This window comes from Lissotriton vulgaris, chromosome 10, assembly GCF_964263255.1.
Source record: "Lissotriton vulgaris chromosome 10, aLisVul1.2, whole genome shotgun sequence".
Lineage (NCBI taxonomy): Eukaryota > Metazoa > Chordata > Amphibia > Caudata > Salamandridae > Lissotriton > Lissotriton vulgaris.
Window position 1 is genome coordinate 846,544,167 of NC_141698.1, and position 72,089 is coordinate 846,616,255.

Genomic DNA, 72,089 nt, shown 5'->3' on the forward strand with positions numbered 1-72,089 from the left:
AATAATCATAGCATGATCCCAAAATCCATTCAGAAGGATTTTCTGCTGACTAAAATTCAAGGTCTTGGATATAAGAAAAAAATTGATATGTGAGGAAATGCGGAATATGCCTGAAAAACAGGTATACGCAATTATAGGCGGAAATTGTTCCCTCCAGGAGTCAATTGTATTCAGAGTCTTGCTATAATTTTAAATAATACTAAAAGTTTTAGGTTTTATTTTTTTCTTAAATGACTGAGAAACAATTTTTGGGTTCACTAGAAAAGTGAACCCCACCCCCTATGATAACTTCACCGGGAATTTGTATTAAGGGTTGAAAAAGCTCTTTGTATGGCACAGCATTATCCTCTACTGGGGGATAAATACTAGCAAAGGTTAGGTATCTATTCCTCAGCTTACAGGTCGCCCAACACCACCTCCCACTTTGATCACTTACAAAGTTCACCACCTCTGCTTGAAATTTTTTGCCAGGAAGATCGCTGTGCCACAATGTTTTGCGGAAGAAGAGGAGAAACCCATATATCCCACCCAGGATCTAAACATAGAGAAATCTGCTAACATTACATCCAGTATATGGGTCTCTTGAATCAAAATTACAGTGGGGTTTTCCGTCATAAGCCATGATTCAATGGCCCACATTTTCTTTTTATTATTGAGACCGTTGACATTATTTAATTAATTAATTAATTAATTAATTTTATTTATTTAAATTGATATATTAGCGCACAGCTACCCACAAGGGTTTCCCGGCGGTATACGAAACAGAAGAAGTTAGAGAGACATATTGGCTAAAAAGCAGTGTTTTAAGAGATCTACGGAATAGAAGAAGGTTTGATTGCATACAGAGAGACAGAGGCAGAGCATTCCATGAGGTGGGGACCAAGTAGGCAAATGAGCGTCCTCCCATTCGAGGAAGCCTAACTTTAGGGACTTTGAATTTCTCTTGGGTGGAAGACCTGAAGTACTGGGTTTTTAAGAACCCAGCGGTGCCAGGGAACACACCCGAAGACTTCGAGTCCTTCCTGTTTCAGACTACAGAAACACAGAGTCTTCTTGGTGAAGTCAAAGATCGTATTTATTGGCTGCAGCCAGTAACAGGTATCCTAGAAGTACAAAACGGTGTATGTTCTCAGGAGACTGCTCAATCTTACAAAGCCAGCCTTCTCTTTTTATACAAAATATTATGCTTCAGGCAAACATTCCTTATTTTACAGTTGACCATTCACATATTTCCACTACAAAGAAAAAGCAGAGTCATGATGACAAGCCCATATTTCAGTTGTCCAACCCATAATCAATTACTCGGCAAGGCTCAGTATTCTCATCAGATATTGACGGACCCCCAATAAAAACGGGCACCTCCTCCTCGTAAAGCAAGTCATAAAGAAAGAAACAGGGACAGGTGTGTGTAAGATTAGGCATGGTTTGTGTGCGATGAAAGGTTTATGATATTTTGTGCTTTGATGCTAATCTCATTCGGCCACTGGGAAAGGAACTGGCCAAACAGGTTTGGCTTCAGGCAGTGGAGTCAGCTTGCCCAGGTCACAGAGGAGTCAGCAAAGGTATACGTGTCCTTTAGACTCGATTTCGACCTTAATCATTTGGCCTGTGTGAGGGCAATCACAAAATGGCTGCCGTTCACAAAACGGAACCCGAGGGTTCAAGACGGAAACTCTGATTTCAGGGTGATTTCGTCACCCGAATATGACGGAAATACTCGTACATAGTATCCTAACCATTCGCGGTCTTATGATACCAAAATCGTCATGATTCGACGATGTTTATGACACGGGTCCAGAATTTTCAGTACCACAGACCCCGGAGGGTGCGGGAAGGGACATAGGGACTTGCTAGATGTTGTAAGTATCGGGGAGACTTCGCATGCTTGATACGAAACATGTAAATCAGAGCCTTGAACTTGACCCGTTTCTCCTTTGGAAGCCAGTGGAGGTCAACCAGCAGCCCGGACGTCAGGACAATTTTTGGTGCTCGGCAGAGCAGTCTAGCAGCCGAGTTTTGTTCTTGTTGCAATTTGCGTGTTACCTCTTTGTTGGCACCCAAATACAGAATATTCCCGTAATCCAGCCTGGATGTTACAAGGGCTTGGATAACGGTACACTGGGCGTCAAGTGAGAGCATCCACACAATCTTCCTCAACTATTTTAAGATGGTGAAGCAAGTGGCAGCAACCTTGGTGGCTTATTGCCGCATAGAGAGAGTGTCATCAATAATGAAGCTGAGGTTGCGTACTTGGATAGAGGGTTGAGGGAACAAGCCCATTTCTGGTGACCAATGTTGAGGTCCCCAGAGACTACGATCTTTGCCCAGAATCAGGACCTCAGTTTTATCACCATTAAGTTTTAAAAAGTTGGCGTTCATCCAGGCCACAACTTTACTAAGGCCGGATCTGAGTGCGGATTTTCTTTTGTTAGCGCTGGGACGCTCTCGGGCAGCCATGCGCTTTATAATAAATCACATGTCGATCCTGATTTAATTAAGAGACCACCTTTAGGATTTCCTTTTGCTCCATTAGCATGCTGCGCTATTTGGCCCTAGAGGGGTCGCACAGTAAACTGAACTTTGCTGGGGGGGGGCCCAAGTTCTAACATTAATCCCACACTTGTCCTGAGAAGGTATAGATTTGTGAATTGGGTTCAGATGCTTCTAGATTCTAGACTTTTATCCCTCTTCCTTCCCATTCCAACACACCCCCTCCAATCTACCCCTCCCATGTCCCTCCGTACTCCCCAAAATTGCCACAATGAGCAGTCCACCATCCCTGCTCACGCCTGACAGGCTTACCCTGCTCTCCAAAACTGGCACCTTGACTTTGTGCCAGATGGTACTGGTGTACTCAAAGGAAGAAAAAACAGACAAAAGAGAATATGCAATGGGTGACAGCAACTACCTAAGGGCCCTGACTTGAAAATTAGGACTTGTTAGAGGAAATTTGTTGCATAAGCTATTTAAATGTACTTTGTTGTGCGATCATTGCCTGTGCCCCCTGTTCTTTAACCCCTTCCATGCTGATGACGGCCCCCATCCGTCATGCATTACAGTGCTCGTGTGCTGATGACGGCTGGGGGCCGTCATAAAGCCATTGATTCTTTAAAAGCCTAGCACACGAGGAAAATCGGCCCAGCATGGAAGGGGTTAAATAAATGCAACATTTTAACAAATTCTTTCTGCCTGTTGTCTGCGGGGGTAGACATATCAGGGAAAATGATACATCCGAAGAGGTGAACTGTTGCTGCTTCACTGCCTTAGATAGGATTTGTTCCTTGACCCTATAATCGCCAAAGTTGACAAGGATTGTCTGCGGGAATTTGGTATTGGCAGGCACACAATGGGCCCCCGTAAGAGTCAAATCTCCATTATATCCTGGGAGGATTTTTTTTTAAATAAGAGTCGAACCATTGAACAGTCTGCTGCCCTTTAAGGCCTTCCGGAATATCAAGGATACGGAGATTAGAGCGTCTAGAGTGATTCTCCCGTTCCTCCAATTTATACTCAATTGTGGATTTTTGGCTCTGATAAGCGGCGGCCTTATCGTTCATAATAGATTTGATCCTCCTGCTGCTGCTAAATACTAGTTTCTGCCTCATTTAGTCGCCCTGGAACTCGGGCAATGTTTTTTTTTTTTGAAAACCTTTATTGAACATTTGCAATCAAATACAGACAAGGGCCTACAACCCCCAGGGCTGGCCGCTAATCATAGGATCTCAAGTCAAAAGCGTATCGGTTGCAAAGATAAATCGATTTAAACACAGGATAGGAGGTTTTCATTTTTAAATAATAAGTAGAAGAGTCGGGTATCGCACAGTGTCTCGGATCATATAGGAGGGCGAGCAGAGAAACAACGTATTCTAAAGAAACTCGCTATCCACTGAGTCAACGAAGTTGGGACATGAGTCATTAGGATATACTAGCACATTTTGTACGCCGACTCCATCAGTACTGACCGCCCCAGAGCCCCAAAACCCCAAATAATCAAGGTACAGGTATAGAGACCAGGATGCAAGAAAGCCAAACCCACTACACTAACCCGAAAAAGGAAGGAAAAAAGGACAAGAAAGAGAAGGAAGAGAAGAGGCCATAGAACAAAAACAAAAACAAACACCCATCCCCACACCCCCCCACCCTGCACCCCTGCTGATGACTACGGCCACGCCCCTAGCAGCGTGCCTGTCGCCCAATAATAGAACCCAAAATATAGAAGGGAGAGAGAAAGAAAAGGCAAAAGGCCCTACTTGTGAGGGAAATCGGAGGAGGGCATGTTACTACGGACTCCCGGTCTCCTTCCCCCGTCATGACTAACCCCGCCCCGGGCTCCGTTAGATCAAAAAAGACACAGTCCCGTTAAACCTATGCGACAGTGAGAGACCCAAATAACAATCTCAACCCTGGCCCCGTCTATCAAATGCACTAAAGTCATTAGTTAAAGAAAGCCATGTCCACGAAGCTGAAAAAGGTGCGGCAATTCTCAATATGGATGATTGGTGACAATGACGCCCCTCCCCGTCTCCGAAGCCAAGTTGTAGTCCATCCGCCATCTTGAAAGACCGACAGGGGAGGGGAGTCAACAAGGTCCAAAACAGCAAAGGATAAAAAGTAGACAATCCCAGAATGGGGATATCTTGCAAGTGTTCCAGAGGATACACAATCGGGGGTTTCAATGGCTCCATAGGGCGATCGGGCACAGTACAGTCAGGTAGATCTGGTATAGTAGGAGCAAACACCGCTTCCAGCGCCGGGTCAAGACAAGTCTCCGAGAAAGATATTAAAATGCAGGCTGATTGCCGGGGCGTGGGTATCAAGTCAGGGTCCGCTCTCAGAACTGTGAGGCCATCAGTCGCAGACAACAAACTGCAAGTCCGGACTGCAATAATTCCCCTGAGTGCCATGAGTGCCTCCAGCACCGTTCGCAATGACGGGCCAGGTCTAGCCTGTTCCGCTAGCTGCATTTCTTCCTCCAGCATGGTAGTCCCCACGGAGTGGCGCCTTCTCCGGGGCAAATTTAGACGGAGCAGGAGTAAGCCATGAGGGACTGAAGTTTAGCAATCAATCATATGCAGCGAGGCACTGACCCGGGGGATCGACGAGCGATTGCCGAACCCCCGGTCAGGGACCCCCGCGACACACCACCGTGCGTCACTCGTCTCCTCACCTACTATCGAAATACCAGGCAGTTGGCAGTAGTATACCAATCAAAAGTCCGAATGTTCCGGAGAGCGGACCCTACCACAGTCGGCAGTCCGTTGTTGTTCAACTCGGACCCGGAAGAGCTTGCACTCGAGACTCCGGCGTCCCCGCTGGGTTAGGCCTCACACAACCATCGATGTATCTCCGCTCCACGGCTGCAGAGAAACTCCGGGACTGCACCACCGGAAAGCAGGTCAGATCACACACACGGATCTGGTGCGGGAAATCAGGATAGTCAACAGGATAACAGACCGAAAGACGGAGGTCGGCGGAGCCGGGGGACTATGCGGCCATCTTGGTTGGTGACGTAGCTCCTCCCCCAACTCGGGCAATGTTATCTTCAATTTTAGTTAGCCCAGGCGTGTATAGCAGCAATTTCCATAGATTGAGAAGCTTTGAGCTCCCTAATCTCCTCCAGAATAAGTTGAACAGGCTCCTAGCATTCCATTGCAAAGTTAAGTATCTGTCGTCCTGAGAGAAGTCTTCCTCAGTTGATTCAGGCCCAGATTTGGATTGCACTGCAGATGCTACAAATGTTACAGTATTATGAGGCACTGCCTGCCCAGTGTTTTCAAGGTGAATAATCCAGGTAGGCTCTGTGAGGGAGACGGGAGGGATTGTGGTGGAGGTTGTAATAGGCATTGCTGTCGCCACTGAAAATCGTGCCCTCGAATGAACCAGGTGACTGCCCAGCTGTTGGTAGGGCACTCTCCGGCACCTCTGCGCCAGGCGTTAATCCAGTTTTGGTTTGAAGAATAAAGGGTATGTTTTAAATTCCTTAGATTTTCCAGCCTTAGCATCACCCACAGAAGTAATCGTCTCTGATTACTCAGATATTTGTGCAGTTGAGTCGCCCCCCCCCCCCCCCCCCCCCCCCCCCCCCACAGCAGAGACATCGGGAACTGGGCTAATACTCATGTCCTGATCGGAATAAGCCCCCCTGATAGTCTTTCTGAGAGAGCTCTGTGGTGGCCATCTCCAAACTTTGTGTGGGCAGTCCGAGGTCTTTTGCTTAAGGATGTTGCACGATTAGCCCGGGCTGCTGCTCGCCCTACACATTTTCTGGCCCTTTTGGACCAAAACTGGGGAATCAAGATATGTTGCAGCAGTATTTAAAAAAAATGTGCATGTTGAAAGTTCCAAAAGGTTTCTTTTGCTGCCCTTGCAAGTGATAACAGACGTCCCCCCCTCAAAAAAGGAGCTTTCATGCATAGAGTCCCCCTAGCAACCCTCTACCAGGTAGTACAAAAGCCCTATGCACAAACAGGCATCAGAGCACATGCACTTATCCCCTGGTGAGAAACCTGGTGGTCCCTGGTGGCTCAGAAACAAGTCTCGTAAGCAGTTGACCTACTCGGATTCTGGGAGGTAGCGCTGCCCTTCCCGGGATTTCTTAGTGCTTCCTCAGATTTTCCTTTGGTCGCAGAACAAGATGGAGCAGCCCTCTAGTATGAAGTCTACCGTCTTATGAAGCTGCGCAGAGCTTGTCCAATCTTCTGCTGGATCCTTAATTGAGACGATTATCGACGATACAGGAATTGGTCTCATGAACTCTCCACTATAAAGGTATTTTTAAATCGCTACTTGGCTGGTCAGCAATGTTGATGCACAGACCTACTAATTAGTGTTAAGGCTCCCTGCCAGCTGTCCCTAATGTCCTTACCATATATTGGAATGTTTTCCACAAGAGGTAACATGAAATAAATCAAATACATTGCAGTATTTTTTAATAGAGTGCTATTAGTGGCCACAGCGGTCTCCCTGGTGGCTTAGTGGTGTTCTTGTGTACCTTTGATAGAAAGTAAATGTAAATGTAAATGTACAGGAATTTATATAGCGCAAATCACCAACCGGTTTCTAAGCGCTTGCTTAGGGAAACCATCCTGGTATTCCCCTGTGAGATAACCCCGGCAGGGTATCCACAAGGTGAAAGCCAGGCATCCCGCTGCGAGGGGCCGTTGTGGAGATTAAGCAAGCTATTGCCCAGAGTCGCAGAGTGTGAACCCGTGAATCGAGTAGGCACCAGAGCGAGAATTGTCAAGTCCATGGACATTTTAGGACTCGAGACCCCGCCGAGCCGGGAATTGAACCCTGGTCCTGGGCTGACCTCTGCTTCCAGGTCTGCCTCCTCTAACCAGTGAGCCACACTTCTCCACAAAGTAACAACTTGCTCAGTTGGAGAGGGATTTCCAAAAAGGAAAACTCATCCTAATCAATGAGGCCTTTATTCTGCCATTCCTATAAATACTCATACTATGGCAGGCATTTAACATTAAGCAATTGTCAAAAAGCTTCTTCTTTATAGTCACACACATTGATAAAGGCTGCATTGTCCCCTTATGGGAGGGCTTAATGAAGATGCTGTTGTAATGGTGTAATGTATTAATGGCCTGTCTTTGACCCTGACTCAGATATGCTCTGAGTCTAGTCCTTTTTCCCTAACTACTGTATAATTTGAACAACTCTTTTATGACCAAGTCACTGAAGACATCTAAGTTGTTGTGTGATAATGTGGAATTGTATGTAGATTTCATTTTATACACTCTTCATGAGATCTACCTTTAAACATGCATCATGTTTAAGGTGCTGGATCATGTATTATATGTCTTTGTTTATAAAGGCCTAGTCATGTTTCTATGTTGATTGAGAATTGAATTGGATGTTACGAGATTGAACATCCAGCCTTCAGAACTACAAATAAATCATTGAGGATCAAAGCAATTGAGTACTAGAAATTGGTACTGCACATATTACTTGTTCTGTTGATATTGACTGATGAACTTGTTGCAAAGAAGTGAGTGATGAGAACCTATTTTGTGTCAATGAACTAACAGATGTATTTTTTTCTGGTGGAGAGGGTACTGTACTTTAGTTTGGCAAAGGCTTGTTGTTTAGTCAATGCGCATCACTGAGACATTGGTGTATTAACTTGGATTTCCAAGAGTGCTGGCGTTGAACACTTGTAATGGGAATTATGAATATACGATAAGCGGGACTAAACCTGTTGCCACACACCATGGTTGATAGGTGGAAGCAGCCACACTTTACAGGTTCTCTTTTGTGAATTAGATAGAATAAATATTAAAGGCAAAGTTTCGAATAGAATAGGATGATTAATTTCCACATACAAAAGTATGTAAGCTATAGCCCAAACACACTACTATAAATATTATAATGTCATTCTATTGGATTAAATTTGTTGGTCAATGTTCATCCTGTATTGTGACACTAAACAACTTCCACCATTCTTTTTTTTTTTTTTTTTTTGAAAGACCTTTATTAACAGCAAAGCCATTGTCGTCACTGGATCTCCTACAATTTCACATTGCATGGGTTTACACATCTCAATAACATTATGGTCAAAGACAAATAAATACTGTACACAGCCATAGTAGCCGGCATCCCGGGGGCCCGGCGGCGTGATGTAGTGGCGCTAGTCCAGTATAACCAAGAGTGTAACCTCTCTGTAGTCAGCGTGTGGTGCAGTGCGACTCCTGGCCATCCCAGAATGTAAACTCGGTTGCAAGGTCTTATGGTGAGGAAAGGTCAAAGAAAAACTACCCGAACTCCCATCCCAACTCCCCCCTCCCTCCCGTGAGTGTGACTGTGGAACTACTACCGTCTTCCAATCGTGAGCAAAATATGGTGCGTCTGCAGTGTGCCCTGTACCTACCCCCACTTCAGTGTGATTGTCCCCCCAGTTGCCACCCCTTCCCGCCTCCATGAGATCACGGACTTCAATTCTACACCCTCCCGCCCCTCCGTCCCCTCCATCCCTCGCCCCACGGGGAGAGAACCATATGTGTCCTACCCACTATTCCAATACTTGGTCCTGGAGATCCACCACCTCCGAGGTTTCCGAGCTGTCGTCCTCCCCCTTTTGCAGGTGTTCTTTGTATAGGTCCCAGAAGTTTTTCGGCCTGCTCCTAGGCGGAAGCAATTCGCTGTACAGTTCTGTTTGAGTACAGCAGTATTGTAGATCCCTCAGCCATCTTGTCTTGGCAGGGAGAGGCCCACGCATCCAACAGGCCGCTACTACTCTCCTGGCTATCAACAACGCCATATCAACCAGACGGCGCAGAGATGGGGTGAGCTGTTTAGAGTAACCTAGGAGCACCAGTGCTGGTGTTCGAGGCAGCGGCTCCCCTAATATCTGATCGAGTTCAGTAAATACCTCCCCCCAAAAAGCGTGTACCCCAGGGCAGAGCCACGCCATGTGGAAAAAGTCAGCAACCGGTGTTCGGCAACGCTCACACTCCGCCGAGGGGCGGGGGCCATATCGATGTAATCGTTCGGGGGTGTAATACACCCGCTGAAGGAACTTGAAATGCACCAGCCTGTGCCTGCCATTAAGGGAGATCTTGCGCGTGCTGGAACAGCAGTATCGCCACATGTTGTCATCTATGGGCGATTGCAGATCGTCCTGCCATGCCGCTCTAGCCTTAGAGTGCTGTAAGCGCTGATGCGTCACTCCCAACCTGTTGACTTGCGAGATTAATTTAGCAGGTGTTTTGGATTTAATGATATAGGTCAGTTCAGGGACCTCCTCAGGCTCCTCCATGGTAGAGCCCAGAACCTCCCGGAACGCCGAGCGGAGCCTGTGAAATTGGAATTTCTGCAGCAAGGAGGGGCCCGACGCCGTGGGAGTGAGCTGATCCCAAGTTTTCAGTGTACCCTCGGAGAACAAATCCTCCATTTTCACGATTCCGAGAGAGCGAAGAGCCTCGACAATGCCCTTTTCGCCCAAGGGGTCCAGCCAGAGAGCCCAGTCTACCGGCATCAGTGGGGAGTACAACCTATTACAGCCGCGGGCCCGCGTCAGGGCATGCCATGCATGGTTGGTTGCCTTAAGGGAATCCATCCGTCCGACAGAGCGATCCACCGGGAGGCAGATCGTGGCAGGCAAGGGGAGCGGGTCCGCGAACAGTTTTTCCAGAATGAGATGCGGCGTGCGTGCGTCGCCGTGGACCCATGAGTGCAGATGAGCAGCTTGCACAACTCGGTAGTAGCGCTCCAAGTCCGGGGCCCCCAAACCCCCCATCTCGCAGGGGAGAGTCAGAGTCGCCCATTGTACTCTAGGTTGTTTGCCACCCCAGGCCAGTCGGATCAAGACCTGTGTGAGCTGCCTAAAAAACGTCTTCGACAGCACCACTGGAATGTTTATAAAAAGAAACAGGAACCGGGGTAGCACTATCATTTTCATGATGGCGATCCTGCCCAGGAGGGATAGCAGGAGTTTACTCCAAGCGTCCACATCATCGACTAATTTGTTGAATGCTACGCCATAGTTGTCCCGAACCAGGACCTCCGGGTCAGTGTGCAGTCGAATGCCCAAGTACCTGACCGAGTCTGTGGACCACTTCAGAGGGTACTCCATGTCAAAGGGATGTGTCACCGGGGTGAGAGGGAAAGCGATGGATTTGTCCCAATTCACCCGTAGACCCGAGAGTGAGCCAAAGCGGACCACCTCCCGGAGAACTGCAGACAGATTCAACTCCGGGTTCCGGACGTACAGCAAGGTGTCATCAGCGTACGTCGAAATCCCTATTTTGTAGGTGGGAAAGCTTATCCCCTCCAGACTGTGGTACTCCCTTATAGCACAAGCTAGGGGTTCAGCCACCAGCGCATAGAGCAATGGCGATAGAGGACAGCCCTGTCTGGTACCCCTGCCAATATAGATCGGTTCCGACACTCTATCTCCCAACCTCAGCCTGGCTGACGGGCGGTGGTACAGCGCCCCAATCCTCTGCAGAAACGGTTCGCCCAAGCCCAACTTCCATAGTACCCTGATCATTAAAGGCCATTCGACAGAGTCGAATGCCTTCTCCATGTCCAGAAATATCGCAAGCGCCCGGTTCTCCTGCCTAACATGTTGCATCGTGCCCAGCACCGTGCGTATGTTGTAGGTTAAATTTCTACACGGAACGAATGCAGACTGTTCCGGCGCAACCAGCTCTGGAACCAATAGAGCCAGTCGGTTGGCAAGGACTTTGGCGTAAATCTTTGCGTCCACGTTTAGCAGACTAAGAGGCCTGTATGAACTGCAGAGGTCCGGGGGTTTTCCTGGCTTCGGTATAGTGACCAGCAACGCTTCTCGCATGGTGAGGGGCATCTCACCGTCCTCACAGATTGTGTCAAAGAGGGTGACTAGGTGCGGAAGCAAGATGTCTTTGTAGGTCTTATAGAAGCCTACCGTGAGCCCGTCGGAACCTGGTGCACTGCCCGCTCTCATGCCCGCCAGGGCCTCCAGAATTTCGTCCTCATGAAAGGGGGCCATCAAAAACTCCCTGTCCGAATTCCGCAGGAATGGCATGGCAATATGGTCCAGGTAATCGTCCATTTCGCTCTCCACGCCCTGTGTTTTGGACTGGTAAAGTTCTGCATAATAGCGTCTGAAGGTCACTAGAATTTGTTCCTCATCCGCGACCATGTCGCCCTCTGGGGAACTCAATTCATCTATGACTAGAGGCCTCCGAGAGCCCCTAACCATGCGAGCCAGCAGGGCGCCCGGCCTATCTCCCTCCCCGTAGACACGGGCCGTGGCGTATTTACCCATATAGAGAATTTCTCTATCCGCCAGTGCCTGATACTCCGACAGTAACGGGGTGAGCGCAGGGCCATTGTCAGTGCTAGGATCCAGTAGTTGGCGGCTCTCCAGGTCCGCCAGCTTAGTTTCTAAAGCGGTAAGCTCCCGCCTAATGGTGCGTAGCACACTGGAGTGCTTTGACATAGCCATGCCTCTAATAAACACCTTGAATGCCTCCCAGACCGTGAAAAAGTTATCAACTGTGCCTAGATTAGTAGCAAAATATTTTTCAATGTCTTCCGCCAGTTCGCCCCGAAAGACATCATCCAGCAGAGCAAAGGGGGGGAACCTCCAGGTAAAGGCCGGGATACCCTTCCTAGCAGTGGAAAGGTGCAACAGAATGGGTGGAGTGGTCCGAGAGGGTACGCGGGAGAACCTCGCACGCGCCAATACTACTCAGGACTGGAGGAGACGCCAACCAATAATCTATTCTAGTGTGGACGTTGTGGTAGGCCGAATAGTGTGTAAAGCCGCCCTTCGTGGGATGTTTGTCCCTCCAGACATCCACTAGGTCGAGTTTGATCAGCTCGGCTCTCATGTAGGCGGCGGAGGCCACCGGTCGCCGAATAGGGCCCGCGGAGCGGTCCCTCTCAGGGTCAAAGACAAAATTAAAATCTCCCCCCAATAACATCCCAGGCTGTGCATGAGACCTACAGTGGGCGGACAGTGCAGCATAGAATTCAGGGTTATCATAATTGGGGCCGTAAACGTTAACTATCAGCAGGTCAAGTCCCTTACCCACACACCTCGCCAGGACATATCGACCCTCCGTATCTGCCTTTACCGGGATCAGTTTCAATTGTGAGGAAGGGTTGGCCCAGATTAAAACCCCCGAGAATGTGTTGTGAAGCCAGCCGCTACTATATGTCCCGCCAACCCACGGGATTGTAACATCCTGCTGTTGATAGGCAAATGGGTTTCCTGCAGTAGGGCCAAATCAACATGGTGTCGGTGTAGGTAGCTGAGGACCTTCCTCAACTTGCGGTAATCGTTCAGGCCTCGCACGTTCCAGGTCATCAGTTTCAGCGTGTGTGGGGCATGTGTGGGAACATTCATAGCAGTATTCGACATAGCAAGGACATGTGAACCATGATATCACCAGGGATGGAGAGAACAAAACACAGCAGTACACTTTTCCCCATGGTAGCCAGCCGGCATTGCGATTCAGGTACAGTTCCACAGATCAGACCACTCAAAGCAATCACAAACCTCCCAAACTCATCGAAACAGGAACCCCCAACAGCACTGTCTCCAAACCCCACCCCCCGCTCCCCCGCCCACCCACAGCCGACCACCCCCAACCAGGTCAGACAGGCCCCAAGAACTACCCCCATCAACCCAAAAATAGCAGAACGTAGGTCGTTTCGAAACTCAGCTCCCTAGGGAGTCACACAACCAAAGGCACCGGGGCGAAGCACGCCTGTAAGGAACCACACCACCAACTGTACTATCGTATTTAGTCAGTTCGGCACGCCATCCCAGCCCCGCTAGTCTTTCAGTGTCCATAGTAAATCACACCAATATGCCCCCCAACCCCACCAACCCCCCGACCATGGTGTATTGGCCAGCTCGTACCCCCCAGCAGCGTTATCCTTCCCCTCCTCCAGCAACCATTATAGCGCAAGACCATTCAATTCGTACGCTGCACCTTCAATCAGTACTGACAGTCACAGTGCTATCCAGACTTACCGCCCCCAGGGGGGGTGGTGCAGCTCCTCCATTTTGAGGAATAGTGTCCCCTCCTCATTAGGGAGAGCTAAATACTCCGGTAGGACCCATCTAGTCCTGCTCGTCCATGTTCGAGGCTGAACCAGCATCATCTTCTTGGTTCTTCCGAGCCTCCTTGCGCTCCCGGGTCCATTCCTTCAGGGACTTCTGGAGATCTCTGGGATCCGTGAAAAAGTAGGAATGCCCCCCTGTGTTGATGCGAAGTTTGGCGGGGTACAGCATTGCGTAGTCCAGGCCCAGCATACGTAGTTGCTTTTTGTACGGCGCAAACTGTCTCCGCTCCTTCTGTACTTTGGCCGTAAAATCCGGGTAGAGGGAGATGTCCATGCCCTCATGTTGGAGCTTACCCTTGTCCCTCGCCAGGCGCAAAGCAGTGTCCCTGTCGCGGTAATTGAGAAGCTTCGCGATGATGGGACGAGGAGGCGCGCCCGGCTGCGGTTGTGGGCCCAACGTGCGGTGTGCCCGTTCCACGATAAACATGGGGGAAAAAGCCTCCTCCCCGAGCAGCAGTTTTAACAGTTTCTCTACATAGAGTTCCATTTTGCCGGTCTGAGTGGTCTCCGCAACTCCCGTTATGCGGATATTGGACCTGCGTGAGCGCGCCTCCAAATCCTCTGTCTTATCACGAATTGCCTGAAGGAGTCTACCGAATTGTTTTCTGTCCTTGTCCCATTTGGTCTGCGCCTCCTCAGCCTCCGTGAGACGACGTTCCGCCATATCCAGGCACTCCGCGTGTTTGTCTACTCGTTCTGCCATGCGGTCCATGCGGTACGACAGTGCGTCTATTTTTGAGCCCACAGACGCGATACTGTCCTGTATGCCCTTCTCCATGGCGGCCAACATGTCCCGGAGCTCTGTGGGCGCCAGGCCAGTCGCAATGGCCCCCTTCGGGGATGCCTCCGGGGCCGTTGCGTCCGTTCCCTTCGTTCGACGCCGGTCGAAGGAGAGTTTTGCCTGCGTGGCGTCGTTCTTCCCCATGTTCTTCTCTCGCAGCATGTGAACACAGAGACGATGGGCACCACGCTGCCTCCAGTCGGCAAGGGTAGCGTAGGAGTCTCACCTGACGGTGATCTGCTGCTGTCAGACGCTAGGCCTGTGTCGTTGGCGCGATGCACCCAAGATGGCGCCCGTTATGTAGGTCCAACAGTCTCCAACCACTCTAGCGATGTCCGCACTCGACACTGGGCGATGTCAGTACAAAAGTCTCGATTTAGAAAAGGGGGTGGTGATGAACAGAGTGTCTGAGTTAAACAGACCACTCTTACCCAGTCCAAAGATCAGGGCTTGATCCATCACCGTTATTTATCTCACTGCCCCATCCCAGCTCAGAACCTGGCTATATGCAAATCAGTCTGTCCCTGGCCCAGTGCATCATGGGAACAGGGCAGACTAAACTACCAAGCCAATTCTTCACCAGAAAGGAGACAAGCTACCGGGGACCGGTTTCTGGCATTTCAGCCTTCTTCGGCCCGGCTTGCTTGAATCCTGATGGAGCAGTGAGAAAGGGACTCATGTCTGAGTATACCCTGCCACACCTATAGTGGCCAAAACCGATTTAGAAAAGGGGGTGGTGATGAACAGAGTGTCTGAGTTAAACAGACCACTCTTACCCAGTCCAAAGATCAGGGCTTGATCCATCACCGTTATTTATCTCACAAAAGTCTCAGCACCGGATCCACCATTCAGGTGTAGTGGAGGGCCGTGGGGACATCAGGACACACCGGGGTTGACTTGCACCCGCGATCACTCCAATGCTGCGGCGGCTCCACCACGTAGATCAATTGCACAGCGTCCGCACCACCGAAGACCCACTACGTGTGGGGGCTAATGTTCCCGAAGTGGGGTGGCAGCCGAGAAGGGGGGGACGCTCCGGTCAAGTAAAAGCCTGATGACGGTCCGGCCGGTAGCCACACCGCCTCTGCCGGGTTCCGCGGCCGCACCTCAGGTGACGCCGCTCGGCCTTCTTTCCAGGATAGTCCGCGGCGTCAGGCCCAGTCCGCCGCCGCCAGATCGCCAAGGAACCTCGCTTCAATCCACTCGGAGGAACTCGCCAGCCAGGGTCTGGAAGTCACCCATTGTTGCCTTGGGGTGTCAGTGAGTGTAGTAGAGCCAGATGCGGAAGATTGGACACTTCGAAGGATAAATTAACAGGATTTTTCCAGGGCTAAGGCGAGGAGCCGAAAGCTCACGCGTCCGCCATCGACGCTGGCTAGCTCCGCCCCCACTTCCACCATTCTTACTTGCACAATTGAGTAGGTAATATTTTCGATCAAGAACACAATTTCTGTGTTTTTGTGCATTTGGTTTTTACATTTGATCTATTATGTGTCTTTGAGTGTTGTGTGAATGGAATGGATTACAATAAAACACATATATGAAAAATCTTTCATTAAAACTACATTTTCAGTGTTGAGTATCAAGCATCATGCAGCAGTGTAAGCAACCAGATTCAAAATAATTTATACAAAATAAATGCTCAATATCATATTTTCTCAAATTAATTGTCAAACATTTTTTCTTTATATGCTGAAACTTATACATTATCAAAAAAGAAATCTGTTTCAGGAAACACATAATATATGTGATTGCAGGAATGTACTACTTATTTGTTACTGTCTTCACTCATGTTACTTTCTGAATTTTATAATCTTTTTTCTAGTTCAGATCCGGATAATTAATCTCATGATGTAATGAGAAACAATGCATTTTTTGAGACCTTTGATGCCACCTTGCTATTCTTGGATGATAAAATATTTTTGAACACATGGATGTTTAACACAATTCCCTAACAACCTTGGCAAGGGTTGGCAAAGATACAATATCTTCACAAGTTCCTCGACCTGCTTCCTCACAAAGAAGAACTGATCAATTCGCTTCTGTGAATGACAATGATTCTGAAGTGACATTTGAGATCCGAATAACAGGATAAGACAATACCTTGCTGAAGTATAGAAGAAGGGGATGTGGACACTCACAGACACTCTTGAAGTAACCTGAGCCCAATTAGGAACTTAACTCGCTGTAAGACACTTACCTTTGCCTACAAAGGAATTCTGATCCTATAGATGACATAGTTTAAGTCATAAAGGACAGGAATCAAGAGGCAGTGCCCTCAATTTTGAGTCGAATATAAAAGGAGCTAGAAAACATCAATTCCTTTATCAATCAATTCCAACACCTTCTTCACCTCAGATTTGAATATCCAGAAGCAAACCAATGCCACTGTATTATAACATCTCAGCAAACCCTTACCAGAGATTTCACCATAGCCTTCACATATACTTAATGCACACAGCCCAAACACTATCTGTTCTAACAAAACCAAGTGAGGAGCTTGAGGATTCATCAGAGGGTGTAGATGTAGGCATATATACTGAAAAATCTATAACAAAGGAGGGAGGGAGAGGGAAAGTGGATTCGGTCTCCCCTAACAATTTACATAAACAAAGTGGAATCCACTCAGGTAGTGGTAGTGGTCCCCACAGCAGTGGGGAGCACACAGTGTTTTTTAGAATACCCCTCACACACCAACGGGCCCCTTGGTGTTATGCTTCATCATTGGGGTCTTCGCACCCCTCTACGGGATGCGGCGTGCTACGACTCACGACTACGTAGGAGCACTTGAAGTGTACTATGTGTTGGTGTGTGTGAGGGAAGTAAGTGTGAGTAGTGAGGTGGTGAAAAAGTGATGGTTAAAAGGTACCTGGCTCGTAGGGTGAAAAATTAATTTTATTAAGCCCTCGGCTGGTATCGTTAAAAGGGGTGCAGGGTGAGGTTGTTACTGTGTAATTAGGTTCAGCAAACTCAAAAGGTGCGTCGACATGTTTCAGAGTGTAAAAACTCCTTCTTTAGGACGAGGAAATGCACAACTCTCCTCACCTTACTCACATGTGGTGTAGATGTAAAAATGTAATCTACAGAACTTCAAATAAGAATTAGGTGTAATGTTCCTAATAATGTTTCAGATATGGTAGTCTGTTGCGCCCAATTGGCGTTCATAGAACAAGACCTGTGAAGAGATAAAGGCAAAATAAATCATAACATCACAATCTGACGTAGCTTTTGATCAGGGAAACAATAACCTGTTCAAGACAAAGGGTAGTGGTGGACCAGATGAGGTCTAGGACCCTAAAAAGGAAAAAGGGCAAGGACATACACTAAGACAAAGACACACACATTCACAACTGGATATGTCTTGATCTCCTCCTTAGAGGATGGATTTCAGGAGGGAAAATGGTTTTATCAATGCTTACTTATAAACTAAGGCTGGATGGCCTCATGAGCTTTTGCGTGATGTTGGGGTTTGTGTTCCGGCTCAATGCGGCAACCTATAGGATATCAGAAAGCTCAGTTCAGATCTATTATGGTGTTACTCACAAGTAATTTCAAGATTGTTTCCTTAGTTCTTTAAGCACCCAAAAACTCACGGTTTCAGCAACACTAGGTAGGCTGTCTTCCCCTCAACGCGGCTCCGATGCAATGCTGTGGTACAGAAAACTGCCCCCTTATATACTGCAAGGTATGAGCTTAATTGTTGCTTAATGTAAAGTGGAACATGCCCAAAGAAGTAGAGAATCTCCAAATTGTATTGTCGATTCTGCGCGGATGTCTAGGGCGTTCCCTAGTCTATGCGCATGTGCGGGTGAGTAGCGAACTGACACAAACACTATTTACAGTCTATCGCGCATGCGCGATCGAGCACAATGGCAATGCGCGTGTTTTTAGAGAAGCACCAAAGATTGTTATAAACGGTGGGACTAACCGCAGTGGTTTTAAACTTGAAAATACATATTTCGAAACGTTTTAAACACAGTTGTTCAAGGAATAATTGCCAAGTGTCATCTTTCGTTCGGATGCTCCTGCGTAGGTCGATTATGACTCCCTCACAATATTTTATTGAGTGTTTAGTGAGTTTTTGAATAGGGGATATCATGAGGGGTTTTAACCCGTACCTTTACCAGGGGTTGTGGGATGGTAGCGCACTACTGAGCCCACAAGTCATCGCAACTGGCCCCATGGGATGGAGTCGTTGAGTCCGGTGGTATCTGTGCCCAGACGGAAAACCCACCTCTGCTCCTTCTCGAATAATCCAACTTCTGTGGGTAGCTGTTTAATGTTAAACACAACAGGGAAAAAGGGTCAGAGGGAAAATATTTAAAGACCTACCCAGGGGGAAGTCCCCCTACTACTGAATGTAAGAAACAAAAAACACACTCAGGGGGTCTGTAGCTGGGCCTAATGTGCTCCAAAAGACAAAACGAACACTGCTAACCAAGTCAGTGGGCGTTGCTAAGGCTATAAAACATATAGCTTGCTCACAGAGTGCCAAACATAGCAAACCGTATGTTGGGATTCACTTCAAATAAAGAATAGACCCATACAGAGAGAAGTTGGATGTCCATCAACATCAGATGTAGATCATGTATTCTCATTTGGTCATCCAGATAGGAATGGTGTGTCCCATGATCATTGAGACTAGTCCATAACCTAGATTTGTCTGGGTCTTATCTCCAAATGCAATGAAGACCATGTGAGCAAAAAAGATCGTGATGGAGTCCAGTGCAAAATAATAACGTGTAGTGGGATTAAAAAAGGATAGTAGATCAATACAAAACTTTAATATAACTTGATCACTCCCTTAATAAAAACAAGAACAGTGCAAAGGTGCAGTTTTAAGTATATAACTGCATAAATTCGGCCAACATGTTTCAGCCTAAGGGGAACCAAATCCTGCGGCTTTAATCAGGGCCACAGTTCTTAACGTTTGCTACTGCATATCTGCAAAAGTGAAAAATGACTAAATCAATTAAAGGATACAACTGTGTTATAATGAAGGTTCTTTCAATCCTCTGTATCAATCAGTGTCGATTTTATCTGTATTGTACAGGGAACAAACCTCACCTCTCCTGGAACCTTGCGCACGATAATATGAGGCCCCGCTCTATCCGTCGTTGCCTCGTAGCTTCCAACTGAGCTCAGAGGGAGCTGTTCAATGACAGTCCAGTGCAGTTCATTGACACAATGTTGTGCCTCTAAAAAATGTGCTGCCATTTTAGTGGTTGATTTTTTGCACCTCACGTTGCTCTTGTGTTCATTAATTCTGGTCTTTACTGCCCGGGTGGTCATGCCCACGTACTCCATATTGCACGGGCACGTGCTAAGGTAGACAACATTCTTGCTGTTGCAGTTGGTGAAAACCCGTTGTTCCCACCTTGTGCCATTCCTAAAAGTTAGGGTCTGACTTCTCTTCGTTAAGTGGCAACTGCTGCAATTTCCACATAGATGGTGTCCCTGCAACCCTTGTAACCGTGATTGTTGGATAACTGGGGTTTGTGGTCTCGTATGTACAAGCATATCTTTGAGATTCTTACCTCTCCTATGAGCAAAGAGAGGTTTCTCCAAGTCTAGTGTACCACTCGTTAGTATGCACAAGTGCCTGTTCACCAGTTTGGAGACCTGGTTGGAGAGTGAGCTGTACGAAGTCACACATACAGGTCTGTTCACTGCATTGTCTTGTGGAACTCTGTCTTCCAGGAGCGCTTCTCGGTTATTGTTTCGTGCCCTTTTCATTGCATTGTTTATGACCTTGTCTGGGTATTGTCTTTGTTTTAGATTTTTACATAGGTCTTGGGCTTGGGACTTGTACCTTGTTATGTCGCTGCAGTTGCGGCGTAGACGAAGGAATTGTCCGTAGGGCAGGTTCTCTCTCAAGTGACGAGGGTGGAAACTGTCAAACCGGAGGAGACAGTTCCTTGCTGTTTGTTTGAAGTGAGTTTCTGTCTTCAAGAGACCTGACTCATGGTAGATGTTTAAGTCCAGGAACACCATTGACTCTCTGGACATGGAATGGGTAAATTTGAGGAAGGCATTTTGGGTGTTTAGCCAAGCCATGAAACCTGTGATGGATTGTTCGTCACCCTCCCAGATGACTAGGACGTCGTCGATATAACGTCGCCAAGTGAGGATTCTGCCCCTAAACGGATTGTTGGCATGGAGGATCTTGGTGGATTCCAAGTGGTGCATATATTGTGCATTGCTATGTTGCAAAATAGACATTAGTGAGACATTCTTTCTATAGTCTTTACCTTAGTACAGTAGTCATCTTTGTGTAATCTTTTCAGATACTATCATCGGCTTTTTAATGGTGTTACTGTGTTTATATTCACAATGTATTACTTACATTAAGCATCCATCTTGGATAATATAATTTGTACATTTATTTAGTCACAACATTCCTTTGGATTGACTTTTTTGTTGCAAATTATTATTCACAAGTTATATCTTTGAATTATTTCACAATATATCAAATACATTTTATGATGTCAAATAAAATAAAACAAAATACACATCATTTTTACCTACACTAAAATCAAGACTTATTTTCAATGACCTTGTTGTTATATTGGATATATAGATCATTTACCGCTATGCTATTTGCTGATATTCACATGATTAGCTTAAAGTATTTTATACAAGGTGTATGTAAAGAATTGTGCTCTACCATTTCAATAGAAATTTACAAGACATTTTGTATATTCACAATGGCCCCCTCATTGTGACCTTTGTTTTCTTAACACTATTACATTAACACGTCTGTGGAAATCATATAGGGATTTTTAGAGTAATTTACGGTTGTAAAATTAGAACATGTCTAAAGATTTCATATTTTATTTTTGAATATGCACAAGCCAGCATCCTTATGACCTCAGTTTACAATAGTCAAAATAATGGATCTTGAAAGAAAATATGTCTTGTGTTCCAGATGTCAATTTTTATGGTTCTTTTTGTGGATGCTTCGCCATTCTTTAAATCGTAGTATGTATTTGTGTGTTAGTAACTATAGACCAAATAGTAAAGCCACAAAACCAACAGGCTTCATTAAGGTAATGTCATGTCTGTTGTAATTGACTATAAATATTCTAATATATTAGTGAACCAAAAGATAGCATCGTTTTGCTACATACACATCACATACAACACCTCATTGTACAACAACCTGACAAACAAGTATTGAAAATTGATAAACAGTTGAAGGCTCTTGAATTTAGTATGCAATGTGTAATGAAGCCCACATAAGTAAGGGGTAATATTATGTTAGACCTGACGGCCTTTGGTGTGGTCTTACCCCAGACATTTTGCCATTATCACCTCCTGTTTGCTAAAAATATTTGTTGGCTTTAGAACTCTGTGTACGTCACCACTGCTAATCAGTGCTAAAATGCTTGTACTCACTCCTTAAAACATGGTAAAATTCGCTTTTAAACCCAATTGGCACATTTCTTTTACTTATAAGTTTCTGGTTCAGCTTTAAACTAAATGCTACTAGCCACTTATGTAGCCCTTAAAAACATGTCTCATGCCTGCCTTTGTAGCCTATTTGTAGGTTCAAACTGTTAATTTGACCTGGCAAAATAAACCTTTTGCTGGCCTAAACCTCCCACTAGGGGTGTGGGAAGGTGGTTTTGCTACCATTGTTACTGTGACATGACCGGTATGCCTCACAACATTGTTTGTGGTTTGGTGGACGCAGTATCACCTGTTTGAATTTAAAGTTAATGCAAAGGTTATTATAGAAAATATGCTATTTTCAATGCTGTAGTGTTAGCTGTACCCAAAAAAAACTTTTGTCCCCCTTGTGCTGATTCAATCAATATTGTAGAACATCCCTATTGTTCTTCTATTATCACATTCATACATACATACTCAAAATACATAAACCATGTTTTTTGCAAAAGATGTCTCCTTTATTAAAAGATATTCCTTTTATATTCATGTACCACTGAATCACAGTAATTGATATTTATATACAGAACCCCAGAATTAATATCAATATTCAGAATTTTTTTTTTTTTTTAAATGTCAACAATTAATCTCATATTAAGATGTAAAACAATTTTCTTTTTTTAAAACAGAAGGCCTCCTTTGTCGCTCCTCCTTTTTACACTCGATATGTAGAAATCACAATATTAATACTTATTTTATATGTGGATCTCTTAATAAACTCTTATTAAACATTTCACATATTATCAAATCCCATACAAGCAATTTTTAAAAACAGCAAATCAAACCAATATTCATACAAATATAGTCAAAACAAAGTGTTGACATGGCGTTTCGGTGGACTTGTCCTATTCTGCACAACCTTTTTCAGGACAAGCTTTTATTTTTAAGACAGTTGTGTTGTTTCTATGGGCAGAAGAATAAAATACAACAGAAAATACTATTAGAGAACCACCTATCAATGCAAAAAGCAGGGCAATTTTATAAACAGTCACACCAACATTCAGACAGCTTAAAAGACCCCCTTGTAGCATTCCAAAATTGAGTCATTGAACAACTATCAATTCTAATGCACTATCAAAGGGACAGATATTAAATTAATGCCCTGGGTTTTTTTATCTAATTTTTTCATCCAACCCACTTGGCTACTATGTTATAGATCAAGACACTCACTTGTAGTATGTTGTCTTAGCCACATAAAATAAATTTCATAGTGGTAGGAAAACTCCAGGAGGTGGATGTACCGATAGTTACTTCCAATTATGGTCTGAATCAAAGAGAATGCATGTCGAATTTACTGACATGTATTTAAAAAAAAAATCATACCTATTTTAATGGAAGGGAAACAATTCTAACAATTTGCTTACCCTTATTAATTTCAATCTCTACTGGTTTACACAGTTTCCTTTCATCAATGAGGAGGAGTGCATGTATTTTAAAATTTCTGTTTTGCTTGAAGTGTTACTCTCCATTAGTTTTAAAGGAAGTGTTAGCTGTTCCATATGAAAAAAATTGGATACAATATTAACATTCAATAATGCTATTTCCGCCCTGGAAACAGATGCTGAGTTCATTTTTGGGCTTTTAAAATAATTATTACAGGCCCAATTCATTGGTAAAGCCCGGTTTGTAAAAATCTTTAGCAAAAGGTACTTTTACAAAATCATATTTTACCGGCTTAAAGCCTCTGGATGCCCATTTGCATGAACTTTCAACTGTCACCCACAAATTGAAAAACCCCTTTGATGCTCCTAGAGCTGAGATAAAGGAGTTGGCTGTTCCTCTGACAGGATGACCATTAAGGCAGAGCCCAGGAACATAATTATCTTTCTAAGAGGATATTCTGGCGTAGGCCTGGGCCTGCCACACCTTTTGGTCCCCTAATAAGTCAAGCACCAATCCCAGTTTTGAGTGACCACAAAAGAGTGTTGTACATTTCCCTGGCTACACCACTAAAGTAGGAAGTAGAGCTGAGCACAGAGGAAGAAAGATTCTGCCATGTTGGATTTAGATAGAAGGGATACTGTGGAATTTTTTGCAGTAGGGTACACAGAACCTGGGTAGGGTTATTCCTGGGAACTTTTCCCTAATGGCTAGGGAGGGGCAGGAGTCGTCCCCACCCACAGGGTAGTGTCAGGCATAAATGTGGCATCACTAGGCATCCTTTTCAGAATACTACTGGATCTTTGGAATACAGAGGAAGGACTGCACATGCTATGGAGACCTTTAAAGAGACCTCAAAGGCTAGACCTGCTCCTGCTTGTAACCGTGACAAAGCAGTGGACTGCAAGGGTCAGTTGACTGACCTCCCGTTAAGCTACAGGGAAACAACAAGCTGCTTGCAGGCCTTTTCTTGAGGAGCCCAGTTGACCAGTTCCAACTGGACTTTTTTAGTGTATACGTATATATATATATATATATATATATATATATATATATTTTTTTTTTTTATTGTTTGTAGTTATTTAAAACCTTTACAATGTAATAGGACATATTCAATTAAAAAGACAAAGGTGGGGTTTCTACAAATTAAACAGAAGTCGGGTTCATACATATTAAAACAGTGTAATCCGCAATCAAAAAAACATGCTGAAGTTACCAGGTTCATCTTCTAAATAAGAATAACAGCTAGTTATTCCACATTTGAATTAGCACAAGGATCAGATAAAATTCAAATGAATTGAGACAGCCGTTTTTACTGAGAATAATGTGGCTGGTCCATTTCAACAAATAGTTTAGTGAGCTAAAGATAGCTGCTTATTGTTCCTCATTGGAAGCAGCACAAGAAATAAGTAGAGTTCAAATACCTTGGCTGTGTCCTATCTGGTTAACTTGAAGCAGAATAGCAGCATGTTGGTCCTCATTACCAAGGAAGCAAAAGTCTGATAAAGTTCAGATGAAATTTAAGAATGACAATTGATTGCAGCAAAGTGGTCCTCAGAGCTGACACCCTCAAGTTTGCAATGCTGACTGGACTGTTTTGGTTTGGGTGCAGGTTAATATGCTGATTACTTGCAAGAGATAGAGCAAGGGGGTATACAAGGACAAACTTTTTGGGCCCCTCGTCCACTAAACATGTTGGATGCAATGGTGACAGTTTGTTCTACTCTCTCCGTAGTCTAGCCCTGTCTTTGATTAGAAGAGCTGAGCAGAGGCATTCAACATGCTTGAATGATTCTTCCCAACAACCACAGCACCTAGATGTTTCAGGGAAGGCCACTCCCCTAACCTGACTCCCATGAATATTTTTATCTTCCATTGCATGGCGGACGTGCAGGGAAGATAAGTTGCAAAAATGGCTGGCTGATTCCAACTAATAACTGCCCAGGCATGCCTGTGATACAGCTGAAAAGCTGTAAGAATCCCTCAGTGACACATAAACTGATTTTGAGACATTTTAGGTAATTCATGAAGAAACGTGCACCATCAATATTTAAAAAGACATGAAAAATAAACATGAGAAACTCAGCAGTTTATTTACAAGCGCTTTGAGCTGCCATTGCGACACTTTTTCCCATTTTAAAAGTGACGCATTGGCAGCGCAATGGGGTGTAAATAAGCCCTTTAGTTACTGCATTGTAAAAGCATGCAGAAGATTGTAGGATAGATGAAATCATATAATAACAACAGGTATCAGAGGGTCTTCAGTGAAGAAAAGAGTTCAAAGGTATAGGATACCCACCCAACAGACCACAGCCCCTTATTTAACTGGAGGTCAACATGGTGAACACAAATTCTCTCAAGTGGATGAGTAAAATACCCATCAGTCACCACTCGGATCCGCCCTTCATCATTTGGGATTTATCCGGACCACCCTTCTGAGAAAGTTTGTATTGCAGTCAAAGGAAGACCTGGTGGTTAGGAAGTCCCCTTTGCTGTGCCAATTACAGTGTGGTCTACCACTCAAGCTAGGACGCCGACCACGGAGCACCGACGGACAGAGTGGTGCTTCACTTTTCCCCTGAGCCACTGCCAGGTGGGGTGAGGCTGTCCTACCTTACAGATTAAGTGAACAACACTAACTGTAATGGCATTCGGATCCTACAGGTGACTTTTTGCACTTGTTTTCCTCACATTTCTTGTTGTCACTTTTTATTTCTTTTTTCACTTTCGTGCAGTAGCACCAGCTCTAATTTTCTTGGTCCTGATGAAAGCAAGGACGCAATAGTCCAACATTGCTGAAACATGTCGACCTGACTTCACCTCAGACGGTCTACCTAACTTGACTGCCTCAGGAAATACCTTTTAATCTTGGTATAGAGAGCATCCACTGAATAAAGGTTGTTCTGTGCTCTCTAAACCAATTTTAGCACACTTTTTTGGTTTTTTTTTTCTTCACTCACAGTTATTTGCACTGCACACCCCAGTCCCATGATTTTTCTCCACTCATCAAGATTGAGTGGTAGACCACACTGTAATTGGCACAGCAAAGGGGACTTCCTAACCACCAGGTCTTCCTTTGACTGCAATACAAACTTTCTCAGAAGGGTGGTCCGGATAAATCCCAAATGATGAAGGGCGGATCCGAGTGGTGACTGATGGGTATTTTCCTCATCCACTTGGAGGCTTTGTGTTCACCATGTTGACCTCCAGTTAAATAAGGGGCTGTGGTCTGTTGGGTGGGTATCCTATACCTTTGAACTCTTTTCTTCACTGAAGACCCTCTGATACCTGTTGTTATTATCTGACTCTTTGGGGATTGTATTCAGAGCTAGGTCTATAAATTTCCCCGAGGTCCTCCCCCACCGTAGTGTTATTTGTAGATGAAATCATATTCATTTGTATAATATAGGTTTATCTTTCATTAATCAACCATGGCATAATTATTTCAATGTGTAATAGAATGGTAAAGTGATGTTCTCATGTGTTATAGTGTTCTTTACCATCTTATGGAGATGGTAGAATTGTTTGAAGAATTAATAAAATCAAACATGATTTAAAAACAGGTAAGTGTCTGGACTTATTTTCACTTCATAGGAGTTTAGTTAGTGGGGTGCTTGGTTTCTATTTATACCTTTTCATGAAGAGTGCTTTTTAGCAAGTAAGAAGGATAGTAGAGATATAGTGAGAATTAGATAGCCCTTAAAGAAACATTAAATATAGCAGTGGGGAGATAAATAACCCATTAGAATTCTGGGTTTTAGTGATTTTTTTTCTACAGTTTTCAGCTTTCTCTTCTTTTCCTCTTCTCTTTTCCTTTTTAGTACTTCTCCTTCCTCCTGCCTCTTCTGCTTTTACTCCAGTTCACCTCCCTACACTTCAACTGTTCTTATACTCTTTTCGTTCCCACCTTTGAACCGGGCACGCACCTGGTAAAGCCATGTCCCTCCTTGGTCAGAGCGGGGTTCCAGAGACAGCCGGCAGACAGGAGACTCCGCTTCTGCTGGTACTTTCGGTTCCTCACGTGGGATGTCGGGTTCTTCAGGAACTGGCCTGCCGTTTATTCTCTGTTCCGGTGCTCCTTCGGTTCCGCTGTCTTTTCCCGCTCACCACCACCGAGATGCTGTCTCTCCTGTTTTTGTATGCGTTTGAAATAATTGAACATGTTAGTACTTGTAAATTGCAGTAACATGGCATCATTACATGAAATCATTGCAACAGCATTTTAACATCTTGGAATGTTTATAAGTTGAAATGGGCGAATAGAAATTTGCTTTCCCTCTTTGAGATGTATATTTCAGTTCTTATATCCTGTATCATCTTACATGGACTATATTCTAGGCATGCATATTACTATTCTGTACAGCCTTATATTGTGAGAAGCTTTCTCAAACTTACATTGTGAAGCAAAACTGTTGCTTCCTAGAAGGAGTTCTCACTAGCTCAGAAGGACTTTTTGCAACAAAATTTGACCCTATGGGAACATGTGCTATGGGAAACTGTCCTCCTGAACTCACTCACATGCCTGCTGCTAAAGGATCAAGTGAAGGAAAGAAGACAAGGTTACCCCAGGTGACTGTAGGACCACTCAACTCCCCAACACCTAAACTACCGCTTACTAATCAGAAACACTTCATTAGCCCAAAGGAACGTACTTCACCAAATAAGAATGTAAAAACAACAGCAGAAACAATGGGAGAACAACTCACCCCAGACCATGTAATAGGCTTTCAGCAGCATGACATAAAAGTGAGTACTTCCACAGGATTGCCTGGGGTACTTACAAAAAAATGCGGCCTTTCAGATAACAGGTGAAGACGATCTACATTCACAAACCCAATTAAGATGTCATATTATAAATCAGATTAATTCTGCTCCAAGGTACAGTACAGCTAAGGAGCATGCATGCATGCATTCAAGCCCATTTGCACTATGCAGCAGATACTCTGGACTCCTGATTATGAATTGCAAGGAAGACATGACATAATAAACAGGAGTAACATATTAAGACTCATGGTAGAAATACCTGATTCAGATATGGACAGCCGACTATGGCAGCCCCCTGAGAGAGCTCAACTAATATTAAAAAACGTTGACCAATTTGCTGCTTAGGGTATAAAATTATCAATACCAGCAAAAACTCTATATCCTTCACCACTGTTGGATCCCCAATTGTACCAAATGAAACGAGACACCATTAAACCACTGGATCTACTCCATATTACAGAATGCCAAGGGCAGTAGCAGAGTAGGCGCCACACTGGGCGGTTCCATTACAGGCCGGGAAACACTTACAAACCCAAGCCTAATCAACTGGGGCTGGCTTCCAGGCAGTCTTGAAAACAAGAATAGAGAGTGACAAAGAAAAGGGAAAACCAGCGAGTCGGAAGGAAACATGATACATATTCTGTCTTGGAACATAGCCGATGCAGAAAAGCTCCTTGAAGAAGGTCTTCCCCTCTATGAGTGGAACAGCAGTGATATAATTGCCTTGCAAGTGACATGGGCCTGAGAAGATCTTCCCATAGTTGGTTTCACTACTTATTCTGTGGCGTCAGAAATATGTAATGATGAGCAAAGGGCGGCCTGGCAGTCTACGTCGCGTTAGCGCTAAAAATCACATCTGAACAGCTGATTTCTCCTGATCCTAGTATTCAACTTACTCGTCAATATCTCTGTGGCCAACAGCTAGTAACAGCTCTAGCAAATAAAGGAATGTGAGCGATTAATGGAAGGTCCGAAGAAGACACCCCACCAAAATATACTTATCATGGCCCATGGTCACATTCGACATTGGAGTACATGATTCTGATGCTTCCATTGATGCGGCTCCTAGCTCATTTTATCTAGAGTATACCACAATACGTGATCACTCAATTCACCATATTGTTTTCAATCTGAGTCTGCCAAGAATGGAAAAAACCACAGACCAGAAAGGCAAATTGAGTACTACAAACTTAAAATGTTTAACCTGGTCTGGACTGTGAAGCACTTTGCTACAATGAAGAATTTACTTGCAGAGTCTGCACTAAGGAACACTACCGGTATAAAAGCATGGACCCCCATGCCATCCAAATGAAACTGTAAAAAAAGGAATAAGTTAGTCGCTTTTAATCCAAACATCAGGCTATCAAGTGAGGTAGAAAAACTAAGAATGGAATTAAAAAGAACAGCTAGGAAATTATACAAAAATTCCAGTACAGACATCTAATGGGAAACAAATCAGGGAACAGAGACAATTCTTCAAAAAGAAGCTTTGGTAGAACCAAAGAGCAAGTGCAGACACTTTTTGGCTAAAGTTAATATACAATGCGAGATAACATAACACAAATACATTTTAGCTAACAATAAATCTGCTGAATCGACCTAAGAACATTCTAACATCAAGAACAGGCTTGGGCCGATTATATAGCTCAGAAATGTAAGACAGGGCACCACACTCAAGAGCAGGCCTTGCCCAACTTTGTCCTTTCAAGCTCTCAGCAAAAACAAGGTACTGGGGCCCCCAGCACCACTATTAATGCTATGTGCGACAACTCAGAGTGCCTTATTGCTGCCAGCCCAAACATCTCTCCATATACAGCTGATGCTATAAAAAACCTAATAAACAAAAGCAAAAGGGATGGTGCTCCTCGACCCAACAGTGTCCCCCAAGCCATTTTCAAACATGACCCAGCTTTTTGGTGCTCCCAGCTAGAGATTCTTTTTGCTGAAGTTGAACTGTTGCTCCAAATTCAAGACAGCTGGCAAGGTTTAATTCTGACACCAATGTATAAAGGGGTAACAGATCAAATCCATCAAATTACAGAATGATTGCATTGCTTGACGTCAAAGCTAAATACCTAGCCTCCTTGATCCTGGAAGATTTAGCTGCCTGGTCCAAAAACCTAAATCTGATGCCCATAAACCAGGCGGGATTTAGAAAAGGGATTGGGACAATCTCCAACATACTTTCTATCACCCTAATAGCAGAGAAATGCAAAATAAACAAACAAAACTTGCACCTCTGCTTCATTGATATAAAAGCAGCTTTTAATAGTGTGGATCAAAAATTATTATCGACGAAATTAAGGTGATGGAACATTCCAGAAAGAATTTTAAAAGGTCTACTGCTATTTTACATAGATACATGGATTAGAGTAAAACTTGGTGATTGATGAACAATCTCAAGAAAATGGTACACAAATAAGGGCCTGAAGCAGGGCTGCATGCTTGCTCTCCTTCATTTAATTTGTTTTAGCGGATTTATCTGATAAGCTTAGTACAATCAACTATCATTCACCGCATTTGGGACTATTATCCCTTTTGCACCTTGCCTACACTGACGGCATAGTTCTAATCAGTTTGACCAAAATCAGACTCACAAGCTAATAACAGGCCTCACAGAATTTCTAACAATAAATAAGCTGGAAATCACATATAGCAAAAACCAAAAAATGCTTATTAGCAACCGGCCAGCTCGCCCATACAACATCTGTCTTAAAGGCAAAGTCTTGGAGAACGTTGCAAGCTATAAGTATTTGGGATTCTACCTCAACAACAAATTAAGCCAGCAGGAACAATAAAACTACATGGCTCAACAGGCAACTGCATTACCCTTTGCTTATAAGACACTGACAGGAAATCTAGGGGGCCCCTCATACAAACCACTGATTACGGTAATAACAGCAAAAACACTACCAACTTTAACCTACGCTAGTGTAGCCTTCCAAGGAAGATACACAACTTTTCTCAATAACATAACAACCAGCATCTTCAAAAGGATTTTTCCATCTCCCTCAAAAGGCGTCCCCCGCACAATTGTGATTGGAATTTGGATTAATGAATGAGTCAGTTGGCAGGCTATACTCAACAATTAAAGTGTGGTACTGCATAAAGCAAGACTCGGTGGACTCGAAATTCAGTGAGGCTCTGTGGTTAGAGCTAGAGAAAGGTCCCAACACACCACATAAGTGTTATTTGCACAATGCCCTTGAATCTACTTGCACCTTAGATCTGTGGAACAAAAATCTGTCTTATGTAACATTTAAGTTAACGCTTAATAAAGTTGCAAAACTGCATTCGCTTTTGCTGGACATAAGTATTTTGCGCCAGAGAACCTATGCCTGGATGGTCCTCAACAACTACAAGGTACTCAAACCAGTAGCTTACTTATATCTAACATTTCCAGGCCACGTAAAAAAACAACTAAAGGATTTGCGTTTTGGTAAATATCCTTCACTGGCAGACGCACCAAAATGGAAAAATACATAAATAAAAAGGTGTCACCTATGTGGAAGTTCTACAGAATATCTTATCCACTTAATATGCATTTGTAAGACACTTTAGCCAGTATGAGTTAGCTTACTAAGAAAAGCTTTTCTGGACAGAGGAATATGATCATGTCGGGCGGCTATAACTAAAGGGCTTGATCCATCTGACCCCCAGATGAACTGTAAAATGGTTAAATTCCTGTACATACACTATCAGGCAATAAGGTCAATACAGTAAATGAGAGGGTATGCTCACAGAAGGCGCAATGTTAGTAATAACTGACCCTGTGGATTATCTATTATGAGGGCAACATCACAAGGAGGGATCAAGGGGTCTGGACCACCTGGACATAGAGACTATTACTCATATTCATATTGGCTTCCTACTGGTACCGAAGTGACACATTTTTGTAATCTGTTAACTACCGGTTCATTTTTGCAATCCATTTAGAAAAAAGTAGAGTACAGGCATTACTTCACCGAATTTTAGAGTGTATTTATGGCTAACAGATGATTTTAAATTTGGGATATAATTCTTGTTGTATTTGACTATTGAATGATTTTAAAATTTGCTTGCTTTTTTTAAACATAGTTGCTATAAACAGTGAGGAAAATTGTCATGGTTTTAATTAACTAAACAATAAAATGTTACTTACATTATTTGGTGGTTGATGTGTACTGGATAATCTACAAGGTACGTGATCGGTACCACCTCTTTCTATAATATGCTTCTTCCTTTATGCCGCATGACAATCATCTTATATGAACTGACCAATGGACTGAGTGGTCTGACATGATGAGATCACCCTAGAAGTAGAAGACTGTATTTTACATTGAGTTACACAAAATGGGGTTGACCCAGACACGTCACCCGGACCTGGGTGAATTGTGATACAATAAGGGGGGCTGGTCCCAGTGGAAACACAATATTACATAGACATCAACATCACCTCATTAATCAATTGCAAGCAATATTTATGCATATTGAAAATATTTATTCATGTTGAACATATAATGTATCATGTTCAAAACAGCATATTTATCAAAAAAGTGTGTGCATTGGTACCCCAGAAGGGGAATGGAGGAGTTTGTGCATCAATGTGCAAAAGTGAGGGTGAGTGACGTAGGGAGGGCATTGAACAGTGTGTACATCCAAATGCATAAAAGGTCTATCCAACCTTAACCAAGGCAAAATTCCTTACAGAAATAGAATGTCAAACAAGCATTGGAAATGCAATAGGTCTCGCATTAGGAAAGTTTGAACTATTTGTCTTGTAAATGACAATTTCTTTTATTTGTGTTGGTTTTGAAAATATCTAAATTAATAGCTTTATCATTTACAATGCCAATAGTTATAACTTTCGCAAATGTGACACCGATAGCATTTGTAATGCAATGTGTTGTATTTATGTGACTTACATGTATTGATATTACAAATAACAATGTATTTTAATGTTTTTAATTAATTAATACTTAAATAAAAGACTGCTAAAAGACGATTTGCGTACACAACAACAAATCACGCTCTAAAATGAACGAGTCCAGATGTACTTGGCAGAATTTGTAAGTTTAATCTTGTTATTCCAAAAGAATGCACATGCACAGTATATGAATGCCAATTTTTTTTTGCCCATCAGCACATCATTTTCCTGTTCATCTTCTTAAGAAAACAAAATCCTGATAAAAAAATATGGCACTGTAAACGGAACTGAGTGTGAATTAAAAGCTACAAGAAAAACTGCACATCACTTGTCTTGAATGCAGATATCCGACCAAGTAGCTAAGCCAGGAAGAGCCTTGTAATCAAGAATATTGGTCCAGAGGGGCCGCCCCAGCATCCACCAGCTACGCTCAGTGACCCCTGCTTATCTTTAAGGGGGCGTAGATGAAGAGAGCGATTCCCCTATTGTGTCCTGGCCAGCACTGATCTAGTTACTGTGGTCAGACAGACGGGTGATTTTATTAGAGCCACCCCGGTCACAATGGAAGGAGACACGCAAGTAATTGTATCGGATCGAGGACATCGTGGTCACGTCAATTCTGAATGAGTTCAGCAAATTAATGACATAAAAATATTCACCTTCATTAAATTAAAACATCACAGGGAGCATCATTTTACTTAAAAGATGGGATTTGAAAGAGAACAGACACTCCAAGAGCACATGCGTGTTCAGTTATTTTTTTTGTAAAAATCAGCTTTGATGCATGATTGAATAACTATGTAAAAAGACGGAGGGAAGACAGAGAAGGGGAGGGGGGAGGAGAAATGTGACACGGCGGGCAGGGGAGGGGGCGGAGCGGGTAAAAAAAAAAACAAGATGGAGGGAAGGCAGAGCAGGGGAGGGGGGAGGAGAAATGCGACACGGCGGGCAGGGGAGGGGGCCGAGCGGGGAGAGCGGAATCAAGAATATTGGTCCAGAGGGGCCGCCCCAGCATCCACCAGCTATGCTCAGTGACACCTGCTCGTCTTTAAGGGGGCGTAGATGAAGAGAGCGATTCCCCTATTGTGTCCTGGCCAGCACTGATCTAGTTACTGTGGTCAGACAGACGGGTGATTTTATTAGAGCCACCCCGGTCACAATGGAAGGAGACATGCAAGTAATTGTATCGGATCGAGAACATCGTGGTCACGCCAATTCTGAATGAGTTCAGCAAATTAATGACATAAAAATATTCACCTTCATTAAATTAAAACATCAGAGGGAGCATAATTTTACTTAAAAGATGGGATTTGAAAGAGAACAGACACTCCAAGAGCACATGCGTGTTCAGTTATTTTTTTGTAAAAATCAGCTTTGATGCATGATTGAATAACTATGTAAAAAGACGGAGGGAAGACAGAGAAGGGGAGGGGGAGGAGAAATGCGACACGGCGGGCAGGGGAGGGAGCGGAGCGGGTAAAAAAAAAGCAAGACGGAGGGAAGGCAGAGAATCGGAGGGGGGAGGAGAAATGCGACACGGTGGGCAGGGGAGGGGGCCGAGCGGGGAGAGCGGCGATGAGGGTGTGAAGCAGCAGGGGCCTTTGAAGTGAAGCTAAGCTTCACTTCAAAGGTGTGGGAGGAGTGCTGCTGGGGAACAGATGGAGATTTGATGATGTGCACGCGCATTTTAGGTCAATGCGCTTACGCATTGACCTAAAAGCGCACGGGCACAGCACCAAATTGCCAGTTGGGATACTAGTTGGGTAAAGTCTGTTTAAGTCGCTATAGTCTCACTCTGCTCAATGTGCATGCGCATTGAGAGGAGAGACCTAAAAAGGACACAGTGAGTCTATTACTGTTTTCCGCATTCAATATAGAGAACATAGAGCTGTCAATGTTGAGACCATAGGTTAGTGTAGGAAATTCCACTCCTTACATAAGGGTCTTCATCAGGACCATGGGAAAGGGGTGTTTAGTACAATTGGGTGAAGGAACAAGACTCAAACAATAAGAGAGATGGGTAAAATAATTACCCTTGGTCCACCTTGTGATGCAGTGGAAAGAACTGCTCCAGGGGTAGAGAGGGACGGACATATTTAGTAGGTGATTTTTTCTCACTGTCATTGGGGACAATTTTAATCTAAAACAGTTGTGTTACTTTAGCCCCAGACATTCTCTCCAGTGGAGAAGTGTGGCTCAATGGTTAGAGCGGCAGACCCTGATGCAGACGTCTAGCCCGGGACCAGGGTTCAATTCCCGCCTTGGCGGGTCTTGGGCTCAATTTCTGCGGACCTGATAATTCTCGCCTCGGTGCCTATTTTAATCATGGGTCACACTCTGCAACTCTGGACAATAGCTTGCTTAATCTCCACAACGGCCCCAACAATGCTAGGATGCCTGGCTTCACCTTGGGGGTGCCCAGGAGTAGGCACTTCACAGGGAAAAGCCAGGAAGGGTTCCACAGCGGTATGCGTACAAGCGCCTGAGATACCCCTTCGGGGGTCGATTTGGTGCGCTATACAAATACTACTACATTTACATTTACATTTACATGATGCTGATACTCTCCCAATTCATTTTTCAGCATTCTATCAGCAAGAGTCTGTCCCTCTCGGCCCCTGGAGCCCATTGTCCTGATGAAGACCCTTATGTAAGGAGTGGAATTTCCTACACTAACCTAGGGTCAAAACATCAACAGCTCTATGTTCTCTGTATTGAATGCAGAAAACAGTGATAGACTCACCATGTCCTTTTTTGACATTCTGTTTCTGTAAATAATGTATCCTTGGTTAAGGCTGGATAAGCCTTTTTGGCATTTGAATGTGCACACTGTTCACTGTCCTCCCCACATCATTCCCCCTCACTTCTGCACATTGTTGCACCAACTATTCCTTTCCCCTTCTGAAGCACCTATGCACAAACTTTTATGATTAATATGCTATGTTTTGAACATCAAGCATTATTTATGCATATTTTCCATATGCATAAATATTGTTTGCAATTGATTAATGAGGTGATGTTGATGTGTATGTAACATTGTGTATTATACATTTATCTGATGAACAAATGGTTTGATGGGATACAATACATTTTGGTTGGACAGATTCAAGAGAGACAGCTTTTATCTCTCCTGCAACTCTTTCCATTCATACTCATCCCTTACGGACTCAGCTGTCATGTTTCATGTCCTTAATGAACTCTCCTAACCCTTTGTTACCTTATGGCAATCCCAAACTACCTAGACTATTCTGTACTCTTTGGCAAAGAACTGTTTATTAATTATGCGATGCTCTTAAATTGAAATCTTCAATTAACTACATTTTAACTAGAAACCTGAGTCTATGGTTTATGATGACTTTCCTTTTAAAATTTGATTGTGCATTTGTTTATTAATGCCAAGGAGAGATCCCCTTAGAGAAATCTCTAAATATCAAATTCTAATGTTATTTTTTTGTACAACCCTATCAGAATAAATTGGTTTGCATTTTTAGGGCTGGCTAAACTTCTTCAGAAGGTTCGGACTTGCAGCAGTAATCCTTTACTTGTATAGTCTGTTTTTGGGCATTATATACATAAACCTACTTATTAGCCTGTGAATTGACTATCCAATTCCTGATCCTCATTGGATATCTAGATATGAAATCCCTTAAATCCAACCCCTTAGAGGCACAAAACAAGATCCATTGGAGGATCAATTGAATACAGACAAATTGATCTGATAATGTAAAAGTGCCCAGTTTCCACTGGAACACCGGAGTTTGGTGAGTTGTGCCCTATCCAAATAAAATAATAAGATGCAAATGCACTTTCATGTGCTCATTTTGAAGTGCTGTTGGCTTGGGTTTCTGGCCCAGAGGTCTTTCACATCCTGGAGCTGTTGGCAGTCTTATAGAAACTGACTATGTGCTTGACTATAAGGACGGTATACTGAACCTGATTAAATACAGTCTCCTGCACGCGCTGGAACCCATATTAAACGGGCATCAATCCTGATCCATGCGCTCCCCTCGATTATCAATGTAAGATTTATATGTGTGACACCAGATATACGAACATAATCATTATTAAAGATCCCTAATCATTTTAATTCCTGATACTGGGACCATATAAAGAATATCACATCATTATAATTCTGCCAGAACTATATATATCAAAATATTGACGACATTATGTTGCTCTAAGGAATACCCATCTCTTAAAATAACAAGGTATTATCTAGTACAGAAGTACCTCAGCCTTATATGTGAACCAGTGTCCCCTGTTTTAGTTACACAGGGTTTGTGGCCTTACTTCCTGACGAAGGTGCTACACACGCCAAACCGCGCGTCGAACAGTATACAGCTTCGCCAGTTTTATTTATTGTATTGTATTTTATGGAATATTATTGTTTTATATATATATGAGTTGTATTTTATTATTTTTTAATATCTACATTGTTTTTACTTTTATGTAAGAAGTACTAAATAAAATAATCCTAAGAACAAAAATGTTAAATTGTTTTTATCAGATTGATTTTTTTTTTTCTGTTTTTTGTCCTCATCTTCACCATGACTTTCATGGTTTTAACAAGCCAATTTACTCTCTTTGCTTCTGGGGGCCCCTTGGCTCACTGTTTCCGTCTAGACACCTTGGCCTTCCTCACATGGTTGAGGACTGGTGTAATCATAGGACCGTAATACCAGGAACCATTTTGATTATTAAAACTATATTTAGCTAATCAATTGCCTATGCCGTGCCCATCTTGTAAAGGGTTGCCAAATATTAGGAGGGCCGTCCTCTCCCGTATCTTGTTCTAGTCTTGACATGTTAATTGCGGCTCTAAGCCAGTCTTCCCTAGCTGGGGGGGGGTAGCAGATTTCCACTTATTACAGATCTCTCTTCTTGCTAGAAGTATTATGTATTATAAGAGAGCTTTTTGATTCTGTAAGCATGCCCCCTTGGTTAGATCTTTCATACCAAAGAAGACATGGGGTAGGTCTATTTCCATATCCATGTCGAAAATAGATGATAGAGTATTCCCCACGCCCTTCCAAAAGATATCTAGTATTGGGCATTGGAAAAAAATATGCAAGTCATTGGCATGAATTTGGGCACATCTGGGACAGCTTGGTGGCGGATCTGGGGCAAATTTTGCAATTCTTGCTGGCGTATAATATAGCCTATTTATTACAAAGAAATGTGTTTTTTTTTCTGGTTGGCCGGTTTTACATATTTGCATAAGGTCTTCAATGATGTTTCGAATGATTCCTCGATATTCGGGGCAAGTGGCGTTGAATTCCAGATTGATGTTGGGGAGGGGATCTTAACTTCCTCTGCTTCTTGGATTCGTGCATACCAGAAAGCTGTCTCTTTCTTCCTTGGGCTCGAATCTTGCAACAGCTATTCTAATTCCCAATTTCCTGAGATGTCCCCAGCTTCTGATTCATTCCATGATTTTAATTGAAGATATTTAAATCTTGAGAATTGGGGGCCTATCTTGACTTGTAAAAGTGCCCAGGGAAGAATGCCCTCTGAATCAACCAAATCTGACCATCTAACCATCCCTGAATTTTTGATTGGTGTCGCAAAGCCAAGCTATCTTTCAGGCAGAGAATTCTCTACCTGTCCTAAACATCGACCTCAATCTAGCCGTGTCTGACATCTCTAACTGGCTCAATACTGCTAGTGACACACACGCCCCATTGAAAAAACGTAAAACCATTCGTCAATCTGATGCCCACAAATGGTTCTCTCCCGACCTTAGGGCAAAAAAACTCATTGTTCGGCAAAAGGAGCGAGAGTGGAGAAGAACTTACGATACCCTTGACAGGACCTGCTATCTGGCCGCTCGTGCTGATTACATGAAGACCATTGTCTCAGCCAAAACTAAATTTTTCACTAATTTAATTGAACAGTCAAATAACAACTCCAAGGAGATCTTCTCCATTGTCAATAAGGTCTAGAATCCCAGTAGAACTCAGTTTACGCCCGCTGCTATCCAGGACTTCTGTAACACTCTTAACCAATATTTCCTGGACAAAATTGCGACAATTAAATCTAGTATCCCCGTCACTACCCCTGTCCCGTCTGTCCCTGCACATGTCACTAATACCTTATCCTTGGACTATTTCCCCCCTCTGGATGTTCCAGCCCTAATCTCCCTATTGAATAGGGTAAAATCTGGTTCTCCTCGTGACTGCTGTCCCCCCCACATACTAAGGACTGTCTTTGCTACTTTCCCTGCCCCGGCCCTAAAACTCCTCAACACCTCTTTACTTCAAGTTACAGTACCTAAGTATTTTAAGGAAGCAGTCGTGGTGCCCCTCCTAAAAAAATCTGGAGCGGAGCCCACTACCCTTTCAAATTATAGGCCTATTTCTCTACTTCCGTACCTGGCCAAGACTAACTGGCATCTGTGGTCTGGCCCATGACTGGATCAGGCTCTTTCTTAGTGACCGCACCCAGGCAGTCGGCTTACCCCCTTTTTCATCTCACAAACTCCATACCACCTGTGGGGTCCCTCGGGGCTCTTCACTATCACCCATTTTGTTTAATATTTACATGCTCCCTCTGCTTCAGTCCCTAAAATCCTTCAAAGTCACCACCTTTAATTATGCAGACTATCTGCAACTCACTTTCACAATTGACAACTCCCCAGATTCGATTTATCAATTCCAAACCACTATGCTTCATATCTGTCAGTGGATGGACGAGAACCAATTGAAGTTAAATCCGGACAAGACAGAATTGGTTCTCTTTGGCAAAAGTAAACTGTTCTGGGGCCCCCATTATTGGCCATCTCAATTGGGTTCTCCCCCCATCCCGTCTAACTCGGTTAAAAGTTTGGGGGTGCTCATTGATAGTGAGCTCTCATTAAAACCACAAGTTAACTCAGTTGTGTCCACTTGTTTTTTCCAACTACGGAAAATAAAAAAGATCAGTCAGATGCTTACTCAATCTGCTCTGACCCAGGTGTTAATGGCCCTGGTGTTGTCACATTTAGACAACGCCAACGCCATCTATCTGGGCCTCCCCGCTACACTCAGTAAACGTCTGCAGATGGCACAAAATCAGGCGGCTAGACTTATATATCGTCTTCCGCGATGGCAGTCAGCTAGACCTCTTTTGAGGCAACTTCATTGGCTCCCGATTACACATCGTGTTACTTTTAAATCGGCGTGTATAACTTTCAAGTCCTTACACGCACGTAGTCCTAAGTTTATTCAGGATCTTCTGTCCAGATATATCCCATCCCGCTGCCTTCGGTCCGCTTCTCAAATTCTTTTGACTGTCCCCGCTATAAGTTCTCACGCAAGGGAGGCCGCAGGTTTGCCACTCTTGCCCCTAAACTGTGGAACTCCCTCCCTTTGGAAATTCGTTCCTGCACTACTCTCCTCCCATTCAGGAAGCTTTTAAAAACCTGGCTGTTTGTCCAGGCCTTGGCCTAATTCCTTTGATGGTCTCCTAACTTTAGATTCAGAGTCCTGTTGGTTAGCGCCATGAAACCCTTGGGTGTGCGAGCGCTATATACAACCTTGTTAAGATAAGATAAGATAAGAGTGGTGTCCCGGGAGAGTCCCAAATTGGGGCGAAATCAGAAAAGTACCCTATGCCCCATATGCTTCTTATTTTATACCAGATAGATAGTGCTGATTTCAACACCTTAAGCCGAACTCTCTTGAAAAACTTTGGTGCACCAAATTTGTACAAAAAGCCACCATGGGCCCCACCCCCACCCCCCTCCACCAAAACCAATTCCCTGAGTAGTCTACCCCATGCAGATTGTTCAGGGTAAGATAATAGCATCCTTTTACCCTTGAATTGGAAAGCCATCAGGTACCAGTTGATGTCCGGGAGTGCTAATCCTCCTTTGAGGAGCTTTCTCCTCAGCTTTTTCCATGACATCCTGACCTTCTTCTGACCCCAAATAAAACTACCAATTTGCCCCTGTATTCTAATGATGTTTTTACTAGGAAAGATTAGTGGGATTGCGTTGAAGATATATGTCAGCTTTGGAAGCACTGACATTTTTACTAAATTGACCCTTCCGTAGACGGTCAAGGGGAGGTTCTTCCATTTATCAAACAGATAATCTATATCCTTCTCGATTTTCCCCAGATTTATCAGCGGGATTTTGTTTAATTCTTTAACTACTTTGATACCAAGATATCTCAATTCTCTACTTTCAGAACCATTTCTATATACTGTGTTCCAGCACATTATTTCAGTCTTATCTGAGTTTACCAGGTACCCTGTAACCTTACCAAGTTCCCTCAGTGTGTATTCCAGTTGTAGCCTAGAATGTTTTGGGTTGCTGGTATAAACTATAATGTCATCAGCATATAATGCCAGTTTACACTCATAATCTGATGATTTGAAAGGGGTAATGGCATTGTTCAGTCTAATGGTCTGCACTAGAGGTTCTATGTAGAGATTAAATAGTAGGGGGGACAGGGAACATCCCTGCCTAGTCCCCCTCTGAATTAAAAAACTTGGAGTCAAAGAACCATTAAAAAGAATTTTAGCTGAAGCGTTTGAGTAACACTGCTTCACCGTCTGTACAAACACTGGGCCCAAGCCAATAACCTCTAATGTTCCCCAGAGATACCTCCAACACACCCGGTCAAAGACGTTAGCAGCGTCGATTGCAACTACTGCTAAGGGATCTGTCCTTGCGACTGCAAGATCGATGTTACCTATGAGCAACCGTGTTTCTTCTTGAATCACCCTTCCTGGCATAAAGCCCTTCTGATCTGGATTGATCAAATTAGATGCCAATTTTGCCAATCTCCCTGCTAAAATGCCCATGAAGGTCTTGTAGTCGGCATTCAGCAGGGAGATTGGATGATAAGAGTCTGCGGCCAGGGTTTTTTTCCCAGGTTTTAAAATTAACACCAACGTGGCCTCACTCCAAGATTTTGGCATCACTCTGTTGGAGCTATATATTGAATTAAAGAGCATAAGGAGCACCGGTAGGAGATCTTCCTGTAGTAGTTTGTATATTTCGTTAGGGAGGGCCAGCGGCTTTTTAATTTTTTGCTCATTTTATTTGGATCCTAATCTCCTCTATCGTTATGGGGGCATCAAGTGCCTCTCTAGAGGCTTCAGTAAGGGTAGGCAAGGACTTATTTGCTAGCCAGGAGGATATCTCAGCCTGATTAGGTTCAAGATCTTCTTTATAGAGATCTGAAAAAAGTGAAAGTAAGGTGTTTTGTATATCTTCCTGATTGGTTGATTTGTTGCCACTGTTATCTATAATTAATTCGTTAATATCATTCTTAGCTCTATCTAGCCTAGCATTCCAGGCCAGGAGTGCCCCTGCTTTCTCTCAAGTTCTCCATGTTCCTATGATTGCCACTGGTCATTAATTGTTCAGAGAGGACCATTGGTATATCACATATTTAAAAATGTGCAGCCTGGTTGTTGTATCAGAATTAAAAACATATTGTCCTTTAACATGAATTTATATAATTATTTCACATCTATTTAGATACGCCAATTGAGCTATACATTTTATTATATATTTATTTATTATTTCATAATATTTTCCTAAATAGTAAATTAAATCTATTGACACATTATTTTTAATAACGAATATATTTGAAAAAAATAATAGAGAATTTCGATATACTCGAGTCTATGAGGTGATCAATAATTGCATAGTCCATAACGATGTATGAATCATGGGCTTCTCCAGGATATTTTGCAACAGTATTTGTGAAAATGTATTTCAAATCCAAAATAGCTCCAATGCAAGTGTACTGTTGCAGCTGATACTACTAACTGGATTTGAGTACAGTCTATTGCTCCCAACACACGTGGAAATTATGCAATTTGGTCAAATTCTTGCTTGGCATGAATTTGAAAATGAGGAGTACTTTTGATTATGGATTGATAAAAGAAAGATGAAAGTGCACTCTTGTAAATATCAGCCATCCTTGCATATGTGCTTTAGATGAACTTATGTAAGCAAATGGAGCACAGACAGTAGCTTTACGTGTGGTGGTATTGCATTTGAGTGTCCGGATCCAATTTTGCCCAGTAAAGCAAATGTTTTCTTTCTTCACTCTGTAATATCTAAATACTTCCTCCTCGCCTTGTTCAATGAGGCTGATCCTCTGTCGAAAGGTACGCTCCTTGCTCCTTCTATGAAGATAACAATGTTGTGGACTCTGGCTGACTATCAAAATAACAATTTCTATGGCTGAAAGTGAATGTGTGATGACATATGAGATGCTTCTACATACATTGTGGTAAATATGCCCTTTTTGTGCCTGCTAAGACAATGCGTAGGTTTGCAAAACTTTTGAGTATGCTGCATGAGAATGCAATAGACCCCTAAATATCATTGTGTTGTTTTTGCAATAGTTTTGTGTCGGAACACTCACCTTTCATACTTTATAAAAATGTCAACGCAAAGCAATTGTGTATCGCAGTAATACCAGCAGGACTACAGCCGGTACATTAAATTAACATGAATTGGGTCTGTATGTCATACTTTCAAGTCACCTCTATCAAGTTATTTGCTTGAGCTCTTTTTTAACTTCATGTGTGCACACAACCTACTGCATTCCTTGTTTATGAAAAATTTCTTTATAGATTTGTGTACATTAAATGTAGTTTTGAATTTACAATATCATTTGACATTCCATATGCAATAATGTTGTCTTGTGTACCCTGTTGTTTATAATGTTAAGACGTTCCCTAGCTCTCTCTGGTACCCAGGGTTCCCCTTTTTCTTTGAAACAAAAATGAGTATCAGAGCATGGAATGTGGCGGGGAGAGGAGTCATCAAACCCTCTTAAAATACTTGACCGGAGCTATGGGGGTGATTGAGCAGCAGATCTCGTCCGTAGCGGAGGCCATAAACACTGAAAGATCTGGTGTGGAAGAAGGGTGCGACTCTAGGAGAGAGACTTCCATCATCCCACCAGTTATCTCAGAAATTCCTGAGCCCATTGCCAACATCAATGGGTGTGCATTGAACATATCAGATAATATTTCTATCTATGAGCCAGACCAAGATGGTGATTCCCAACCTCCGACTAAACGCCTGCGGAATACCGAAAATTCTATTAATATCTCAGAAAGTCTGTCAGAGGGCAGAGCCTCTATCAACAACACCGTTCCATCGCACGGGACAAAACTGTAAAAGTGGTTAAATCTGCGACAGCTATACGAGGCAGAAAGGGCACCACTAATAAAGGCCCGACATGTAATATACCAAAGAACTGGCGGTGCTAAACAATACGTTTAGCATCCTGAACTCATACCTGCGAGAAAATTTATGGAACCTAAGTAGAAGAATGGGTTCTTTGGAAGATCTATTGTTGACCCACCTAGAAAACCGCGGGTCATCATCTGAGGGTCACAAAAGTAATTAATCACATGGACCCTGCGATGGGTGGGCACGCAAACAAACATTCTGTAAAGGACATTAGTGTCACTAGCAATTGTGCTTCTTTAACAAGACGCAATCAGATATCCAACAATACGAATTTAGGCACCATACAAATGGGTCCATCGCCAAGTCTGTTCATACCTCTTCCAATAAGGGTCCCTCCCTCTGTTCTGATGCTGGCCCTAAGCCAGGTCACCAACAGAAAATCCACAAGGAAATTCTATTTGCCCTGCGCCAAACGCCTTAGCCCCTAACTATAATCAAGCCTATGATGCTCCTACGAACATTTTAGACCTCCCTCCAGCGGTGACTCCGTACACAGTCGTTTTGGCCAATCTACCACGACTACCTGTGGGGGCCGTAGAATACTGGGATTCCCTAAGGAATAAATCATTATCCTGGTTAGGCCGTAAAATTGGTCTCTCAGATAGTCTTTTCCTTAATTTTAAAATGGCCAGAAGAGTGAGCTGGCTAGGGAAGGGCCAGAAGTCTATGCTAGGGGATTGTGTGATATTGACTTTTAAGTCAATGGAGTTGATACAGTTTATTTTGTCCAGATTTGGGTTGATCCCTATCTCCCCGTATAAAATCAATGTGGTTCCATTGGGTTTCTTAAATCACCCATCCCAACCTTCCCATCTTACATGCCCACACCCGGATAGCAATGAGAACTTAATGAATCGGCCCACATTATATAATATCCCTGTCCAAAATCGTTACGATCTCCTTTCTCTTTTGGAGCCGGTGGACTGACTATCTAAGGTCGTTAAGGAACCGAATTGTACTAGCAGGGTCCCTATCATAAACATGAGACCACTTGTACAGGGAGAAAATGAGTTGGGCCCTAGAAATACAATGCCATGTGTACCATCAGCCCCAGAGAGCGTTTTAATCGAGGACCATAAGAACCACATCCATTGACTTCCAACTAGCATAGTTGTTGAACCCATATGTAACATTTCCGTCACTGGTGCCCGACTTGCTTGTAGCTCAGATAATAGCCCAACAGTTTTCACTGAAGCTGGCACTGACATTGTATCTGGAACAAGCTTTAGGGTTGTGAAGGAAATCCCTAAAGACCCCACCCGTAATGTCCTGTTTTAGAATATTGCAGGTTTATTGCCTAAGATTGTGAACCCACAATAGATAGAGTTTGCACTTGGATTTGATATCCTATGCTTACAGGAAACATGGGTGGTAGACGTGATTCATATTAATGGTTTTAAGACCTTTCATGTTCCCACACTAGCTTCAATGCATGGGAGAGCAATGGGGGGTGTTGTGTATCTATGTAGCATCTTATACAAACCTGATGAATATTGTAACATTGACTGCTGAGTGTTACTTTTAAATATTAGGGGCAGATTTGGACAGGACAACTGGTATATTGATAGTGAATTTTTACAACAATATCCCACGTGACGATCAGGCAGGAGTGCTGGGGGCCATAGCCCTCCATATTACCAAAATACTGACAGCATCCTCCAAAGACCTCTTTAAAATTTGAGGAGGAGACTTTAACATTAGTCTTTGCCAGCACTGGGACACTGGTATCTGTGGTCTTGGATACAATAGTGAGATTAACCTTCCCTTTTATAGTCACACTGGTTACAGGGAGATTTTAAATAATTTAATACTTACAAGCGATATGGGCTCCGCAAATAATTTATGTAGTTTATCAGCCCCATTCAGCCCAACATTTAATGGATGGGGACTTTCCTCTACAATTGATTTCATTTTAATATCGACACGACATGCCTCCAGAGTCCTAAGCTTTCAAACTCATGGCATTGCCCTTAGCTATCATTCCCCGCAGAGTATTGAAACCAAGCTAGATAGTAGACCAGGGAAGGACCCTTCACTCATTGTGTTAATGGCGTTACTCTCGTTAGACAAAATGGCTACGCCCTGACCTGGAAAAAAATAGATCCAGACTTATTTATGAATAAGGTGATACTCAACTGTAGAGAAGCCATCAATAAATGTACAGGAGAAGGCTACTTTGTGTCAGATGTAGTTGAGGGGTTCTCTGCTTTATCTGAATTTATTGGTAACTCTTTATACGTAAATTCAAGAAAGAAAACACTACAAAAGAAAGGCTGGTTCGATCATAGCTGCACTAGAGCCCATTCCAATCTTAAACTCGCATTACATAGAGAGGTCAAAAACAATGAAGGAATAGGTGAAGCGAGAAGCGAGAAGGGCATACAGATATACGTTAAAAGCAAGGGAGTAGGCATGGAGTTTCAGCGACTTGGCGGGGGATAGGATAGAAACCCAGATTATTAATCACCATTCGCACCTCCAACTGCATCTTGACAAAATCGAGGAGGCGATTTGACTGAGCAAGAGTGGCAAAGCCCCAGGGCCAGATGGTATTCCTGTGGACCTTTTCAAACACAACATAGACCTCTGGGCACCGATTTCAACTCAAGTCATCAATGCATGTATCTCAATCAGCCTTATTTCTACCTGGAGTGAATCGACACTGGTCTCGATCTTTAAAAATGGAGATAGGCATAATCCAGCATGTTATCGACCGATCTCGCTCCTAGACTCCACTGTTAAAATAATCGGAAGAGTAATTTTATCTAGACTACAGGCCTGGGCAGACGAGCTCTCCATTATCAGTAACGTCCAATATGGGTTTCGAAAGGGCCTGGGCACAATAGATCAGTGCTTAAATTTAGAACTAACCATCAGTAAATATACCAAGGCCAAAAGGGGCCCTCTTTACTTGGCCTTTGCAGATTTGTCCGCAGCGTTTGACTGCGTCATCCACAACAAACTCTGGCCAATCATGGAGAAGCTGAGACTGGAGCCATCTTGAATCTCGTTAATGTGGGAATTTTAGATCGGTCCAGAGCCAGGGTGCGATTTGGCATAGGGGGGCCAGTGCACCGACCATTTAATTGTCGGAAGAGGAGTAAGGCAGGGCTGTGTCCTGGCACCTTTTCTATTTACACTGTGCATTAACAACTTATGGGCAGATGTATCAAGATTCCGATTTGCGAATTCTAAATAGAGATTTTTTGCGAATCGCTATTTAGAATTTGCAAAATGGAATATATGTACAAAATCGCTATTTTTTAGCGAATTCGTAAATAAGGAATAATTTCCAATGCATTCCTATGGGCCAGGAGGCCTATAGGAATGATAGTGCAATAATTCTCAAATAGCGAATTCGCAATTTGCTAATCGCAATTTGAGAATTATTTCAAGCGTGCAGGGGTGTCTCAAAGACACCCTGCTGCAGCCCTGAAATTTACATGTGTGTGCATGTGGCACACATACATGCCCTATGGGCATGTATGTGTGTCACATGCCACCCTCACAAATGCCAAATAGGGCATTTTTAAAAGAAATTGCAAATTACCACCAACTACAAGTTGGTGGTAATTTGCGATTTCTTAACACAAAATCGCAACTTCAAAAAGTTACATACATATCATTTAAGGAATCGCAAAATTAGCGATTCCTTAAATGCTATGGCAAAATAAGGAATCGCAAATTATTGCGATTGCTTAACTTGCGAATTTTTCTTACATATGAAAAAATGCTAAAAGGCCGTTTGCGAGTCGCAAAAGCCTTGATACATCTGGCCCGTAGACTCGGTTTTGATAAAGAGTGCCAGGGCCTCCCGAGGGTAGGGATGCGTTCACTCCCTGTGCTCATGTACGCCGATGACCCGGTGCTTATGGTCCACACCCCAAATAGTTTGCAGAAGGTTTTATTTGGTTTTGTAAATTTCATGTCCAATTTAGGCCTTACAGTTAATGCATCTAAAACATTCATACTGAAATGTGGCCTGGGGAGTAATAAGTGCCGCTCGTTCATACTAGAGAAGAACTATCTAACCTCTTTATTTATTGGACATTTATTAAGCGCCTGGTTACGCCACTGGCGTGTCCCCGCGCTATGACAAGTGGAGTGACTGTCCCCCCTCCTCCCAACCAAGCTATCTACAGAAACAGATAAGTTTTAAGTTTTTTTCTAAACTGGATTTCGGAAGATTCCAACCGAAGTTCCAGTGGCAGGTTATTCCAACATTTGGGGGCAAGGTATCTGAAGGATCTGCCTCCCATGCGAGCTTTAAATATTCTAGGTACTTTTAGCAGCCCGGTCTGCGAGGACCGGAGGCTGCGTGTAGGCTCATAGTAGGCTATTAGGCTCTGGAGCGGGAGAGGTGCCTTGCCATTCAAAATACGGTGGCAAGTGGCAAGAGCCTTAAACTGCACTCTCCTCTCAATAGGGAGCCAATGGAGCGCTCGCAGGGCTGGCTTGGCGGATGCCCTCCTGGGAAGTCTGAGGACCAGCCGCGCTGCCGCGTTTTGAAGAACCTGCAGACGACCGATGACCCTGCCTGTGGCCCCCAGATAGAGTAGGTTCCCGTAATCAAGTCGGGAGGTGACCAGGGCATGCACCAGCGTCTGACGAGCAGAAATAGGAAGCAGGTCTAAGACTTTCCTGAGGGCTCTCAGAACACTGAAGCATACCCCCGCCACCCGACCGACATGTGGGCCAAAGGTGAGGTCCCTGTCGAGCCACACGCCCAAGTTCCTAGCCTCACGGCAGGGAGCGGGAGCTTCCCCCAAACAAGGTGGCCACCACGCCGACGACCATGCCGACGGTACACCCCCCACCACGAGCACCTCGGTCTTGCTCCCGTTCAACTTTAAACAATTGGCAGACATCCAGGCAGCAAGATCATTCATGCAGTTCCTGAAGATGTCTGCCGCAAGACCGGGCGCGCGCGAAAGGGAGATGACCAACTGCGTGTCATCGGCGTAGGACACCAGGCGAAGGCCATGACCCTCCACAATGGCCGCTAGGGGGGAGACGTAGATGTTAAATAGAGTTGGGCTCAGGGACGAACCCTGAGGAACGCCCTGGCCCAGCTCAATCTCCCTAGAGTAGCACTCCCCTAGTCTGACTTGGAAGCACCTCTCAGAGAGGAAGGACTTAATCCATCCAAGTGCAGCTCCTGTCACCCCACCTCCATTCAGACACTGTAGCAAGGTGGAATGTGCTACAGTGTCGAATGCTGCACTTAAGTCTAAGAGGATCAATGCCATCGTCTGGCCCTCGTCTACTCCCTGTCTAAGTGCCTCCACCGCCACGAGGAGAGCAGACTCCGTCGAGTGACGGGGACGAAAGCCAAACTGCGAGTCGTGGAGTAGCGAGGCCGTCTCCACGAACTGCATGAGCTGGATATTGGCTGTTTTTTCCGCCACCTTTGCCATGTAGGGAAGGAGGGAAATAGGACGGAGATTGTCCAGCTTGTCAAAGCTGACATTGGCCTTTTTTTGCAGGGGAAGTACCACCGCCTGTTTCCAGGCCTTCGGAACCACTTGAGACTCAAAGGAAGTGTCCAGAAGCTGACGCACATAGGGCTCCAGCACTGGCAAGCTGTCCTTGAGCCGGCTGGGGGTGGTCGGGTCTCTGGGGGAACCAGATTTGATGGTTCCACAAATACGAAGAAGCTCCGTAGTGGAGGGGGTGACAAACATGGTCAACCGATGTTCCCCTTCCCTTCTTGGGTTTTCCAAGAGGGCAATGCCACTATCTGTCCTCTGAGGGAAAGAATTGTATATATTGGAGACCTTGGTTGCAAAGTACTCCGCAATACGATTACAGCCCTCCGTAGTGCAAAGTTCCTTTGGTGCTGCGGCGGATTTTCCTATTGCAATAGATTTGTAAATAGAGAAAAGCTCCTTGGTGGACTGCTTGGCTTCCTCAATTTTATTGCAATAATATGATGATTTAGCTTTCCTAATCAGCACGTGATAGGCACGTCTGCAGTCAGTGTAAGCAATTTTGGCCTGCGTGGAGTATGCGACCCTCCATTGCCTTTCGGCGCGTTTACATGCAGCCTTGGCCGTACGCAGATCCTCATTAAACCAGGGTGCCGACCGTTGTATTCGGCCACCTGGTTTCGACATACCCAGAGGTGCTACCTGATTCAGGGCTTCCAAAATGCGTTGGTCCAAGTTGAAATTAACTTCATCAACCCCGTCGCCCCCCGGATGACCTTTCTCGGTAAGAGCCCGATTGAATTTGGCCAGGGAGAATGCTGTCCATCTGCGCCTAGGATGTTTGTCAGCGGGAGGGTCATTGGGGCGGGGTCCCTGTATTCCGATGGTAAAAGGGACGAGGAAATGATCGGACCATGCAATGGGAATCGGCGCTTGGGCGTTCACTTGGCTCCAGTTAGCAAAGACTGGGTCCAGAAGGTGACCCAGCTTGTGGGTGGGTAGCAGTACCTTCTGCTCGAATTGTAGGCTAGCCATCGTGTGGCATAGCTCGCTCGCCACTCTGTCCGAGGGGGTATCTAGGTGTAGGTTAAGATCTCCTAGGACCAGATATTTATCCGAGCGTAGGGCGGCTTCAGTGACACCTTCCACTAGCTTTCCAACAAAGGCTGCGGAAGAGCCTGGAGGACGATAGATTAACAAGCCTTTCAGGGTGAAGCGGCCATTAATAGAAATGGAGAAGGCGCCAGCTTCACTGTCATCGATCACAATGCGGTCCAGCTGACATTGATAATCTTGCCGCACAACAATGGCTATACCGCCCCCTCTCCCACATGGTCTATCTAGCCTATGTAGGCAGTAGCCTTCCGGTATGGCCTCAATGATCTCCGGCATGGAGTCTTGATCAAGCCACGTTTCTGTAAGAAATAAAAGATCCCATTGTTTCCCCGTGACAAGGTCACGGATATCAAGGGAATGTTTCCGCAAGGAGCGAACATTTAATAGGCCACATACCAAAGTATGATGGCCTGCGGTTAGTGCCTTACCGGTGTTAAAGGTGTACTCGCAGTGGCTGCAGCCCGCATTGGTCCCTGCGTCAATGCTATGGGGACAAAGCCCGCATAGCTCTCTTCGGAGGAGAAGTAACTCATCTCGACTCCAGGAGACTTGACAGGAGGGAAAGGCAGGGATTGTGGCCCCAGGCCGCAGTCGGCCGCGGACGGGCGCAGACGGGCTTAACTCTGGCGCAACTCCGGCGCGCCTTCGTCACGCCCGCTGCGCTCGCCCGCTGCGCTGTCGACAACACATCCGCCTTATATCCCCCCCAGCGTTCCAACCACTAGAGCGCTGCTGTTCCCTACCGGAAGTGCCTGGCTCGGACCCTCCACGCCCTCTGCACAAACGGCGCTAATCACCGGCGTCAGACCGAGGCGGGAGGGAGGGACGAGTCCAGTCCTCCGTGAACCGTCTAGCAAAGCTCAGCCGAGCTAAAATCAGGGGCTCACACAACACGCCACCAACACGCCGTGCTTCCCAGCCAGGTGAGGAACAATGAATAATGTGAAAAGTTAAATTTAAAATTGCATAAAATGCTCACGCGCCGCTAAGCATGCGAGCAGAAGCGCTTTGGTTTTAAAAGCGGTAGGGACGCTGCCACAGTCCACTTACCACCTCTGCTAACACCTTCTCATATTTGGGGGTCCTATTTGAATATACTGGCTCATGGATACAGGCCGTAAACCTAAGGAGACTGCTATTTTCAAAGGCTGTGGCACCCTTGACTAATTTCAACAGAAAATTGGGTAGACGCCCCCCCACAGAACTACTCCATATCTATAAAGCTAAATGCGTCTCAATAGCGACCTATGGTGCGGGCATATGGGGATATGTAGTTGTAACATCTTTGCAGAGGGTTGAAAACAGATTTCTTTGATATTTGCTTGCTGTCCCAGCTAGTGTCTCCACCTTTAACTGTCACTCGGAATTGGGTTTATCCCATTTAGAGGATGTTATTGGTATTCAACCAATCCTTCTCTGGCACCACATCTGGACCACAGAGCAGACCAGTCTAAATCGCCAAATAATTAGTGACTGTTGTGGGTTAGATGGGGTTCCACATATAGGGTGGCTTAAGTATGTTAAGGATTTATTTTGTGTAAATTAGGCCATCAAGAAAATTTCGACAACCCCATCAATCTGACTAAGTTAGACAGGAAAGTTTTTAAATCTAGTTGCCTGCAATATCTTAAAAAACATAAGAACGAATACAGAACTTCAAAAATCCTCATTTTCTGGGCATCAAAACATCCTGACTACCTTTAAGATGCAGCCGTACTTAATTTATGTTACTCTTGATTTTGAAAGATTTTTATTAACACGATTTAGGATGTGTATTGTGCGCAGGTTATTTAGCTTCCCAAGATATAATGATTGGTCTAGACGGTTGTCCAACTGCCCATGCGATGACATGTCTGCGCAATCCACTATGCATGTTTTATTCTTTTGTACATTTTATACAGTCCAGAGAAAAAGGTGGATACTTCCGGTGCTCAGAATATTAGGCTTGAGACAATGTCGTCCTGCTCTTTTAATTATGCAATCTTTGGGGGAAGAACTTATAACTTTAGCTGTCACGTCGTTTTTAAAATCTGTTTTTAACTGTCGAAAGACTATGCTCATATAAGAATCTCTACTGTATAAGTTATCTTATAATTCCGTGGCCTTTTATCCATATTTGTAGCATGAGCTTTTTTTTACTGTTCTATGTGCTTTCATGATAATTCTTTTAATCGAATAAAGCTTAATTGATTTATTGATTGAGTATCAGAGCATGGAAGTGTGTTTTTTTCTGGGCTAGGGGGGGAGCACATACTGGTAGGACTGTATTGTATTCCTTATTGGTGCAAGATTTCCCATTCCCAAGATCTTAGAGTCTGATTATGACTTTGGTGGTGCTGTGCCAGTTTTGCATGGGCACAGCACTGCCAAAGCCACACAAAGATCGCCCTCCTGATTATGAGTTGAATTTGTGTAAAAGAGCACTGCAATGGGAACGGGAAAAATGGTCCAGCACTGCATGGACTGTGAAGCTCATGCTGTTCTGGAACTGGGGGTGCAAGCAAACTGAATGCATCCCCGTGGAGGGGAGCATGGGAATCCTATAAGTCTTCTTTGTTTCCCCACCACCAGCCTTTGCGTGGCGGGCTCACCAAAAGGCTGATGGTGGAGGAAGCCAAAATATGCTCAGCGGGACTGCGCCTGTCCTGCTCAGCATGTTGTACTGCCCCTCCGCCATGCCACTGCCAGGGAACTGCAGTTTCCTGGTGCAGCCAGCTGCCCACCACCAGAATGATGCAGGCAGTCATAATCTGGAGATCAGACCACTGTGAGTCTGGCAGTCCATGGACCGCCAGACTCAAAATCAGCCCCTTCAATCTGTAGATCAATAATGAAAGAATTGTATTTCCCTGTCCTCTTAAGAATTCAACATTAGCCCTTACTTATAAGTCTAATAACAACCCTATAACTCTACTATAATGCACACTCACATCAGTAGATACTGGTAAATCCTGTTCTGTGTGCAGTCTCTTGTAACATATGTTAACCACTTAAAATGTATCCATTGTACATTGGAAAGCTATTTGCATACCCATGAAAGTTGTCTCAATAGTTAAATTTCTCACTGAACTACCCATCGGAAACAGAGAACTAAAAATATTCCGAAGGGCATACACAGTGTGTCACTGAGTGTGGCACATTGAATGGTCTATTGTTAGTCACTGTCACTATGCCCAGTACTCATGGGGGATTGCGTGGATGTTTTGACCTGTGGGTAATGAAGGCAGGGATGTTGGTGGCATTGGATGGCTGAGTTCCATGTCTTGCAACTGATACTATTCCCACCACTAAGCAGAATTGAAGTACTAAGATATTGTACAAGGTATGGTGAGAAATAGAGTGAACTTTGATAAAGAGAGGCTCTGCCAAGATAACATACATACCTTAATTAAAATGCCAATTAGAAAGTACCTACTTAAGAGTGTGTTACGCTCCAGTAAAATGTCCACTCTGCCTCAACGTTGTGAATTTCAGTATGATTGTAATGCTCTGTACATATTTCGAGAACTATTCTTCTATCAGTTCAAGAGTCAGGAATGTTTGGAGAATAAGATGCAATGCCTTCATTTAAATTCCAACATGATGTTATTATTTTTTTGTTTTGCATGAAGCACAATGTTTACAGTTTTGTCTGCCGTTTGGTTTAGGTGATTTAACATCAAAAAGAAAATGTTTTAAACTGTTGTCTTTGCACTCTACATTCAGGTTTGGAAACCCTATCGAATTGTATTGTTATTCAACCTCTACAATTAGCTTCTATGTATTGCCCCGATTATGTTGCTTTCTTCCCGGTCTCAGCAGAGTGGCCACTATCTTGATTTTTTACTGCCATGGAAACTTACTTCAGATATGCAGTCTCATAAAATGTCCTGAAGGTCAACCACAATAATTTCAAGTATGCCTGCATGCTAATAATTAGAAACATAATCTTATACAAAGGCCAACACCCTACTTGTTATCAGACATATTAGAAGGTTTTTAGTGGCTTGGGCCAACTTTTTAGGTCTCGGCTAAAGACGCGCGGAAGCGCGTCTCCGCCGAGATCTTTTGTCAGCGACTGTGCTTCCCAGGAGACAGTCTCGGCCACGCGCATCCTTGGAGGCGATTTGAAACGTGACCGCGCGCTGTGGCCAGGCGCTGTCTCCTGGGAAGCTCAAGCACCACACACGCATGCGCATACACACACAAGCGCCCATGCACGCACGCACATACATACATACATACAGAGACACCCCCCCTGACACATACACACACACGCGCACACACACAAGTGCACCGAGGCCCCCCCTCCCCCGCCGTCACCGTCGCACACATACATACACACACACACACGAGCATACACACACACACGTGCACCAATCCCGCCCCAGCCTTTTGGAACTTACCTTACCTCAGCACGCGGCGCCCAACCTCCTGCTGGCGCGGCCCTGGGGCTCTACACCGCTCACAGGAGCCCCGGGCCGCGAGACGCAACGACTCCGCCTGCCTCCTCTTCCGGTCTGAACGTGGCCCCGCCCCCGTCACAGGCGACCGTGCCTGACTTCCGGGGCGGCCGCGATACTAAGAGACTGCATATTTCCCACTTAGATGTTCTACTTTTGATGCGTATTTCCATGTGGACAGGGATGAGGAGTTTAAGGTAGGTCATACCAGGCCAGACCAGTCACATTTTCAGAGTAGCAATGAAAGGAAAATGTACACCGCATTAGAAAACAACACAACACGATGGAATGAATATCAACGACTATACCCGGTAACTACCATAAAGTCTGGCCTGGCATCAGCGGCGGCCACAACAGCTACTCGGGTTTCACCGTATTTGTTACTTATATAAACTCACCTCCGTATTGCCACGCTAAGACCAAGGGGATATTACCGCGTGCAGAATGTAACTATTCACTGTAGCTTATCCTAAAGCATTGCAACTCAGATAGTATGAGTTCATACACAGTCCCCCACAGCGGATGGCAGTAGTGCACTAAGCCCCCCTACACAGAGTAATCTGCACACGCCGCCGAACAATGTATTAGTGGCTCCATAATGCTTCTAAGAGCATTTAGTACACTCACCATTCCAGGGCCGAGCACGCAGGACTGCAGCATTCGGCGTTGGTCCAACTGTGATACCCCCGGCCGGACCGTATGAAGACAGCAGGATTCTAGGCTCGCACAACCTCGGCAAATATACTGTTGCTGCCCGGAGCATTGCGCCCCCAACATGAACCGCCTATGTTGCTCTGCAGCTCATCGCTGATCCAGTCCCCTGGTCCCACAGCAGAGTGGTGAGTGGTGAGTGCAGAGTGGTGAGTGCAGAGTGGTGAGTGGTGAGTGCAGAGTGGTGAGTGCAGAGTGCAGAGTGGTGAGTGCAGAGTGGTGAGTGGTGAGTGCAGAGTGGTGAGTGTAGAGTGGTGAGTGCAGAGTGGTGAGTGCAGAGTGCAGAGTGGTGAGTGCAGAGTGGTGAGTGGTGAGTGCAGAGTGGTGAGTGCAGAGTGGTGAGTGCAGAGTGGTGAGTGTAGAGTGGTGAGTGGTGAGTGCAGAGTGGTGAGTGCAGAGTGGTGAGTGCAGAGTGGTGAGTGGTGAGTGCAGAGTGGTGAGTGCAGAGTGGTGAGTGCAGAGTGGTGAGTGCAGAGTGGTGAGTGGTGAGTGCAGAGTGGTGAGTGCAGAGTGGTGAGTGCAGAGTGGTGAGTGCAGAGTGGTGAGTGGTGAGGGCAGAGTGGTGAGTGCAGAGTGGTGAGTGCAGAGTGGTGAGTGCAGAGTGGTGAGTGCAGAGTGCAGAGTGGTGAGTGCAGAGTGGTGAGTGCAGAGTGGTGAGTGGTGAGGGCAGAGTGGTGAGGGCAGAGTGGTGAGTGCAGAGTGGTGAGTGCAGAGTGGTGAGTGCAGAGTGGTGAGTGCAGAGTGGTGAGTGGTGAGTGCAGAGTGGTGAGTGCAGAGTGGTGAGTGCAGAGTGGTGAGTGCAGAGTGGTGAGTGCAGAGTGCAGAGTGGTGAGTGCAGAGTGCAGAGTGGTGAGTGCAGAGTGGTGAGTGCAGAGTGGTGAGTGCAGAGTGGTGAGTGCAGAGTGGTGAGTGGTGAGTGCAGAGTGGTGAGTGCAGAGTGGTGAGTGGTGAGTGCAGAGTGGTGAGGGCAGAGTGGTGAGTGCAGAGTGGTGAGTGCAGAGTGGTGAGTGCAGAGTGGTGAGTGCAGAGTGGTGAATGCAGAGTGGTGAGTGCAGAGTGGTGAGTGCAGAGTGGTGAGTGCAGAGTGGTGAGGGCAGAGTGGTGAGGGCAGAGTGGTGAGTGCAGAGTGGTGAGGGCAGAGTGGTGAGTGCAGAGTGGTGAGTGCAGAGTGGTGAGTGCAGAGTGGTGAGTGCAGAGTGGTGAGGGCAGAGTGGTGAGGGCAGAGTGGTGAGTGCAGAGTGGTGAGTGGTGAGTGCAGAGTGGTGAGTGCAGAGTGGTGAGTGGTGAGGGAAGAGTGGTGAGTGCAGAGTGGTGAGTGCAGAGTGGTGAGGGCAGAGTGGTGAGGGCAGAGTGGTGAGTGCAGAGTGGTGAGTGCAGAGTGGTGAGTGCAGAGTGGTGAGTGGTGAGTGCAGAGTGGTGAGTGCAGAGTGGTGAGTGGTGAGGGCAGAGTGGTGAGGGCAGAGTGGTGAGTGCAGAGTGGTGAGGGCAGAGTGGTGAGGGCAGAGTGGTGAGTGCAGAGTGGTGAGTGCAGAGTGGTGAGTGCAGAGTGGTGAGTGCAGAGTGGTGAGTGGTGAGTGCAGAGTGGTGAGTGCAGAGTGGTGAGTGCAGAGTGGTGAGTGCAGAGTGGTGAGTGCAGAGTGGTGAGTGCAGAGTGGTGAGTGGTGAGGGCAGAGTAGTAAGGGCAGAGTGGTGAGTGCAGAGTGGTGAGTGCAGAGTGGTGAGTGCAGAGTGGTGAGTGGTGAGGGCAGAGTGGTGAGGGCAGAGTGGTGAGGGCAGAGTGGTGAGGGCAGAGTGGTGAGTGCAGAGTGGTGAGGGCAGAGTGGTGAGGGCAGAGTGGTGAGTGCAGAGTGGTGAGTGCAGAGTGGTGAGGGCAGAGTGGTGAGGGCAGAGTGGTGAGGGCAGAGTGGTGAGTGCAGAGTGGTGAGTGCAGAGTGGTGAGTGCAGAGTGCAGAGTGGTGAGTGCAGAGTGGTGAGTGCAGAGTGGTGAGTGCAGAGTGGTGAGTGCAGAGTGCAGAGTGGTGAGTGCAGAGTGGTGAGTGCAGAGTGGTGAGTGCAGAGTGGTGAGTGCAGAGTGGTGAGTGGTGAGTGCAGAGTGGTGAGTGCAGAGTGGTGAGTGCAGAGTGGTGAGGGCAGAGTGGTGAGGGCAGAGTGGTGAGTGCAGAGTGGTGAGTGCAGAGTGGTGAGTGCAGAGTGGTGAGTGCAGAGTGGTGAGTGGTGAGGGCAGAGTGGTGAGGGCAGAGTGGTGAGGGCAGAGTGGTGAGTGCAGAGTGGTGAGGGCAGAGTGGTGAGGGCAGAGTGGTGAGTGCAGAGTGGTGAGGGCAGAGTGGTGAGGGCAGAGTGGTGAGGGCAGAGTGGTGAGTGCAGAGTGGTGAGGGCAGAGTGGTGAGTGCAGAGTGGTGAGTGCAGAGTGGTGAGTGGTGAGTGCAGAGTGGTGAGGGCAGAGTGGTGAGTGGTGAGGGCAGAGTGGTGAGTGCAGAGTGGTGAGTGCAGAGTGGTGAGGGCAGAGTGGTGAGGGCAGAGTGGTGAGGGCAGAGTGGTGAGTGCAGAGTGGTGAGTGCAGAGTGCAGAGTGGTGAGTGCAGAGTGGTGAGTGGTGAGGGCAGAGTGGTGAGTGCAGAGTGGTGAGTGCAGAGTGGTGAGTGCAGAGTGGTGAGGGCAGAGTGGTGAGGGCAGAGTGGTGAGTGCAGAGTGGTGAGTCCAGAGTGGTGAGTGCAGAGTGGTGAGTGCAGAGTGGTGAGTGCAGAGTGGTGAGTGCAGAGTGCAGAGTGGTGAGTGGTGAGTGCAGAGTGGTGAGTGCAGAGTGGTGAGTGCAGAGTGGTGAGTGCAGAGTGGTGAGTGCAGAGTGGTGAGTGCAGAGTGGTGAGTGGTGAGTGCAGAGTGGTGAGTGCAGAGTGGTGAGTGCAGAGTGGTGAGTGCAGAGTGGTGAGTGCAGAGTGGTGAGTGCAGAGTGGTGAGTGGTGAGGGCAGAGTAGTGAGGGCAGAGTGGTGAGTGCAGAGTGGTGAGTGCAGAGTGGTGAGTGCAGAGTGGTGAGTGCAGAGTGGTGAGTGCAGAGTGGTGAGTGCAGAGTAGTGAGTGTGCAGAGTAGTGAGTGTGCAGAGTAGTGAGTGTGCAGAGTAGTGAGTGTGCAGAGTGAGTGTGCAGAGTGAGTGTGCAGAGCAGTGAGTGCAGAGTGAGTGTGCAGAGCAGTGAGTGCAGATCAGTGAGTGCAGAGTGAGTGTGCAGAGCAGTGAGTGCAGAGTGAGTGTGCAGAGCAGTGAGTGCAGAGTGAGTGTGCAGAGCATTGTGTGCTGTTGAGTGCAGAGTGCTGTGTATTGGCAATGTTAATGACAATGCCCATTTATTTTTGATTTAAAGAAAAAAAATGTCATGAGCAATGCCAATAGCTCTACCTTTAATGATGCCGAGACCATTGCATTGCAAATGCTTGTTTTTGCATGGCATCGTTTTTGTTTCACCTAGGGTTTACCTAAAAAGTCTGTGAGATTCCACAGAGTTCCACGAGTGGCAGAGTTTGGTACGTCATGCTGCTCGTGCTGATTTTTAGCACCTGGAGCTTGTCCCTCACTGTAAAATCAATGCAAACAGAACCATGTGGCATGCAAGAGAGCCTTGCCTCTTTCTGCTGCTCTTTTAGTTATTTTCCCCGGACAGCAGCTTTCTCAGTGTAAGTGGTAGTGATGTGCCACGACCGCCCGCGTTGAGAAAACTCACCGGGTGGTGGTCTACCACTCCATTTTTTTGCTTGCCACCGTAACGTTGGCGAGCCGCGTGTGAGAAAAAACTCTGCCACACATTTTGCAGAAAATTGATGTCAAGTGGATTCCAGAGGTAGACAGTATTTTTGAGGTTGGACAATGAATTGGTGAGGTACAGTGCATTGTTTAAAGGTATCTAGACTGAAAGTTTCTATTCTCCATGTATCTCTTCTCAAAAAGCAAGTCCTGCTCTTATTGCAGGTGGCAAGGAACGTCATAAATATACTTTAATGTAAATTGATACTTGTATAGCGCACTACTCACCCACAAGGGTGTAAAGCCGCTTGTACAAATACCGCTGTGGAACCCATCCTGGCTTTCCCTGTGAGGCGTCCACTCCTGGGCACCCCCAAGGTGGAGGCCAGGCATCCTTAGCGTTGTGGGGGCTGTTGTGGAGATTAAGCAAGCTATTGCCCAGAGTTGCAGAGTGGGACTCCCTGATTGGAATAGGCACTGAGGCGAGAATTATCAGGTCCGTGGAATTTTTGAGCCCAAGACCCACCGAGACGGGGAATTGAACCCTGGTCCCAGGCTAGACATCTGCATCAGGGTCTGCCGCTCTAACCATTGAGCCACACTTCTCCAATAAGAAAATATCAGTAATGTCCAACATATTACAATCATTTTAACCCTTGTGCAACATTCCTACAACTACTTTTCACAGAAGAATGTATTGACATGGATCCTTTCATACATTGCTGCAATCTACAAATATATTGTATATCACACTGTAAAGAAATGCCTCTTTTGTGTGGTTACCCCCAAAGCTTTGGACTGATGCTGCTGGTTTTTCTACTCTGAGAGCAGAATGAGGCCTGCTAACCAGCATTCAGTGCCAGTGTCCAAACCATAAAATGTGTATGTTTGATTGACTTATATCCAATTGGTATAAGCTAACTTACTTGCAAACCTCCAGTCTATGGTACCTGGGCCATGTAGGTTAGGTCACCCAAGGGACTGCAGAACTGGTTGTGCCACCTTGGGTGTGTCAAAGGTAAACATGGATCGCAGTCTGCCAGTGCAGACTGAAAGGGCAGTTTTAAACTGCTAACTCATGTTTGCCATTTAAAGCAATGGCAAAGCCCAGGCCTCCCTTTTCAATATATAGAAATCACCCCTACAGTAGGCATAAAGAATCTTAAGGCAAGGTGCTGCATATTAGAAAGTGAAACATGCGCTTTTACACGTTCCAATAGTAAAAACTCACATTTGTTGTTTTTACTGTGGAGCAAGCTAGTAGCCGAATTGTCGATTGCAGTGTTACAAGCTGACACCTCAGATTTGCTCATTTCTGACTGGGAATACCAAAGTTGTTCCAATAAGGTAGCAAACATCTCATTACATTAAGCATGACAAGATGCCCAAGTAGAAATTAATGTAACATGATGCTGTGTGCAACTTTTGCAAAGTTGCCACTTTGTTGCCGTAAGTCTCTTGTGTCCATTTACAGCTGTACATGGGGCCTGTCCCCAAGTCAGCCTTCTACTCTCCTGATGAGACGTGCAAACACCTCCCAGGAAAGGACACAATAGAAGCCTGTGTGGGGGAGCGGTGTTACCTCTTCCAGGCAGGAAGTCACACAGGTGTTGGTCAAAGGTAAGCTTCAAGGGGGAAGACACCTTTGGAGGGCAAATGACAAGCACTTGGGAGAGGGCTGCTCTATTGTTTAGGTTGACAGGTGGGCACTAGAGACAGAGAGGGGAAACCAGTCAAACGCCTTGGTAGCACACTTCTGGGTTGGGCTAATGAGCTCTACAGGCTGAGAGAAGGGTTCAGCCATCTTAAAAATGGGCAGAATAGAGCACTTTGGGATAGCTAGATGCCACACTCCACAGGAAGTTGTCATCAGTAGGAGGAAACCTGGAGGGCCATTGGCTAGTGACCTCGACCTCCCCTGAGAGCATTTCTGGGCAACAAAAAGGACACCCCTGGTACCCAGAAGTCATACCTCCCAGAAGAGGGCTGAAGAAGGAATGCGCGGCTACACCAAGGATATCTGGAAAAGAAGCTGCAACGGCGTAAACTGCACCTGCTGTACCTGGCGGCTAGCAAAGGAAGAGGGACTCTGCCTCCTGTGCCCTCCATCACGGTGATGTGACACTACGCTTAGTGAAATTAATGTAGCTAGATCTAAATCTTATATGGTTTCTTAGAATTGTTGTATACATGTCATGCCTACGAAGCTCAATTTTAAATTTTTATTTATATGTAAAACACTATGAAGCTTGATACCGTCAGACACCAAGGTACCTCATACACAATTCAATCAGATCAACAAATGAAATTAAAAGCCACAAAAAAGGGCATCATTAAGCAAGTAGTAACATCCTCAAAAATGTGTCATGCTGTATTGTGGTGCAATGAGTTCCACTGTTATCTGCCCTATGCAGTGCTGTTATATGATGTTTCTCATCCAATGTTTTGCTCTTACTCAAAAGAGTGGTGTTCCTCTGTGCTCTTACCCTCGCCACACTAACTTTACGAATAGATTCTTCTTGTTAGGTGCCCTGTTGAGATTGGTGTAGTGAGAAAGATCCTTGCAATCCTAACTCATCTGCCTTCAGTTGTATTAATTTACTCCCAAGGCCGGCGTGTCTTCTTGACCTATCTTCAGGTGTGGTGCACGGGGTTCACGGTTCGATCGCCGGCGGCAAGTTAGCCCAGCACCATGTGACTCTGGGCAATAGCTCGCTTAATCTTCCCGACGGCCCCCAGTGCTGGGACACCTCTCCAGAAGTAGCTGTTCGCTTTACAAATTCGGGTATTTCATTATTTATTTCATTTCTTCACCCTCTTCTGGAGACAGCACATCCTCCTTCATGCTTTACCTGCTTCCGAATCTTCTTCAATCACCTGCTTCCTTTTTTTACTGCTGGTTAGACTACCTGTGTGGTCCTCGTGCTCACCAAAGCTCACTCAACAGCTGTAATTTCCTCTTCAATATCTGCTCTTCTTTGTGTAACGCCCCAAACAAGATGGCTGAGTGGGACACATATGGGAGATGTTTATGGCATTAGCTTCCATCTTCGCCCAAACATGTGGAGTCGTTTTTGGGGGTTGACTGTCCTGATGCCATGCCCTTGGAAGTCTTTTCCCCTGCACACTACCTGGAGTAAATTCCCGCGCCAGGTTCCCTTTTATTAACCTCGTCATTATCCTGCTCTTCCCCCTCTCCACCCTCATTTCAAATTATACGCGAGATTGGGTTGCTCTCTGTAAATTTGCACTCTGTGAAACTGTAACTGGGCACCAGGTAGCAGGTGCTAGAAAATCTGTACGTGCATATATGCCAGCCATTTCAAATAAATTGTTTAAAAAAAATGCAATGGATACATCAAATAATTCTGTTATCGTTTCAGAATCCTTCCTAGAATAGACAACCATAACCTTATCTAAATGAGAAAATTATGCAAAGGAGGAGTTAGGGTCGCAAATTATAATTAGGGGTTTTTACACTCATCCTACATAACAGTAGTCTCACATTAAGGCATTCTTTCAGTCAGAGCACATGGCAAATTGCTAGCCACGTCTTCCACCTTCTATGCAGCGACATGCCAGATAACTCGTGAAGCAAAATCAATCGGTACAACTCGAAGATGTTCAATCAAGCTAATGTCAATGCAGTAAACTTTAAACGCCAAAATAACACCACCGTCATGCATTGATTAGATGTATGTGCATGCACTTACTCACTACTCTGTGCTGCAATTAGATATATAGATTTCATTTGGCATGATGTAGATAGTGTTTGATGATGAATTATACTTTTATTTTAGAAAATGTTCCTGCACTATTAATTTTGTGAAGCTGTGTGTCTTTAAAAAAAAAGTTTCTAAAAGTGTTGGATCAGATGAAGACGTCAACAGTGAAAACAATAGTCAAAATACTCTTAGTTGTATATACAGAACGTTTTTGCACCTATTTCAAGCTTACATGCGCACAAGCTGGCATACCAACTGCGTAAGAGAGGATCTTGCTTACCAAACCATGCTGTTTGACTGTAGAAAAGCCGGAAAATAAGTGTATTTTCCACGATTGTGTTAGCAAGGGCAGGAAAAATGTTTGTATCATTGGAGGGTCGTGTGAATAGTCATTGGAATATGATGAATACTCATAAATGTATATCTTTGTATGTCTTCAGAAAGATTTGCACTATTTGAACATATACATATAACTGATAGGCATAAGCCGGGCAGTATGGACAGATAAAAGCCCACGTGGATAACGGAGTACATGGCAAATCACATTAGAATGCATCGCGACAGATAAAAGGGAGTGGATATGGGGCCTAAATCGTCAAATGTCCGGGAGTGGAGGGATACATCAAAATAGGTAGTTACATTACAGGGTAGAATAATGTAGAACATTATTCTTCCATTTTAAGGTGTAATTACAACAGGTGGGCATTCACTCTTTCTGGTAAACTAGCATGTTTGAATAGAGAGTGAGATTTCAGGTAGGTGATTCCAGAACCTGCGAATGCGGCATGAGAAGGCCTGATTGAAAATTGTGGGTGCCCCGGTCTCACCCAGGTCACCCATAGGCTTCAACAATCATTGGGGACTGCAGGGGAGCCCCAAAGCCTCCACGATCCTGCCAGCTCTCTGTCTTCTGCTCCTGAGCTGAGTGGAAGCTGGTACTCTCTACTTAGCTCGCGCAGCTACAGAAGCAGACCCTGTTTTGATTCCTGCGGTGGGAACAGCTCGCTTCTTCTATTTCTTTTTACAGCTGCAGCAGAAATCTTGTATTGGGTGTAGCGGTCCTCCTCTGTTTTTAGGTCGAACCTAGCGACATCACGCATGCACTGCTCTGGGAGGCATGCTGTAGTAGAGTGGACTGCACTTGAAGCCCCGCTCAATCCCTGCCAATATTTTTAATTGGCTTGTGTCATTGTCCTTCATAAACGCTGGCTTCCGATTCACTATGAGGCTTGTTAGTCCCTCTATGATACCGCCTTGTCTCCATTTGTTACCGCCCATGAGGACTGGACCTTTTCCTTGGCTCATTACACAGTCTGCTTTATTTAGAGGGTGAGCACTATTTTTGTTATTGATACTGATGAGGACAATGGCAGCCGCTTGTTTGTATTTGCAGCATACCAGGCGCGCTTTCACTTTGAGGTGAGTACTCTGGGAGACGGTGCACTTCAAATACAAACAAGCAACCCTCAAAACAACAATGGTGCAAAACAACGGAACACCGACTTTGGTAATGGCGGCTACTTGTTTGTATTTGCAACGCACCATGCATGCTTTCACTTAAAAGAATAGCTGCAGTTTCTCACAGCATTTCCCTCAAAGTGAAAGCACGCTGCAAATACAAACAAAGTGCCCCCAATGCTGGTGTTCAACAGACTGGGAGCAAAAGAAAAAGCATTTGCAATGTAATAGGTCACGCATTTACGAATGTTTAAGCTATTGGCATTGTATATGACAATGCCTTTTATTTATGTTTTCAAAACAAAAACAAAAATAAAAGGCATTGTCATTTACAATGTCAGTAGCTCAAACTCGCGTAAATGTGAGATCTGTTGCATTGCAAATGCTTGTAGTTCTGGGTACCAGGAATGGGGTCTTGGAACCATTTTTTGTACCTGCTGACCCTGACTGGGTTTCTTCTTTTGTTGAGGGGACTCCTGGCAAGAATAATTCCCCCAGGGGCAATAATCATTCGAGAGAAGGAGGCCCCAGGCATGCCTGCTCCCCCAGCAAAATTAATTAGAGAAGGATGTGCCAACCCCCGAGCGCAAGCCTACCCTGGGGGGATTCTAATGATAAATGGTGTCCACTTTTTAAAACACAAATTCCAGCAGCCCCATGGTACTCCCTTGGGATCACAACAGGGAAAAAACATTGTTTGATTTTTGCCCCGGGGGGACCCGTACCCTGCCCCTTATGTCCTTTTATTAAAACATTTTCAGGACACGGGGACCAATTCCCTGAGCTCTTTAATGGTGACCACAATATTTCTATTCAAGTTGTGGCTAGCCAAACAGAGCACTCACTCCCCTTAGCCAATCAGAGCATTTAATTGTTTTACTTCAAGCCCACTGTCAACATATCTATAATTTGTAAACCTTAATTTCTCAAAAATGGCTGGCAGATTTACACCAAAACCCAAACAGCATTTTTTTCTGAGTAAAGACGTAGCTATAGGGCAAATTTGGTGTAAAAGCATTTTGTGATACCCCCCTTTTTCTCGGCTCTGCTTCACGATTCACCTCCAAACTTTCCAGAAAATCGCTGAGGTGGTTGAACTTGTTTTTGAAAGTTTTATGAAAATGTGTCAAACTGTGTCAAAGTTATTAGCAAAAAAAACAAAGTCTTCTTATGGAAACTCTGACGTAACTATAACTGTGCAGACAGCCTTCAGCAGGGGTTGGATACGGTAATAAGAGCTTACTTTACATTAAAAATCAATGCAAATGTACTAACCATAACAAAGGTTAAAGTGACATTATAGTTAGATATGGTATAAATACCTCACTATAATATTTCTGCTTATGACCTCACAGATTGCATCACTCATGACATGTTCAATCAAAATCATTGATAATGTATCAAATCCATTATTGATGGCAATACTGGGTATTGTGAGAAAGACAAGTTCTAGTTACCTCAGTAAATTATAACTAGTGAATTTCATTTTTATTTTTTGTTTAAAAAGTTAAATTTTAATTGACATCTTCACCTAACTATATTGTCACCTTTGTTTTTTTCTGTGAAAACAAAGCTTCTTTAAAATTACATTATTGCTCAAATTCCTCAAAACCCACACCTCTTCTCTCTTAACTGCCCACTACTCCTTTACTTCAGTCTGCTCTTCAAGAAAGGTATTACATTCAACAGCTCCTATTCCAACAAATTGATGTACAGGAGTGATTCACTTTTGTCTTGAATACAAGATCCTAGCACTATAGTTGTTCAATTAGAACTCTGTGGTGATGATGCTTTTGCTTAATAGGGAGGTAACTGACAGACTGGTTTTGAAAGTAAATGTTTGACTATGCATGTCAGAATGTTTTACTGAAATGGAAGATGAAGATTATGGAGAACTCATAGAAAATTTGACTTCATTTCAACTTTTTAGAGAACTATCCATAATTTTTAATACAAAAAACCCCCTAATTTATTCATTGACTGTTGTATACTATGTAGCAAATGATTTCACCTTTACCGCTTTGATTACATCAAGATGGCAGTCAAATGCGTTACACCTTTGCATACATTCTGCATGTTAGCTCTCTAGTTGCTCATTAGACAATTGATTACTAGAGCGGTAACTAACAGGCTGGTGCTGAAAGTACGATTTTCAGTGTGAATGTCAGAATATTTTACTGAAATGGATGTGGAGGATATTTGAGAACTCATAGAAAATGTCTCCTCATTTTAGCATTCTGTAGCACTAACTATAATTTCAATGACAAAATGAACCCCCTCATTTTGTTTATTGCTAAATGAAATGCTTTAGGTTTTACAGTTTCAGTTACAAAATGGCTTTGCATGTTCCACAAACTGTCATAAATAAGGAATGTTAGTGCTCTAGTTGTTCATTAGAACACTGGGGAATCAACTGACACACTGCTGCTGCTGTACGTATATGATTTACTCAGAACAATAGACTTTATTATCACATAACTGAAGATAGTGTGAAAATATAGGCAAGGTGCTCTCATTTTAGCTTCTGTAGCACCTTCCTTAACCTCAGACACAATCATGAGAGAAAACAGTTTGCTCTCAGACACAATTCATCAAATCCCAGAAGAGGATCATCATTTTCCATAGGATAAAGTCAATGTAGAACACAGCACAGTTCTTAAAATTAGTAAGGTACCAGCAACAATTCACTAAAACCTGCTATCACCCTTTCGATGTGTTCCTTTTTGTGGCCCTCAATGACAGGCTTTCACTACATGCATTTGAATAGGGACCATGTCCCCAAATCCTGTAATGGCTATAAAAAAATGTGTCTATGTTGTGACTAGCCTCTCCATGTTTCTTGGGGTCTGGGGATGCTCACCTTGGCCCCTTATACTTTTTTAATTCATTTTCAGGAACATAGACCCTGTCCCTGAGTCCTTTAATGGCTGTCACAATATATTATTGAGCTAGTGGCCAGTCAATGTGAATTGACTAGTCTACTTTAAAGTGACCAGAGCATATATTGACTCCAACAACCCAGATAAAACCCCTTCATGACAAACCAAGCACCTCTTTAAATGCAAATGTCTAAAAAATGGCTGAACAGATGACACCAGTTAGTAAAAAGCACACTTTCCGAATAAAATTTTAACTTTCTGCCGATTCCCAAAATTTCAATTAACATGGGAAATTAACGTTTTTGGACCCCTCTTTTTCTTGGCCCCCACAAGTCAGATCAGCACAACACTTTTCAGGGAGGAGCTTAGGTATATAAACTTTTGGGAAAAGTTTCTTACATATTAGTCAAACAGTGCAAATGTTATCAGCGTAACAACAAAAAACATTTCCTATGGAAACTCTGACCTAACTATAAGCTCACATTACTAACCGGCACTGTGCAATATATTTGCATAATAGTACTAGGCCAATCCATCAGCCCATACTTCGCCAGAAAAGCAGGCAGCAATGAGAATGTGAAAAATTATGTAAAAATTAGAACATATCCACAGGATATACAAAGGCTTCTTATGCCCCAGAGGGCAGCACAGCAACGTGGACAATGAAATGATTAAAATGATTAAGATGAAAAATGTCTTAACACTGAAAGCTCTGGACAACTACCCCAGCCAAGCACTGTTAAAAGTTGCAGAACATATAAATTAATCAACCATCTTACACAAACTCACACAGACATTTGTTTGACAAAATTATTGATCAGTGCTTTGAAAGGGTAATGACTGCTGATAAGGAAGGAAAACGACAGCCATCATGGCCCTGAAGCCCCCTCAACTACCAGGAAGCCTACACAGACTATACAATACCTCAAATATGGAATACATTCAAGACCACCCATAGGATTCTAGAAGATATTTAGCACAGCAGTGGTGAGAATGTGATAAATGTGTTAAAATAATTGTGAAACTGGTACACCAGGCCCCAAACAGTGAAGCAACACAGTAAGAATGCCTTGTTTAATAAAGTGTGCCCAGATCTTACGATATTTGTCAGTGACTTGTGTTTCGAACAGTCTTGTAATTTTCCAACCCTTGGCCTAAAATGGTTTAATCAGGTGCAGGGAAGACAGATTCCTGGGACTGTCGCTGCATTGCAGATGGAGGGGGCAGCAGACGGCAGATAACTAACCTGCGAATGGTGTACCTGAAAGCCTTAATTAATCAGTAGTCACATGAAGAAGAGAAGGTGCTAGCTTCTAATGAAGTGCGGTTATATTACATTTTGCTGAAAAATCTTTTTTGTGTTAAGTTTCCATGAATATCCCTTTAGTTAAGTACAGTTATACTGGCAAAATAAAACTTTAGCTTCCTGTGAAGGATCGCATTAGGGATTCTATTGTTTTAATATAATACCAACAATTGATTGGCCTGCCAATATTTCCACCTGACTACATTTGCAACTTAGTGCAATATACATATTTTAGTCATTTGCTTAGCTCGGGATATGTTATAAAGCTTAGTCCTCCAGAGAATTAATTACTCAAACCATTCCTGCTTCAGAGTTGCTTGGTATGTTAAATAAAACGTAGCAATTGAGAACTCAAACTTCTTCGGAAACCACATATGACCTGGGACTCCAACGTTTTAGACACATCTACAATGCATAAGGCCCACTGTTCTAACAGAAGCATGAATTAATACACCTCCAAAGATGTTACTCTTCAGAAGGCAATCATTAATTCTATATACAGTTTAACGAGTAATGTTTTTTGTAGAGTTAGCCATGAAATAATATCAGCATTCCTAACTTTCGGATGCCATGATTTTATTTACTGGCACCAAAGTACATGTGCATCATTAGCCCGTTCTTTAGCACAGGAGTTTCAATTCAAGCTTAGACAATGCTGACATGTCCAAGCAGCATGCACCGTTTTTTCCACTAATCTTTCTAATCTCTCCTTTAGTAGGTAAAACTTTCTATCGATGTCCATCATTTTATATTCTTTACTCTTTACTATAAATTTGATTTGCATATTCACTTACAATTGTCTGGCACGATTTGTACCTATTTTATTCAAGCTGATGAGACGCTTTCTTATTTGTCCCTGCCATTGCATTGAAGAGGACCACCTATAGATTTTCCTGAAAATCAAAACTTTTTATGAGCTTTAGGCCTCCGATATTAGGAACTGAGCAGATTGATATTCCTGTGTGACATTTCACTCCACTTAATAATGAGTGGGCCATTCTTCCTAAGCCAGGATTTACAGGGAAAATCAGACTTTTGCCTGTAAAATCGAATAGCAGCCCAGACCTGTTCAGTGACTCCCACCACCAACTCTCTATTCTAGTATAGTCTGGCGTTCTTATAGAGCGCATGGCTTTTGATTCATGTAACTTAACGTTTGCTTTTGTAATTTGTTCACTTGTAAATTTCTCCGCATGTATCATTACTGTTCCTATTGTGAAGCGCTCTGACACCTTCGGGTAAAGTCCGCGCTATATAAAATCGCATAAATAAAATAATAATAAAGTGCTAGAACAGACATCACAGGGTGTCACATCATCGGAGAGTGGAAGATTATTTCCTAAAAAGACAAGTTTTCAGGGCTTTACGGAAAGAAAGTTCATGCTCCAATCCGCCCTTCTGTCAAAGTAGGGTGTTCCAGAGATTGGGAGCCAAATAGGCCGTTGAATATTGGGATCTGCGGATCTTAGGAACATTAAACAGATGTGCATAGGAGGTTGTGAGGAGCCTCCCAGCAATGTATGGGGAGCATGTATGGGGAGGCTAGAGATCTTAGCAATAAGGGGTATTTTATGTTGAGGGCCCTCTGTATTATGCATAACCACATACTGGGTGAGCCGAGGTACAGGGCATTCCAGTAGTCGAGGCATAAAAACATAAGGGACTGAACAATCCATTTTCTGGGTGTGAAAGGGAAAAGATTGCAGACTTTCCTCAGCAGTCTCAAGATGCCAAAGCAGCTGGCAGCAAGCTTTTTTGCTTGGTGGCCTATCATAAAGCTGGAGTCCAGCCAAGTGGCTAAGTGTGAGGAATCGTTTGCTAAGCGGTTATTCTGCACTCTGCTTCCACTTTATTGAAAATTTTGTTTTATGCTTTTTTTTAACCTCACCTGTGCTCCTCTCTGCTTGGCCAGTTTCAGCCAATCCAGGACGAGCCAGGGAGGGGCCAGTTGTGCCGCCCAGGTTCTAGATGTACACCACAGCGCGGACGTGCTCAGCGGATGCGCCGCTGGCGTAGCGAAGCGCGCCAAAGGCAAGCCCATCTGTGCCCGTCAGTGCCTGGACATCACCAGGAGCCAGGCACTCTACCCAGTTGTCACCCCACACTTGGTCTACTCTCGTGAGACCCTGTTCGCCCTGCACCATAACTCATCCCATCCTGTAGTGTGAGTTATAGCTGGCCCCCTACCGCTCATCTCTCTCAGTGTAATCTGTGCAACTTCAAGGTCAGTCCCTGCTCTCGCCCCTCCTCCCACATGAAGGAATACAAAATCTGCAGCCTAAATTGCTGCTCCCTGGCCAAGCATCATTCAGAGGTGTACGACCTGTTATCTGAACGGTCTTACGGAGACCTGGATCTCTCAGGACTCCGACGCTATTCCAGCCCTGGCCATGCCCTCTGGCTATGCCATGAATTACCTAAACAGAGCAGCGAGGAGAGGTGGTGGTATTGCAATCATATATAAAGCTACCTAGGCTTGTAGTTTAACCCCGGTAAAGTTCCCCGACTATAAAAGTGCTCTCTTTAAAATTGCAATGGCGGACAATTTCACCTTCTTTGGGCTGCAAATCTCTCATCTGCTCAGCCCATCAAAAGCTTTCAGAGAAGCTTTAGCTGATGCTGTCACCACACTGGTACTTAATACAGCCAATTTCAATATCTTAGTTGACCTGAATATTCATCTGGAGTCACAAGGTGACCCTGATATCTACAACTTCTTTGGTGATTTGGCAACTTGTCAACTGTCACAACTGGCCCCGGGACCAATGCACCTGGTTGGCCATCTCCTCGACCCTGTTTTTTCTAACATCCCATCCTTAAAGGGCCCAGGCCCCCCTCCCCATGACATGGACTGATCAAATCTTTTCTCATACATCTAGCAGGCTCTAAATCACATCAACATCACATTCCTCCGAATAAACATCCTTGGCACAAATTGGATCCCACCAACTTCCAAGCGGCCCTAATCGCTCAGAGACCAGAACTGCCTACTAACATAGAGGCAGCCTACAACTCCTTTCTAGGCTGGGTCACTCAAGCACTGGACAAGTGTATCCCGGCCAAACTGACCTACCCAAAAAATGTGCAGGTTAACGCCTGGTTCGATGAATCTCTAACATTGGAGAAGAAGAATTGCAAGGTTCTAGAGCTAGCCTGGAGACGGTCCTATGATCCCCTAGCCAAATTGCAGTACAGAAATTCGATCAAGGCCTACCATCAACTGGTCCAGAAGGTTAG